This window comes from Ambystoma mexicanum, chromosome 5p (assembly GCF_040938575.1).
Source record: "Ambystoma mexicanum isolate Mex_15411 chromosome 5p, UKY_AmexF1_1, whole genome shotgun sequence".
In the NCBI taxonomy this organism is placed as follows: Eukaryota; Metazoa; Chordata; class Amphibia; order Caudata; family Ambystomatidae; genus Ambystoma; species Ambystoma mexicanum.
Genome location: NC_090930.1, coordinates 1142130617 through 1142202705, shown reverse-complemented (window position 1 = coordinate 1142202705; position 72089 = coordinate 1142130617).

Here is a 72089-nt window from a genome sequence, read left to right as displayed (position 1 = left end):
ACACATACACCATTGATGTGCCTCACACATGACTGGACTCACATGCGGCAGGCTCATGTCCCTGTACATACACATCAATAAATGGGCCTTCCAAGACATATGTCCAACCTGCACACTCCTGCTACACTTCGACATGCACAGCATCCCGTCAGTAGGCATAGTCACTTACCGCTCGACTCCTGACGGGTCTGCCTCTGAAGGATCTAGCGGTGGAGCGCTGAGTTTATGCATTCCAGGACCCTCATCTGGATGTTGCTAAGGCGGACCCAGCACCCCTCTGCATGCTTTCCCTTCAAGAGGTGCCAGGCCTTGCTGAGGGTCCTGGACCTGAAGTCCTCCCAGTGCTTCCGGACGTGTTGCATGTCGCGGGATGTCTGTGATGTCCCGTCCAGTGAGCGTTGTCGCGTTTTTGTTGAGGCCATGTGTTTTATGCTTGTGTGATGTGTTGTGCTTGAATGCCACTACATGTCATGTGTGCATGGTTCTCATGTGCAGTCATGCAATGCTTCACTGATGCGTGCCTGCTGTGCAGGATGGTGGACATGTAGAGCAGACAGGCACTTCCACCCTACTCACATGCTAGTCACCCGGCTGCCCCTCTGGTCCATGTTCCAGCTCACTGGCCCTTCTGCATGTAGCCTGTGTTGTCTTTCCTCACAGCACTGGGACTATGTCATTGCATGACTGATGTGCTAGTGTCCTCTGCCTACATGCGGGTACTCCACGTAGGCATGCTCCTTTGCCCCTCCACACCACCTGCACCCCAATTTCACCATTACACTGGTGTGCATCATGTTGGCGTACTGCAATGGCCTGTTCAAGACTCCTGTGTACATGCAAACTTCCACCAGCCAACCTGCCAGACACATGCAGTGGGGTACATCCTCTGTTCTTCATGTAGGGTGTCTCACGTGGACTGTGCAGATGGCAGATGCTCCGCAGGGACATGAGTGCCCATTCATGCTCCATGTGCATTCCATGCATGCCCCTATGTGTCCTTGACTGGATGATCATTGCAGTACGTGTCCAGGATGACCTAAGTTTCATGGCATTTGATCATCCATTCCATGCCCACTCAGTCTGTGTGGGGCACAGGCCTCCCCCTGTTTCAGGCCCACTAACTCTGTTCAACTGGTGTAGTGGCTTCTGCACACATGGGTGTACTACTGAGGGTTCACCACGTGTCCTGCTTACTGTCCCATCATCATCTGCTGTGTTCTCAGTTGACTCAGATGATGCAATTGATGCTAGTCAAAATGTCTGCCAATACACATGTCTCTGGTCACCCTTTCGCTGCCATGCAATGCATCCCTGCATTTTCACTTGGGGGGGGGGTTGCTTTTAGCCATGCGACCCATTGCATGCACATTGCACGAGATGCCTGAACTTGCCCTTGCACTGCCTTCACGTTTATTGATACACATCATGATGTACTTGTTCATGTAGATAGTGGGTAACGTACACATGTTCTGCACTGCATCAACCCACTTCTGAGCTGTGTTACACCATTCTACATGCCTAGTCACTTATGCAATGTCAAAGTGACCTGGGATGCATGCCAGGTTCTCATTTGTGTGTGACATGTCTGCTTCATGGGTTGGCTGTCTGTGTGATGTCTATGTGTGTGTGTGTTACGTGCTTCTGACATGTGTACTAATGTTATTTTTTCACTACTTTTCAGATGATGACGCAATGGAGCTAGAGGATGGTGTTGTCATGCCAGACGCAGGGTTGCTATCACACCAGCAACCGGCACAAGTGGGGGTCATGGGGTGGTAGACCACGAGAACCCACTTGTGTTACAGACCATCTTGTCTATGGCTGGGAATGAGTCTAGCCCAGATGATCACTCTGATGACAATGGCGAGTTGGATGCATTGGGTCCATTCGTCAGGGGTGAGTGATTCTGATGTGGACGCTCCTCTGTCTGCGACACCTGCACTGAGGGGCCAGATGGTGGTGGGACCTCCGCCTGTGGTTTATCGGGACACAGGGTCACCCTCCACACCAGTTGCTGATGTGCCTGGGGCATCACGTCGATGGAGGAATGTAGTCCTGCAGCAATTGATAACATTGCTGTGAGCATGGAACGTATGGCCCAATCTGTGCTCCCCCAGCTAGGCAGGTGGAACTCCAGCAGCGGGCGGCACAGTCCACGGCCCGCTCGCTCAGGCTGGGTCTGGCGGCCTCAGACAGGGCACTCCGGGCTGAAATGGTGTCTTTCCGTCAAGCAATTGCTGCTCATGCAGAGGCACACATGGAGGCCATGAGGGTTGACTTTGAATCCCTCAAATCTACTCTGGCTGTGCTCATGATGTCCCAGAGGACGCGGTCAGAGGAGAGGTTGGAGCAGCTAGAGAATACCATCTCGGCTGAGCTACGTGCTTGCCGGGAGGTGTACCAGTTGCCCAGCCAGGCCACGCAGGAAGAACTCTGTGTTACACGTGTTACCTTGCAAGAGGAAGCACGTGTATCACGCCAGGTTCTACATGCTGACCTACGTGTCATCGCCGCACAGAACCAGGCTCACCCGTCCCGCAGACTTGCTGCTGACAAGGGGCAAGCTGTGCCTAGGTGTGGTCAGGGTACTGTGCCACGTCAACGTTTTCAGCGAGAGGGTGACTCGGATGATGAGATATCTCCCGCACAGGTCGGGCTGTGCAGGTGTTGGGCCCATGGAGGTTTTTTTTTGTCTCAACATCATCGCATGTGGGTGTTGAGGTGCACCATGTACCTCCCCCCTCCTTGGTGCCCCCCTGGGTCGTATGTGGCCATTTTTGATTTTTATTTTTAGTTTAGTTAGTTAATATGGTTTTTGATAGTTTAATTAGGTAATATAGGTTTTTTATAGTTAGTTTAATTAGTTAATATAGTTTAAAATTGCTTGTCTGTTGTGCATTCATGTGACCGTGTGGTGCATTGTGGCTTTTGAAAGCATCCACTGTCTGTTCAAGCTGGGCCCTTCAAGCTGGTCTTGTGTATGTGTTTGCAGCTTGGGGTCCTGACTCCCATAGGCCACTCCTGCTTCCCTTATCCATGGGCTCGCAAGGATGGTTTGGTGTAACAATCATTTACACAAAGGCTTTGGACTTTCGTCATATCTGTGGCCTGCCTGCTGCTGTAATACTTGTGTTATCACCCCTAGTGGGGATTGAGTGGGTTTTATCCACGCCATGTCTTTAATCAATTTGGGTGAGTACATGATTGATATCTCCATTAATTGATGTGGATTGTGATGTATGTACTTTTCTTGCCTGAATATGTGCTTGATGCACTTCATGCTGTAGACAGTAGCCTGCACCCTTTGCCTGTCAAAGTCACACTGATGGTGGGAGGAGTTCGGATGTAGGTCTCTAACCTGGCCCAGTGACAACCAGCATGAAGACACACACACAGGGAACTTTCCAGCCTTATTAATATCTTTTATGCCCTTTCTGCAGGAAAATGAGCCTCCAGACTACCTTTGCCAGCAGACACAGGGCCAAGTACTACTGAAACCTGGCCACGTTCGGTGGTGCAGACGTGCGCATGTGTGCGCAAGCAGAAGCACAGGGCTTGTGCTCAGACGTCCGAAGAAGCAGACGTGTTTCCAGGAGCTCCAAGCAAGGTGAGCAGCACAAGGGGCCACACCGCAGCCTACCTTCCACCAGGCCACTTGCACATGCATGCTAAGCAGCACCAGTGCTGTGGAGCTCGGCCAGGCATTGTTGTAGAAGTGCACAGTACAGCTAAGATGCGTTGAGGGCCAAATGCCAAGTAGCTTTACAAGTTGTCAGGGGCACATGCAGGGGCCGTCGAACATATCCTCGAGTCCCCCCTGCTCCTTTGAAGCTGAGTTATTAGCGCAGTAGTGTTCCTAGCCAGAATCTGATACAGCGCACAGGGACACCCAGCGTAGCACAGACTTGTGTGCAGTGCATATCATTTGCATGTGTAAATTGCCACGTGCACTACCTATTGAAATCCGTGGCTGCCAGAATACGACTTGTACTGAAGTTGCACCTCGCTATACGTGTCTAGCAGCTCACCCAGGGACCATTATATCATGTGTGATTCTTGACGCATTGGTCTTCCATTTCCCACGTGCCCACGTGCGCCTGCCTTACTGCATTGGCAGTGTATGAACCATCATGGGGGCAAGCGAACGTATACGTACATAGCAGCAGACAAGAGTGTTTCTTTGTGGAGAAGTCACTTACTTTGGGGCATGAACGGTGTTGTGTGTGTGTTGAAACCCTTAGTCATTTCCAATGTTGCAACTTTTCTGCCACATGTAACAAGTGTACAATGTACCTTCCAGTAGAGAACGCTTGGGTCTATTAGTAATTTCCAAAGGCCCTAAATACTCTGGAAGGATTTATTAGGAGAAGTGCAGATGTGCTGTGGACAGGGCTGTGGCAGCTAATAATTTCGTATAATTTTAACCCTTTCCTGACCGGTAAACTGTGATTACCGCGTTTGGCACAAATAGGTGGCCTGGCTTCAAAATGGCCATGCCATGAGTTTTTGTCCTGTCCTTTGGCCATCTTGCCCCTTCATCTTCCCCAGGTCGAGCCGACCCGGGTCAGTCCTTATTTGGGCATGCATTCTCCCGCAAAACGCCAAGCTTTCACAGGCTTCTGCATGTCTTGTGTGTGTGCCTCCAGGATGTGGGCTGGAACGTCTGGTTCCAATGCACATCCTGGGTGCCAGAGAGTCTGGAGTGCTGTGAATGCCTGGGACAACTGTGGTCCGTGATAGGTCCACGAATGGTATGCCTGTATGTGAGCAGATCTACCATTGGGTCCTCTACGTATTGGCGCAAAAGAGATTCTGGATAAGAGAAGGCCCCAAACACCCATACCATGACGATCTCTTCAGTTCTCACTGAACGAAGGATAGGATCCAAGCATCCTGAAACTAAGAAGCAGAGTCGAAGAACCGCTGGTGACCCGCTGGAAGGTTTGGCACCCTGAGCCTGCTGTCGTCCTGTGGGACCCCACTGCATCTGGTCGTCCTAGAAGCTCTGCGAAGACACTTTCACCCATTGCAATAGTGGGACCAACTACTCTTGGCACCTTCATCTAACACTGCAAGTAAGCCTTCTCTGAAGAGTCCCTGGGCCAACCAGTGGGCTGACCAGCTCATGCAGACTCTCTTCCCTGATACCGCCGCTGTTTTGAGGAGGCCCACAAAACTTGGGTTCACGGCACCCTCACACCAAATTCCGTACACTTGTCATTCCCAGATCAGAAGTGAACGAGTGCGCCCGAACCCAAGTATATGCGGTTACCGTGTCGCCCAGCCGTGGTGACGAACTTTGTAGGTGCACTGCATTTGTGCCCCTCTTGCTACTGATGCCTGCTGCAGTGAAACTGGCCTGATCCATCCACCAGGAGCAGAGAAATCACCACTGTCCCGTTTGGGAATCATCACTGTATCTTTGTCGCTGAAAGCCGCAGAGCCGCCAAATTGCTGCACTTGAACCTGCAACCGGAGTGGACTTGACTGCTGAAGTTTGGTCCAGAGTGCACTGGGGGTCGGTGAGTAATCGCAACCCTAACCGTGGTCCCTAGCGCCTCCATCCATTTGTACGCACAAGTGGCCCCTAGGGGCCCCTCTCCTTTCCACTGCTAGTGCGAACTAGCACACTATTCCCAACTCTTGGTATCGACTCTGCCCTCAAGTGGAGACTCTCCTCGAATAGTGGGAACCTATTCTTCATTGCCTAACCCACCTTCCTGAGTTGCTACAGACCCTTGAAGGGACCCTGTTTTGCCCATTTGAACTACCGCGTGTGCTAGCATTGCATGTACATTTGAGCATTAGGCTTCCCTCTTCTTAGGGATTGGACTGCCTCTTAGTTAGGCATGTGTTTGATGCAGAAGGGACATAAAGATTATTTGCACTGCCTGTTTCCTTCCCCTTTTAGGTTGTGGACCCATTTAGTGCATTAACCCTTTAGACCCCATTGGTCTTGTATATATGTATTTAGATAGGATTGTGCTGGCTTAATAGTATTACTGTGATTTGATTTGTGTGTTGAAACTCAAAGGCCTTGAAATAAATGTATATGTATTTTTAATATATCTACACCTGACTGGGAGTGATTTGTAAGTTTCCTTTACTCTGTGTGCTCATTGAGGTCTTTCACTCACCCTCACCCCTCCTGAGACCTAGTCTTGACCCACACCAAGCTACCTTGATTGGTCTGGCTTGTCCAGAAGGTTACCCTGTTCCAAGAAAGTAGGCTGGCCTCCTGAACCTCTGCCCACAAGGTCAGAGTTCAGAAATCCATTTTAACAGCTGTAATCACACTTCCAATGGAATGACATTTAAAGAATAGTTTAACAATATTTTTTGCATTTTTCCGACCCCGCCGGACACGGGTCGGGCAACTTTACTGTTTAATGTCAGAAAAACAAACTTAAGTTCAGGGATGGTTCTGGGCGGGTGCGGATCTGTTATACAAACAGAACTGCCCAATTTCTTCGTTTTGTATTCCACACGGTGTGAAATGATAGCAATGCAGCAACTGGTGAGAACAAAGCTGCTTGGACTTGCACTGTCCTCAGAGGAACCCTCTGCCCCAGCTCTTGGGCTGGGCACGGTCCCTTCACTCTGCCTTCTGCTCATGCTCTGCTTCCCTCTGGCACGCTGCAATGTCACGTGGGGCAATTCAGAGCCCATCTGCACCCACAGCCCGACATTCAGGCATACCCATATCAATAGAGACCACGTGCTCATTTACAGGTACCTGGGTATGGGATGCAGGCAGCCCATTTGCTTCTGACTTGTGCCAGCCTCACGGCCAGTCACTGACTCACAAAGCTGAATGCAAAAATGCACCTATGTCTTTTTAATTTTGTTCAGGGCGCCGTTGTTTTTAGTGGCATGTATTAATGATGCTGCTGTGTGTGGAGTTTTAATATTTCATGTTTCCCTCTCTGCTGCCTGTGTCTGCATCGCTGTGTAATGTGTTGGTCAGGATGCATTATCCAGCATAAAAGTTGCTGCGTGCGAAAAGGTGGGGCTGTGTGAGAAATGTGTTAATTTTAAGAGTTCTAGTCCAGGCTTGTGCCTATTTGCACTGCCCCTGGTGCATATATAACCCGTCACTGTTTAATATGGCACGATGCTGCCTGCCATAATACTACTGAGGCAGGGGAATGGGAACTCTTTTGCCAAGGATCATACAATGGGCCTCATTATGAGTCCGGCGGTAACCGTGCCTGAAATTCCGGCAGGTTACCGCTGCACTCGTATTACCATTCCGCCTCCGTAATTCCCGGAATTACTGGGGCATTACGACCCCGGTGACCCGGGAATTCCGGAGGCGGAATTCAGTAAATCCCCATTCCTATTGAGTCCCGTAGGACTCAATGGGAATGGGGAAGTAGAAACACCGGCACCATCTTGTGATGGTGCCAGTGTTTCCACGTCCGCCTGCAGGCGGGTGGTGTTAAACCCGCCAGGTCAGACCTGGCAGGAATGACACCTCTGCCTGCCGGACCCGAGATCACCCGGTATGGAAACAACAGTGGCGGCGGATTTACCGCCACCGTTATTTCCATACTGGGTGACTTGTAATGAGGCCCAATGTCTTCGTGGGGATGCCGCTGTGTTTAGAATACAGTTTTAATAGTTCGGTAGCAGACACCCACATCTCCCTCCAACTGCAACATTCCAAAAAAAAGACTTAACATAGAAAAGTCTTAAGTCTGGTTATAGTTCATTAGCTGACTCACACTATATTGGTGATGATGATGTGTTTATAGTGCCACAAGCAACGGCAAAGCCTTTTCACTGAGCTTGCCAGTGATTGCACGGCAGGCAGTGCGAAAGACATTTCATACAGGATACGTGAAATAGTAAATACGGGTCAAAGGTCCTCAACACATATAACGCACAGATAGGACCACCAAAGAACCCCTTGTGATTCCCTACACAGTCGCAGAATGCCTTCTGCAATACAAAACCTACACTAGGACATGCACTACCCACCCCCTCGCATTGACGCTCTAAAAAACAAATCTTCTCAAAATTACCCAAACACAAGAAGATGTTACTATGCACCCAGACAAGTCCTCGGGCCTCTGGCGTGCCCCCCCAACCTTGGCAATAGAGAGCTCTTGTCCAGGTAACCTGCACTACTGTGTCTCTAACCCCAACTGTGGCACAGACCAATTTGCAACGCTAGTATATGGCTCACTGCAACCAAAGCAAAGGTCTTTCTGCACCCCTCAGCTCATCGGTGCTCCCTCCTAATTTCACAACGCCATTTTGAGAGGCCCGCCGGAGCTCAGATATCGGAAGAACAGTCGCCCAGCGGCGGCTCCAAGTAACTAATTTTACTAATCTTACCAGTGACGGCGCTAAATTGCGCGGCCTCAATCCCTGCAGTCAGGGGCAGCGGCTTTTCAGGTCAAGGTGAGGCCCCTCCCCCGGAATCAACCTCTGTGTCAGCCAATCCTTCACTCTGCATTGACGTCAATGTGCCGCGCTCTCACTACTGAAGGTTACCGGGGCAACATTAAAGGATAATCCTCTGCTTAGAGACTTGTTTGTAGGGGTTTCACAAAATCTTGGCTATGTTGGTCTGGTCTAACATGGCGACATCTTCTTTGTATTGTTGAAATTCTGTTTGCTCACAAAGGTTTGGCAAAGGTCGCGTCTCAGTGGGTTAGTGGTTTAGCCAAGAAAAGACCACATATAAATATTTAGAACAAAAAACGGAAAACCCAGGATGAGACTGCACCCAGTTTTTCAAAACATGGTTTAATATGTAAGTGCCCCTTCAGATGACACGTTTTTCGGTCCCCTTATAGGACCTTCTTCCAACATTAACAAAATATGATATGTTCATTCACATGTTAACAAAAGAAATGCCAGCAATATAATGATATATGTTTTGTTGACAGAAAATGATAAGTATTAAATCAAAAAACCAAAGTGACTGACAAAAATGGGTTTGGGGATAGGGAAGGATAAAGAGGGTTAAGAGATAGACAGAAACACCTTAATTAGTCAGTGCCGAATATATTGTCACATTCTTATTCCCAATATATAAGAGTAAATGTTTCTGTTTTACCTTGATTTCACCTAATGCCCTTTATTCGGTTAAGCAGACAGTATCCGCTCTTCAAATCTTCGGTTAGATCCCTTTAAGAAAATAAATCAATCATGGTATCACCTTTAGCATTTTTACGGAGTCACTTAAGTCTCATATTATTGGGTGGTAAATTGCATTTCATCCTTATCCAAGGGTCCATCAGTTCGATTGAGATGGTACAGTTATCTTTGATACGTATACTCCAACATTATATCCTAAAACATGGTGCTCTGTATCCATTAAAGTTTGAAAAATGTTCTTTACTCTACAAAAATAAGCTTTCCATTTTGGCAGGCATGCAGTTTTCACTATGAACCGGCGAAATCAATGCATGTAATTCTAATGCATTCAAAAATAAGTGCTCATTCCTGTTTACAATACTATGGGTTCTGGAAGGGCGTCCAATCTGTAAGGTTTTATAGTTTTTATTATGTTCGTGCGCGCGGGAACGCCATGCTGGGCAAGATAGTGGTAATGCCCAAAGCGTTCTTAAACGCGCACACAGACTCTTGGCCGAAATTTATACAGAGAAACCAGTGCGCCGCACTTCAGAGACGGTTTCTTACCTAGTAACAGTGGTCTTGCATACAATCGCGTGCTGCCGAATGTCCAGAGGGGGTGTCAGTAGACGTCCCCTCCCTCATTATTGTGTTTCGGTTGCCATGGCAATGGACCCGAGCACTAGTCCGTTTTCCATCGTAAAGGCAACTCCTCCTTTGTAATAATAGAGCAGCCATTTTTAGGAGGTGTAATCAACCATTCTCTATAGTTTAAAGCGTATTTGAATTTTGATACTTGCACTTCCTACACTCTTACGTGTTCAGAAGTCCTATAGGTGTCAAATTTTAACGTATGCTAATGAGGAGCGACATTTTATATGGTATAAACTCACGCTTGGTCCGTAGTGCCTTATATAGTATCTAATAGTCGTCCGGTGCATTTGTGATGGGGTGAAATGTACTACCCTAGTGATATTCTATACTATTGATATTCATTATTTTCTAGGGAGCAGAGATTAACGTTACAAAGTAATGAGTATTTCAATTGAGATAGTGAACACCATTCAGAACTAATCCTTATGAGACATTAATCAGGTTAGATACGTCCTACGTCCTATCCAGGCTATAGAATATAAACATATTGAAATCATGTTGGTTCACTTTGTTAGTTATGTACACAAAAATCATTGTTGTACAATGAGTTACATTTAGATCTGAAACAGAAATGAGGTCCCTTTATAGAAAGGACACCATTTCGTTGTCCGTGTTCAATCCGAGAACCGTAGAGTTAAGTTTGCAAATTGTTCCCGCTTCAGCTTGTCTCAATTTCTTTTTCTTGTTCCCACCTCTTTTGCCTAATGTGATCTTCTGGAGGCCAATGAATCGTATGTTCGCTTTATTGTCCATTTGATGTTTTTCCTGCCAATGGCATGCCAAAGGAAGTCTTGGATCCTGGCTGCCGATTTTGGCTAAGTGTTCTCTGACCCGAATCCTTAGTTCTATGATGGTACTGCCAATGTAGACCAGATTGTAAACACATATGATTCCATAAACTACATGATTTGACCTGCAATTGATGGATTGTAAAATTTTCAAGGTTCTGTTGTTGGTGCCAGTAAATGAGTCAGTTTTGTTATGCGCAAATTTGCGCATTGTGCATGATCCACATTTTCTAAATCCAATAGTTGGCACTTTTAACCAGTTCGTAGGTTCCTCCACGATTAAATCCGGTTGGTTCGAGGGACTTAATTTATTCTTCAAAGTTTGCGCCTTCTTGTAGATAATCCTTGGTTTATCATCCACATTGTTCGCAATGTTCTCATCAAGTTTAAGAAGGTACCAATGTTTAGCTAAGATTTTGTACAGGGTTCTGTGATCACTGCGATATTTAATTATAAAGCCAATTGTTGGTTGTTCTGTCACTTTAATCTTAGTTGTTAGAGTCTGTTCCTGAGTTATTTTAGAGCTCTTGTCCAAGGCTCTTTTAACACATTGTTCTGTGTAGCCTCTTGCCAGAATACTTGATGTTAGGAGCGTACACTCCTTCTCAAAGTGTTGCGTTGTCTGACAGTTTCTCCTGGCTCTTAGAAATTCTCCTGAGGGTATATTGAGAATGGTTGGTCTGTAGCGGCAGCTTTCTGCATGTAGAGTCGAGTTAACTTCTGTGGGTTTCTGGTATGTGCAGGTTCTAATCTGATTGTGATCAATATATATTGTGAGGTCCAGAAAATCTATACTTGTCTCATTGCAGATGCCTGTGAATTGTATTCCAATTTCATTGTGGTTGATCCTATCCTTAAAATCCATTAATTCTGATGTCGTAACTTTCCATATTAGTACATCATCGATGTATCTCATCCAGTGCACAAGTTCTTTATCATATGCTTTGTCCTGATAGATGATTGTATCCTCAAACAGACCCATAAAGATGTTTGCTAGGGCCGGGGCATATTTTGTGCCCATTGCTAAGCCCTTGGTCTGTCTAAAAAAGGTGTTGTCAAAGTTGAAGATGTTGCTTTCAAATGTTAGTTCCAACATTTCCTTCACCATTTGAATTTGTTGATAAATTGATGCTGAATCCTCCTTAAATGTGTGATCTATTGCGTTCAATGCCCATGTATGTTGGATCGATGTATAAAGAGCCTTAACATCCAATGTTGGAAGTTGATAGTTTCCTTCCCAATTCACACTTTTCAGCTTCAGAATGACATCGGTAGTATCCTTTAGGTATGCCTTCAATCTCATTGCTCTCGGTCTTAGGATATTATCTAGTTATTGCGAGATGTTCTCTGTTGCCCAACCTATTCCGCTAAGTATTGGTCGTCCTTCCGGTATCTGATCGTATTCTTTGTGTACCTTGGGCAGAAAGTACATAATCGGTATTATAGGTTATTTGATGGTAAGGAAACTTTTTTAGTCGTCCGTAAGGAGACCTTTGTGGTGCCAGATCTTAATTTGTTGGTCCAATTTCAGTACTATTTGTTTCGTTGGATTAGTAGGCAATGTTTCATAGCAGCCTGGAGTACTCAGATGCTTCCTGGCCATCTCTAGATAGTCCTCTCTATTCATGATAACAATATTCCCTCCCCTTGTCCGCTTCTTTTATTACAATAGAGCGGTCAGTCTTTAGGGTCCGGAGGGCTTCTTGTTCCTTCATAGTCAGATTCTGTTTAACTTCTGTCTGGTGTCTCTTATGGTCCGTGTGGTATAGGTCTTGTGATACCACTTTATAAAAGGTGTCAATAATATTGTCAGCTGCAAATTGAGGTACACATTTAGAAACTGGTTTAAGCTCTTTAATAGTTAGCATATCCGATTCCACATTCAGGTCGCTTAGTACTTGGTTGATGCTATACTCTGCAGGCTCTGCAATGCATCTTAGTAGATGAATTTCCTCTATTTCTTTTATGCTCAAATCACTTGGTTGTGTCTTCGTTTGTTGTTGGTAGGTCCCTGGTGCTTTAGTTGCAAAAAACTTTTTAAGTTTTCATTTTCGTACGAATTGGAATAGATCTTGCCCAGCATGGCGTTCCCGCGCGCACAAACACAATAAAAACTATAAAACCTTACAGATTGGACGCCCTTCCAGAACCCATAGTATTGTAAACAGGAATGAGCACTTATTTTTTAATGCATTTTAGTAAAAGGAAAAATAATGATGAATAAGCTCTTTGCAATCTGCTATTAGAATTACATCCATTAATTTCGCCGGTTCATAGTGAAAACTGCATGCCTGCCAAAATGGAAGGCTTATTTTTGTAGAGCAAAGAACATTTTTCAAACTTTAATGGATACTGAGCACCATGTTTTAGGATATAATGTTAGAGTATACTTATCAAAGATAACGGTACCATCTCAATCGAACTGATGGACCCTTGGATAAGGATGAAATGCGATTTATCACCCTATAATATGAGACTTAAGTGACTCCGTAAAAATGCTAAAGGAGATACCATGATTGATTTATTTTCTTAAAGGGATCTAACCCGAGATTTGAAGAGCGGATACAGTCTGCTTAACCCAATAAGGGGCATTAGGTGAAATCAAGGTAAAACGGAAACATTTACTCTTGTATATTGGGAATAAGAATGTGACAATATATTCAGCACTGACTAATTAAGTTGTTTCTGTCTATCTCTTAACCCTCTTTATCCTTCACCATTCCCCAACCACGTTTTTGTCTGGCACTTTGGTTTTTTGAATTAATACTTATCATTTTCTGTCAACAAAACATATATCATTATATCGCTGGCATTTCTTTTGTTAATATGTGAATGAACATATCATATTTTGTTAATGTTGGAATATGTTTTTTGAAAAGATTTTCAGTAATATACTTAATCAGCCCTGATTTGAAGAAGGTCCTATAAGGGGACCGAAACACGTGTCATCTGAAGGGGCACTTACACATTAAACTATGTTTTGAAAAACTGGGCGCAGTTTCATCCTGGCTTTTCCTTTTTGTTCTAAATTGTTTGTAGGGGTGTAACTTGGGCTTCGAGTAAGGTTTGCAGTAAGCATTCGGCCAACGACAAATTCCTGCTTTTTGGCCAGAATTCGAATCAAACCTGAGGAGAGAGTGAAGTTGGGTGCAGAATTACCATAACCAGCATCAAATCAAATACTATATCTGGCATCACTCTAAACACTTCTGCTGGCAGACTATCTGGCCCTGGACTTTTCCCCACATTTAGCCGATGAGCTGATCTCTTTAATTCTTCCACACTCAATTCTGCATCCAACTTCACTCTCTCCTCAGGCTTGATTTTCCTTAAGTTACAACCTTCAATATAGACCCTGATATCATTACGACTCATTTTCACCTCTGGAGCGTAGTTTAGTGAAATACTCTCTGAATTCCTTATTAATTTCCTTCAGTTTGTATGTTACCAAGCTTGTCATTCCTTCAGTTGCACTGATGGACTTTTCATTGTCCATAACCTTCAGCCTAGGAGCCAAAGCTCTATCACATTTTTCACCACCTTTATAGTAGTTGCATCTTGTTCTGAAAAGGAGCCTCTGAGTTTTCTCTGTTGGTATTGTTTCCATCCTAATTTTGTACCCTGGTTTCTGATCCTCTTGTCCTCTCTCCCATGCACTCTACCACCCTTTTCCCACCTCTCTTCATCCCCCACATTTGTGTTTCACTACTTTGTAATCCCTGTATATAAGAAATATGCTTTAAAGTTCTCAGTTTGGACCTATTTATTAAAAATGTGCTTGTGGGATAACACCCCAAACCTTTGCATAGTGTCAAATTAGGCCACTTTGAAAAACATTTCCAAGGCCACTTTCGGTTCCTAGTCCACGCCTGGCCACAGTTGCACATGTCTTTCCAAACTCCCTTATATTCGCCAGCTAACATATCTATAAAAGTTACAGAATTAGAAATGGAAGTCTAGTCTGAAATTATGTGTTTTCTGGTGAGGTGCGTGGAAATCTTTTAAAATCATACCTTTCCACATCTACTTTTGTTCTGAGCTGATGTGTTTGGGTGGAATCTGAGTGAGAAGATGGCGGTCTGAACATACCCTTTCATATGCAAAATGATGGCCAAAGCAGGGGTGGACTGGGAACCAAAAGGGGCCCTAGAAATCATTTTCCAACTGGCCCAATATTACACATTTTCAACTAGCCCAACACTTTTCCAATCAGAAAATTTGAAAATGAAATAGGTTACCCCACAAAAGAGGCCCAGGGTGCAGAGGCCTGCTGGAAAATCTCCAAAATTCCCTATGGGCCAGTCCACTCCTAGGCCAAAGCGATGTATTTCATTATTCTCTGTTATTTGCCCTGTACAATAACTGTAGAGGTTGCAGATGTATAAATGAAAGTATGCACTGAAATAAAGTGTTTTGGTGGGTTGTGTATTTAACATGCAACATCTTTTTTATTCCGAGATCATGCGTTACCGTGCAGTATATGTGAATGCTATGAGCACAGTGAGGGAGGTTAGCCTGTTATTGGGTTAAAAATGGTGTACCAAAGTGACATCTGCATTTTCGGGTCAGTTTGTGTGGGTGATTTCTTTAAGTTTGAGTTTTGCATGATAAAGTGCTTGTGTAATTTGTTACGTATATACCCGTATACATGTAAGGGTTCTCCACATGGGTCAAAATAAGTAAAATATCGGCAGTTGGGCATGATCTTTACAAAATAATGCAAATCAAAAGAGGTGATGGCTGGAAGGTTTGAAATAAATCCTAATCACTTTCATTGCTCTGGGAAACCCTCCAAACCATTGTTCTTCACCTGCCAAGCCACTACAAAAGGGGAAAGACTAGGTACAAATAAGGCTTGGTCCCACCCCAAAAGGGGCAGTCCATACAGCCTGAATGGAATAAGATAATGTTGATCAGTGCTTTGAATCATCAAGTCAAAGGGATTTTTATTCTCCGTTGTGATGAGGTGTACTTGGCAGCGACTCAAGCTACTACAGAACCCTTTGAAAGGAAAGAAGGGTAAATATTGAACAGTGGAGTTGAATGCAATAGGAACCATTCACGTTTTTGTGTTTTAATCTTTGGGGAAAGCAATGCCATGCCCAAGGTAGTGAGCCACTGGCTTGCCCTTCTTGCAGGCCAAGAGTACCACCCTGTGAAGTGGACCTTGTGACCAAGGCATTTTCATGAAGGCCCATTCAATTTTTGAGGCCCTTTGTTAAAGTAAGTTCTTTGCAGCTTTACGATTCACCTGTGTGTTATTGTTGGTCTGATAGCTTCATGACTGACGCTGGAATATCAGCAGAGCGGGGGAATGGGGTATTAAGGGTTTTAGCAATGGAGAGACCTGTTCTGCTCCCCAGCATGAGATGGGTATTCAACTCTTGACGTTGGCTAGAAGCCTTGTAGAGGAGGTCCCAAGCATGATTCGCACTCCAAACGCCCATTTTAAAGTACCAGGAACATTCACGCCGAAATATGTGATGCATGATGAGCAAATAAACCTGCAGAGAGCTGCAGTTGGGCTCTGTCCAGTACCTATCAGAATAACAGCACCTATTGAAGTACCAACACCTTAGAAAACCTGGACAGTAAGATACCCATTGAGAAAACCATATCGACAAATGAGACAGAATGATGATTGTCAAAATTCAATACCTGGAGAAGGCAAAAAGATTCTAAAAGAAGACGAATGGCGACGTCATAAGAACCCAAACTGACTCACATATAGAAGATATGACGACCTGTGAATGATGAAAAGAGACGAAACACCATGGATAAGTGACATCCTGAGTTTAAAGTGAAATAATTGATGTCAAATGTCAGAAACATATGCCATAAGCATGATGCAGATATTCAGCCAGTTTCCACGTGTACATATGCAAGGAACCGCAAGAAGCGAGAAATCATGAGGCTTGCTTAAGCTTAGTAGTAAGATAGATTGCGGCAAGCACCACCTATACTTATCTACCTCAAAAGGAGCACTTTATATAAGTATACTTCCACTATGCACAAGAGCAGAACCGACCAAAGGTTACTAAAGGTCTCAAGAGGAGAGTTTTGCAGCAGGAAAATCGAGAATTAAGTATAGAGAGAAACTCAGACGAAGGCAAATCGTGCGAAGAAGCCATGGTCGTATCAGCTGAAATAGCCCAACAGTGGATACAATTAATGAAGATAAGAACAGAGTATCCTATTTAGAAAGGTCAAGATACACCACAGAAGGCAGATGGCTGGCAAAATTAAATCAAATCCACAAAGTGCATGGAGAAAAAGACGATTTTACGGGTTTCGAAATCACGTGACCGAGCAAGCAGTAGGGATGAAACTTTCACACCTACGCATGACTTGTGCCATGCCCAGATGCCTTAACTTTTCCAGACAAAGAAACAGTCTCAAGGACAAAATACAAAGAAATAATTGACACATGACCACTGAAGTGATGATTGATTGTTGCAATAATTGGAGGGAGGCTGGGGTTGCAGACGAACAAACTGCACCTGGCCGGCTATTCTGCATGCTGCTAGGCTAGTGGAAAAGTATGAGTGGGATTGATGCCAGCCCAATCTTAGCGAACTAAATAATCTAGGGTCCTATAATTAGTAGTGTAAAAGCAAGAGGAAATATCGAGGCTGAGTACCGCAAAAGGAAATACACCAAACACGGGCTTATAAAGATTCACAGATCTTTATTACTACTGCACAGTTTACAAAGAACAAATCAGATAGCTATCTGGCCCTCAGTACATCACAGTGAATACCAGCCCTTCAGTGTGAGAAGTGAGAGGTACTGGACATCTGGACATTCACGCATTTATACAATTTTAGTAACAATGTCCAGCCCCTCTGCAAGTTAATAATCCATGGTATAGAGTTCGTGCCAAGTTCACTTCTGGCTTATACAACAATATGCACATGGATTACATTTGGTTTACGTACAAACAAGTTACAATGGCAACAGTGTATTCCCAGGTTTAGCAGTAAGCCTTTGCACATGTCCCTTCACAATGCAGTTCAGCCAGTGTCCACGTTCGATATTTGTATTACATTGATTCAATGTCTGTTCGCGGATGAGGCTTATTGGTGTAGACAATCCTAAGACCACAAGTCAGGCATGGGACAAGGTCTCTTTACCCAGTCTAAACATTCGGCCCGCGGACAGTCTAAACATTAGCTAAGGTGCAAGGGTCGGGAAGGCTCGTTTACAAGTTGGAAACACAGTCCACCATTTAAGAACACAGAGTTACATTTGAACAGAAATCAAAATGGTGGATGATCCCAACATGGCGACAAAGTCAATCTAAAATCAGAACATTTGAAACGCGGTTTTCTTCGCAGAGCGACTGGGCTTAGGCCAATATACATTAGAAAGGAGGCACAATATAATTTCCCGTTTAACAGTAGAACCAATGAGACGTTGTACTTTTAGTGATGTCTACAGTATACATTTTGAAGGAAGGGCTTAGATGCCCCACCTGACACTGTTTATCCAAGCCCCTCACTTCGTTACCATATACAGATATAGCACCTATATTAAAGTTACCTTCCTAGAACCAATAGAATTACATGCCAGATTTTAAGCGTTACAATTCAGCGATGGCAAGTTTTTAGTATAAATTATGTGTTTTTTATGAAATTAATTGGAGTTGAAGCGAGAAGGAAGATCGAGCGATGCTGATATTCATTAACTCCCTGTTTTTTGTACTTTTCATTAAATGGACTCCCTTTGCCATACCATTGAGTTGTCATTATTGATTTGATGCAAAAGTATTAATCTGCATCCCCATCCATCTCACGGGTGCTGCTGCCTCATCTTAAAGTGCTATTGGGTAACCCCCAGCTCTATGGGCCGGTTTGGGTCCTAGTGCAAAGCCCACATAGAGGTTTCATCTTTTAGAACATCCCTGGCCGTAAGAGGGCTGACTAGGGGCAAGCGTTATGCTCAGTGTGGGCCATTCGCCTCACACCTGGGGAATACCAGCCCTTCGCAAATTCAAAATATGGCTACTCCGATTTAGCCTGAGTTGGGTTGAGTTGATTACCCTTAAATGTGCAGGAATAGCCCTATTTCAGGGCTTAGAAGTGGTAGGAATACAGCATGAAGTGCTGTTTATTATATATATATATATATATATATATATATATATATATATATATATATATATATATATATATATATATATTTTCACTAAAAAAACTTTGTTAAGGGGATGTTATGGTTAAGTTGCGCTACTAAAAACCTGTGAAATTCACTAAGAAAAATGTTATAAACGTGACATTATGGTTCGAAGTAAAACCGAAAAACCACTGAAATTCACCAGTTATGGTAGGCTAAGCAACCATAACTGGCCGCACCACTGTGCACTGCTAACACTAAAACCCAGGACATCAAAGATGACATCACAAATGTCATTGATGACATCACTGATGACATCTCATGTCTGGCTCATTCTTTTTTCCTTCACTGATATATTTGGGGCAGTAACAGGTAGGATCTAAAAGTTCACTATAATACTATAGTACAAAGTAGTATGGTGACAGAACAGATTACATTACATGTGTAGCTCATTCTTTTTTTGTTCACTGGCATATGTAAGCCAGGTGGCTTTCTTCACTGTCAGTCAGGAGTTTAAGAAGGTAAAAGTTCTATATTTGTAGTCCTTACCCTTCTCATTTGTTCTAACAATACTTTCCTTAAGTTACGGTTACATCATATCAAATATATGCATAGAAGAAGAAATCCAGAAATACAAGAATGTTGTCTGTTCACGAAGTTAATTAGTTTGGGTATGAACATTTTCTATTAAAACTGCACTTTGGTGCATGCTTTACGTTCGCTGTCTATGGTTATATTTGTATGCATAGTTCTCTCTATATGTTTCTGTGAACAATAGTGCAATTATGCAGTAAAGGAAGCATACATAGATACTTATGTTTCACAGTATGTAAACATTTGTAAAGGTAGCATTTATCAATGTGGTATGCAACATGGGAAGATTGCAAATATTGCACCTCTGTAGTGTATGCTGCATACAATGCCTACGTGTCTTCATGAGTTTGTTCATGTACTGAAAGAACTGAGTAATGGAATTGTTTTTTTTCAGTAATGCATTGCTTAATGACCAACGTGGCATATCTTAGTTCTTCAATCATCTCTGATACTTTTCTGCCATTGATATAACTGCAATTCCTTGTGGAGCCTCTGCATGAAAACTAAATGTACATGTGATGTCATCAGTGATGTCATCAATGACATTTGTGATGTCATCTTTGATGTCCTGGGTGTTAGTGTTAGCAGTGCATAGTGCATAGCAGTGCATAGTGGTGCGGCCAGTTATTGTTGCTTAGCCTACCATAACTGGCTAATTTCAGGGGGTTTTCGGTTTTACTTCGAACCATAATGTCACGTTTATAAAGTTTTTTTTGTGAATTTCACAGGTTTTTAGTAGCGCAACTTAACCATAACGTCCCCTTAATAAAGTATTTCTTAGTGAATTTTACCGGTTTTTAGTAGGGCAACTTAACCATAACGTCCCTTTAACAAAGTCTTGTTTACTCAATTTGACAGGTTTTCAATACAGCAACTTACCCATACCGTCCCTTTTGCAAAGTTTTTTTTGCTAAAGATGATCGGTTTATAGTAGTAGCATGTAACCATAATGTAAATTAACTTCTGACTTATTTACACACCTTGCAGAGAATTCCACATGACATTCTGCTGGTGTACAGCACGTAGCGTGTCCCAGAATTTGTAAACACTTAACAGTAAGATGTTTGCCTCGTGGACAGTGTGGAAACAGATTTTATATTGATGTAGGAACGTCCACTTGCAACATTTGCCTTGCGCAGCGCCAACACGTATTGGTAGTCAGCCATTAACAACATGTGCTACTGAAAAATAAGATTTCCGATTGATTACAAAACAAAATCCTTTTTCAAGATGGCCACCATCGAAAGGAAAGGTGGTTGTTCCATACATGGCCCCTCTTCGCTTTCCATGGCAGCCAGCAAAAAGCAAAAGTACATGCCGAGATGCAGAACCTGTAAATAAACATACAGCGATTACAAAACAAAATCCTTTTTCAAAATGGCCACCATAGAAAGGGAAGGTGGTTGTTCCATACATTGGCCCTCTTCGCTTTCCATGACAGCCTCCAAAAAGCAAAAGTACGTGCCATGACGCAGAACCTGTAAATAAACATACAGCGACGTACAACGTGGTACCTTACATTTTGAAATGATACACTGGATTTTAAAAGAAAACGTTAACATTTTAGAATTTGTAAAGTAGTTTTATTTAACAAACAACTGTCAGAGACCATCGTACTAATCCCATTTTCAATTAAATTGTAACAATGGTTCTAAGGGCGACATTGAAAATGTTCAGGGTGAGACACACGCAGGTATTTTCGCACACACAAAGTATGCGTTTCTGTTAAAGCACCCGCTTTGTTTGCACAGGTATTTCCAAGACGGCGCCATGACCATTGCCCTACACCACCATAAATGATGTTAAGTTACTCCTAATGGCTGGTTCAGCGTAGGGACAGAGGGGGCCTGGCCGGTCATCCCACAACATTGTAATGTACAGGCAGCCGGTCACGAGCAGTTGCATCTTTGCATCTGGCGTTGAAAGAGCCGTCACTCGGGATCTGGAAACCATGGCATGCACAGTATGGCAAGATGTAACTAGGCGGAAAATGTAAGAGAAAATCTGTGTCAATACCCAACCTTTAGGAAAAAATTCCAAAAAAGACACAAAGATTGTGGAAAGTAGTACACAAATGGAAATGGACAAACAGGACATTTTAAGGAAATATTAGCGTTCACCATGAGTACATATAGTGACAGCCTACAAACGACGAGAATCAGCACTCGCCGCAAGGGTTAAAAAAAGGCAACTACAAAGTGAGATGGTAATTCAGTTATGAAGCCAACATGAATGGACAAGCAAGAAAAAATGACATGTCTTGATGTTACAGAAGACTAAAAGAACGTGCAAACTGATACACAAAGCTATGTGGGCAAGCATAACATTTCAAAGAACAAGAAATAACGGTCAACAAGGGTGATTCTAGTCATAGCCTGCAAACGCGGACAATGTGCAATGTGTTATTGGAGGAAAATTACAACTGCGCAAAAAGATAATACTTCAGTTACATTGTCACAATTAGTGTTTGGTAATATAAAATTAAAACGCGGGTCGCTGCAGAGTCGTCAAAATTAAACTTACATGATCTTGACAGCCTCCATTGTTTTTGGCAAAGTCAGACAGCAATGTGTTTGCGTCAAAGAATGTATGTGAACTGATATTTTATGTTCCTTACAAACGTTTTTAAAACATAACCTTATCAAATGGTATTTTTTCCAAGCTTTCATTCCTTGCATAGCTTTTGAAGTTTCCCTTTCGCTCAAGGTCAAAAAACAATAGCCCCTTATGGATTGACATGGATGCGTGGGCCTACTGAGCTTGCAACCAAAAAAGCAAATCAACTGACCTTCACTCAGAAGGCAAATACATTCTCACTTTGCAACAACATATGAGAATCCAATCATGAGAACCGCTACTCCCATACACCTCCAGAACCACTGTTTCCATCAAACACTCCAGGTGGCGGCCTCAGATTTCAAAACGTAGGACGCCAGTCTGACTTCAATATTAATCTGAAAACATTGTAACACAGACGCAGGCATTGGTCGCCGTACATTGAGCACCAACTTCCACTTTACCGTGTGAATTTGGTGGCAAGAAAACACCACTTTTTGAGTTTGTGCTGCCACATTCCATCCCAACCTAATTAAAGCTCACCTTCGGAAACAGTATTTCATAAGTATAACAAGTGCATTGGTGTCTTGTTTTGTATGTGTTACCGGCGATGTCCGTGTACACCAAAACATGAACAAAAGATGGTTGAGGCAGCAAAGAAATCTGAGGCACTTCACACTGTTCCACAACCAATCAGTGAAAGGCCACATGTCTGCGGACATGACGCTACGGATTAGCCAATCGATTCCTTGACCGCGGAGCGAACAGGGAAGTGTTCTGCAGAGCGGACATAGATATCACAAATCTTTTCAGACCTTCTTTTTGGTCGTTTTAAAGGAAACTACTGGACTGATTGTCACCAAATTTACAAAAGCATGCTTTCGGGATCAAGCCCCTGCTGCAAATTTGGTGAAAATCCGTCCAGCGGTGGTTTGGCCTGTAGGCGTGCGCAAAGTTTTTCCCCCATTCAGTCTATGGGAAAAAAAGACGGTTTGGGACCCGACTATAACTTTTCCCACCCTGGACCAAACTTCACCAAACTTTGCAAATAAATCCAGAGTAGCCCATATACTTTTTTTGCAAAGTTTGGAGAGGATTCGATCAGGGGGAGTGGAGTTATAGGCCACCCCAAAAGTGCTCTTCCTATGGAAACAGCAACTTAACCATAACTACACAGCCACTACCGTGACTGTTAACAAGCCACTGGGTTGTGGCGAAACGCGTCAGGCTGCCGTCTGGCAAGAAACTCTCACTAGGCGAATTTAATGGATTTTTTAACTGCAGCAAATGAAAAATAAAGGTTGTTTTAGAACATACAACCGGTGTTGTAGTGTTTGCTGTTGGCTGCCCGTGATTACATATATATATATATATATATTCAGTGAAAACACTTTGTTAAAGGGACGTTATGGTTCCAAGTAAAACCGAAAAACCCTTGAAATTCGCCAGTTATGGTAAGCTAATCAACCATAACTCACGCCACCACCATGCACTGCTAAGACTAACACCCACGACATCAAAGATGACACCACAAATGTCATTGATGACATCACTGATGACATCACATGTGTATGTACTTTTCATGAAATATGTGTACAAGGGATTCTTATTATAATGTTGCGAAAAAAGTGTCAAGGATCATTGCAATAAATATCATACCCTAATTAGTGCATTGACCGATGCATTGATATAAATAGCATTGTATTATGGGGTTCTATCTAGTATACTAAGCTACTAATGCAGAAATATAGCATTGTGTGCAGCGTACAAGATGAAGGTATAATATTCGTAATGTTAATATGTTGAATAATGAAATGATAATTGTTTTCTTAATAGATTTTTGTGTACTGTGAAATATGTAATAAGTAGCTAATAAAACCCATGTATTACATAATTGCATTACTATAGACAAAACACAGAGACAAGAACACATACCAATATGGGTATGTACAGGGAAAGTGAAGTTAGCAAAAAAGCACAAGTAATAGCACAAACAATTCATAACCAAACTGATTATTTTCATGCAAATAAATGATTGTTCTGTTTCAAAGCTGCTATTTACCCTATGTATATGTATCACTTGATGTGATTGGACCGTAAGGAAATTAGTGTGAGTACAATGTAAACAAATATGACCATATACAGGGAAAGTACAGCCATAAAAAAACAACAGAACTATCAGAAAGTGCTGATAAGTCTATTGATTATCTTTATGCACAAAAAGGATTGCTGTCTTTAAAGCTTGTTTCTTCCCCTATGTATATGTTTCATATGATGTGACTGGACTCTAAGGGAATTACTATAAGAACCTACTTGTAGGATACGTCTACAAATAAAATACAATTTTTAGTGTCTGACTGTTAGTGATGGTGGTGTCCATCTTGGTAAAAGATTTTCCTTCCTACACCGGGACGCCTGCCTGCGGCGTCCCGGTTTGGGAAGAAAAATCTTTTTTTTACCACCCCGGGTTCCCACTTTGAGAACCTAGGATGCTAGTGGTCTTCCTCCATTGAAAAGGACGTTATGGTTATGTTGCACTAATAAAAAACTATGAAATTCAGTAAAAAAACTTTGTTAAAGGGACGTTATGGTTAAGTTGCGCTACTAAAAACCTATAAAATTCAGTAAAAAAACTTTGTTAAAGGGACGTTATGGTTAAGTTGCGCTACTAAAAACCTATGAAATTCAGTGAAAAAACTTTGTTAAAGGGACGTTATGGTTAAGTTGCGCTGCTAAAAACCTATAAAATTCAGTAAAAAAACTTTGTTAAAGGGACGTTATGGTTAAGTTGCGCTACTAAAAACCTATGAAATTCCAAGTAAAACTGAAAAACTCTTGAAATTCGCCAGTTATGGTAAGCTAAGCAACCATAACTTGCGCCACCACGTGCACTGCTAAGACTAACACCCATGACAAAGATGACATCACAAATGTCATTGATGACATCACATGTCTGGCTCACTCTTTTTTCTTTTGTTGACATATCTAGGCCACATGGTTTTCTTCATTAACAGTCAGAAACTAAAGATTTTACTTTATTTGTAGACGTATCCTTCAAGTAGGTTCTTACAGTAATTCCCTTAGAGTCCAGTCACATCATATGAAACATATACATACGGAAACACACAAGCGTGAAGACAGCAATCCTTTTTGTGCATAAAGATAATCAATAGACTTATCAGCACTTTCTGATAGTTCTGTTGTTTTTTTATTGCTGTACTTTCCCTGTATATGGTCATATTTGTATACATTGTACTCACACTACTTTCCTTACTGTCCAATCACATAAAGTGATACATATACATAGGGTAAATAGCAGCTTTGAAACAGAACAATCATTTATTTGCATGAAAATAAACAGTTAAGTTATGAATCGTTTCTTCTACTACTTGTGCTTTTTTGCTAACTTCACTTTCCCTGTATATACCCATATTGGTATGTGTTCTTGTCTCTTTGTGTTTTGTCTATAGTAATGCAGTTATGTAATACATGAGTTTTATTATCTACTTATTACATATTTCACAGTACACAAAAATCTATTAAGAAAATAATTATCATTTCATTATTCAACATATTAACATTACGAATATTATACCTTCATCTTGTACGCTGCACACAATGCTATGTTTCTGCATGAGTAGCTTAGTATAATAGATAGAACCCCATAATAGAATGCTATTTCTATCAATGCATCATTCAATGCACTAATTAGGGGATGATATTTATTGCAATGATCCTTGACACTTTTTTCGCAACATTATAATAAGAATCCCTTGTACACAGATTTCATGAAAAGTACATACACATGTGATGTCATCAGTGATGTCATCAATGACATTTGTGATGTCATCTTTGATGTCGTGGGTGTTAGTCTTAGCAGTGCACGGTGGTGGAGCGAGTTATGGTTGCTTAGCTTACCATAACTGCCGAATTTCAAGGGTTTTTCGGTTTTACTTGGAACCATAACGTCCCTTTAACAAAGTTTTTTCACTGAATTTCATAGGTTTTTAGTAGCGCAACTTAACCATAACGTCCCTTTAACAACGTTTTTTCACTGAAAATCATAGGTTTTTAGTAGCACAATTTAACAATAATAACTTTGACTTTATGTACATGTAATAGGGAACATACTGAACTTCTTCTACTGAACTTGATGTCCGTGAACTCTTTTAATGTCCGCGGACATGTTCGGAGAACAGTACCACTACCTAAAAACTATGGGGGGTATGTTTGATTGTTATATCATGTCATTGGAACATTTAACAAATTCAAAAAGCAGCAGACATACACATTATATGTAGTGATGCATAAGAAATGTAACCCATATATGTAACACACTAACCATTCATTTAAATACAATATGTTCTAAAATGGAATATACCAAAAGAAGATAAATTGGCTTCCAACATAATTACCTCACAGACACTACAGAACTAAGAACAAGACTAGACCTACACAGTACTTAGAACATATCTTACCTGAAATAGTAAGTGTACTTCATTTTACTCATATATTTATAAACTTTCTGTATTAGATTAAAAAGAAATATATTATCTTATTTTTTTCTTACAGAAATGTCTAGTACTTTGGAATGGCTAGAGGAGCATTTCCCACATGAGGAAATGTCACAAGATAGTGAAACTAATGGTAAACACTTTACAATATAAACCATTTAAATATTATTTTATATACATTTAACATATATATATATTATTGTACAGAGTATACCAAAATAGAAAATACCTCTGAAGAAACTGTCATGGATAACAAGCTTGACCGCATAAAAGAGAAAATGGATTTATTGTTGACCAATTTTAATAATTTGAAATCTTTTATTGAAGATCATTTTAAAACAAAAACCTCATACCATTGTCCCACATGTACTTGTCCTCCCTCACCATATCCCCGTCAATTATCCCCAAATCCTCTCCATAACCCAAAACGTTTTGATGAGACTTCCATCCCTTCTTCACCTGATACCAATCATGTTCAAACCCCTAATTCTCCTGTTTTTGTTTCCGTTTCTGTCTCACCTTCTTTGTCATAAATTATTAATATATGTTACATAAAGTTATATTTTTATATTGTGTTGTAATTAGTTTCCGTTTAAAAAAAAACAAACAATGTAGGTGTCCGCGGACAGCGCGAGTGTTCTGAAATGTTCGTAAATAAACCAAAATGGAGGTGTCCTGAAGAACCTTATACCTGTCCGTAGTGTTTGCTAGCAAGTTGAAACTGTTCTAAGAACACAATTGGTGTCCTGAAATGTTCGTAAATAAACGAAAATGGAGGTGTCCTGAAGAACACTATACCTGTCCGTACTGTTCGTTAGCAAGTTGAAACTGTTCTAAGAACACAATTGGTGTTCTGAAATGTTCGTAAATAAACGCAAATGGAGGTGTCCTGAAGAACAGTATACCTGTCCGTACTGTTCGTTAGCAAGTTGAAACTGTTCTAAGAACACACGCGGTGTCCTGAAATGTTCGTAAAGAAACAAAAATGGAGGTGTTCTGAGGACGCTATGTCTGTCCGTTTTGTTCGCAAGCAAGTTGACACTGTTCTAAGAACAAATGCCTGTCCGTAACTATTCGTTTGACGTCTGACGCACTTTGAATTACTTCAGGACCCAAGCAGTGTCTGTAGAACATTAAAGAGCATGTGCAAACCAATGCCCGTGCCTTTGGTGTCCTGCGGACAGCCACTTCCTTAGCGAACATGTTCGTGAAGCGACCATGTGACCGCGCCCACGCTGATCGCGTGTTCTGAATGCGGACACTGTTCATGTCCCCAAACAATTTAAAAGTATATTTTCAAGTAATCCACAATATATTTCAATAAAAACTCACCATAGCACAAGTCCCACATACTAATTATAAGTTTATACATACTTTTTGAAACCTTTTGAACCTTTTTTGTGTTCGATCTGTCCGCGGACAGCGCGCATGTCCGCGGACTGCGCACAAGCACCCCTATAAAAGACCACACGCTAGAGCTTATTCTCATTGTGTTTCTGGCTATTCTACAGAGCACAGAGATTTTTGCTGCAACCTGCAGATTTCCATCTTCAACCTGATGGCTTCTGTGGCTCCACTGCTGCCACCTGGTGCTGTCTGTCTCAGCACCAGCCCCACCCCCTCCACCACCACCACCTTCCCAAGGGCCTGAAGAGGGGAACAGGAGTGAGGATGCAGAGGAGGAGGAAGAAGAGGATGACGAGAATGAGGTAGAGGAAATCCCTACTACCCGCACTAGGCGTGAGTCTTGGGTGTGGCGGTTGTTTACCATTCATGGGAATGGTCCTAAAGCTCGTGCGAACCGTGTCACCTGCAATGATTGCAAAATGATACAGCTTTGGGACCACTACCATGAAGCGACACCTGAGGTCTTTTCACTCTGGGGCTATTCCCAAGGTTGTACCTTGCGAAGAACGTAGTAGGTTGATTTCCTCTACTTCATCCTCCGTTTCTGATCCTGTCACCACAAGGACCACCTCTGTGAGACAGCATCTTCCTCAAGCTGCCTCACAGGCAATACAGAATTCTGATGACCCTTACCTTTTGAGGGTCACAGTTGTATGTATGTACTGTGACACAGTACTCTGCAGGGGGGAGTGACTTCACAGCGCTTTTGAGACTATCGTCTCAGAGCATGAGAAGACCTGCTCACTACCCAAATAAAACCCACTCTACATCTTCCTCTCTCAACTCACCCTTTCTTATCCCTGTGGTTGGTGTCCCCCCTTTACCCTCCTTTCCCCTCCTCTCCAAGTGTGTCGTGTATAAAAAACCAAAAAAATACAAATCTTACAAAAATAAAAAAAAAATAAGGCTCTTTTCAGAGCCGCCTTTCACAGTTAAAAAATAGAAGTGAAAATAAACGGCCCTTTGTATTTTTTAGAAGTCCGCGGACATCTAAAAAATTGGGTTGCTACCCTATCATAACCATTGCAATTTTCTCTGGTAAGAAGTGGTGGCTCTGAAAAGAGCATTTGGGAGGTGTTTGTATGTCAAAAATTATAAATACTTAACACCTACCTCAAAATGGATGCTGTAATTCTAAAAAAGGTCGTAATGCATTTTGTATATTTCTCAAAAAAATCTGATTGCCAGCATAAGTAAGATGGACTCCATCTCTGCGTAAAATGTATGTACTACGAAACATAATATTTTCATTGTGAAAAGAGGACATGCCAAAATCTCTTAGAAAGGCACAAACAGCCTTATTAACATTGCGCCTTGCTTTTTCCATTTGTGGACCAAATGAAGAATGAAGCCACATTTGTCTCTGTGCAATCCGTGAAAATATTACTTGAGAATTAGGAAACATGTCCATAACTTTCCCAAGTCCTTCTTTCAAAGCAAATTGCACAAAAACAAATCCAGTCACATGTCCTAAACTGTTCCCTCCACAATGAATTACAATTATGTCTGGATGTTGCTCTGTCTCCAAAGTAGCACAGAGAGGTAGCAAGTCCAACCACTTCATTCCACGTACTCCATGCCAGTGTACTTCCACATGTGGGAATCCAAGATCTACAGCTACTCCACAACTTTCTGCATGCACCTTCAACGAATATATCCATGAATCTCCCAAAATCCATACAATCTTTTTCCTAAAATACACAGACATAGCTAGCTATCTGTTGTTCTCTCAGCAAAAAGAGTATCTGAGAAACTCTCTCCTGGCACAACACACCCACTAAACTTTCCTGACCAATCCCTTTCAGTGCTCATTCTCATTTGCATGACTTCTGAACCCATAAATCCCCGGATGTAACACCCGATGTCCGCAAACTACCGCCATGTCCGTGGACATATCGTAACATGAACAGCCCTTCTACCATTTCCACTTCACTTTCTGTGCCATTCCCTCATTGGATGTAGCTAAGAAGTCACATGACCATCCACCAATCACATTCAAGACCTCTACATCTAACTGCATCATCATAGATCAGCACTGGAAATGTACTGTGAATCTCTCTGAGTACAAGTGTCATATCATTGGCAAGCACCATCTACAAGAAATACTTTACATGTCTCCAAGATTTCTACTTGCAGCTCCATGCATATCCATATGCATGAACACAAACTACAGGTATGCATATTTTCTGTACAGTACATGAACACATTTTCAAACTGACTTAATATTTTTGTTTTATTTCTTTATTTATTCAATTGCTTTAATTTAAGCATGACATTGAGGCACCATTACCTTGAAGAGCTTAGTTACAGAAATAGTGGTATTCAGTGGTACATTATGAATTTCACAAACATAAAAGTAAAGATATTTTGTTTCCTACAGTTAGTCATTACAATACAATTTGTTCATTAAGAACATATCATATGTATTGAACTTGTGCAACGTATCTTATGTAAATAAGATAGTTTTAATGGTTTTGAGGAAGGCGCTGAGGATTTCAATTAAAAAAATCAATGTCTAAATTAAAATCAGTGCTATATACAAATAAAGTTACTAATTTGTTTCTTTTACAATTGCAGTGAAGACCATTCTTCTGAAAAGAAGCAACTGAATTTGAAGAACAAATAAGAATTAAGAAGTAACCTGTTCATTTCAGAAAAAAAGTAAGTAGAATATCACCATAATATTTGTATTATTACTGAAACACACTGTAAAGTTAATTCATGCTATTTCTGTGCCTAAAAATAGAGATTGTGCACCATTCTGTCCAAAAATCCCCATGTCTTAAACAGAGATTTACAGCCAGAATGGCCCACAAATTCCTATTTTTGGTCACACAAATTACCCAACTCAACCGCTACAATTTTGATATTATAGAACAAACAACTGTTTTAATTGTATACATTCGATTTACTATTTGTACTTCTTCACACCACTAGCTTACTTTTTTCTGTCATCTGAACCCTAGTTTAGTAGCACATACATTCAAGAATACCCATCCCTTCTAGTTGTAGTTCCCAATGCACAATCACACACCATTACATACATCTTTATCATCTTACTCAAACACTCATGCACACAGCACACATACATTGCAGAACACCCCAACCCATACCTTCTTTATTTTTTTCAACAGACCCTAAAGAATGCCTACCAAAAGTCAAGTCCGTAGAAAGCAACGCAGAAGTAGAGCAAATGAAAATAAAAGTGTCCAACATAAGCATCCATCTCTAACAGAATTTGTAAAAAAAAAGTTGAAACAAAACAGCTAATACAGTCATTTAGTGAAACAAAAGAAGTTTCAAGTGCAAAAACTGTGCCTCCTCTATCAAAATGTAAAACAAACCAGAAAACAATTAACAAAAAATCAGCTATCACTACAGATAAAACTGCTTCTATAAATATTGATAAAGTTCAAAGTAAGCATACCAAGAAAAGTATTTTAGCCAAAATGTTCCGTCACACAGTCCTTCAAAATCTTATAAAAACAGGAGAGAAACCAGGTTCATCCCTTAAAACCTATTGTAGGAAATTAATCTTAGAAGCGTAGATAGTGCAATTCTTCTCAAAAGAAAGTTATTTATTTTAGTGTTAAACAAAATGAAACCACTAACACAACTAATAACTAAATTACAAAAAAGACTTCTCAATAAACAAAATGTCAACAGAAAGAACTTCTTAAGTATCTACGGAGGTGAATGGAATCACACTACGAGCACAGAACCATACTTTAATGAAGAAGCGTACAAACAAATACAATTGCCATACATAGCAGTGGTCGAGGTTATGAAAAAGTGAATAATACCATAATGGAACAAGAAGTACTCCTTACAAAAATATGCCCTGAAAACATAGAATTACCCGTCCATTCAACTGAATCAGAACATCTAGTGTACAAATGGCCATGCACGTAAATGTGTAACATTCCCAAACAATTTTTCAAGTCTTTACGCCAATTCCTCAATCAATATGTAAAAAGCAAAGACAAAATCAAAATTAAACTACTGCAAAATATGGATACCTGTCCAGTGCGCAAGTACACAGGACTACAAGGACATTCATTGGCCTGCATTACAGGACCTAATTGTAAAACCACCTTCCATGATATCAAAAGGATATCAACACATCATTCAACTATAAGAAATCTAGTTTATAAACTGTACTATGCTAAAAGTCTTGCTTTAGCACTAGCAGATTTAAATAACATTCTTCTACATGGTACAGGAAAAGACCTACTTGAAGAAATTGACTGTATCCAGACAAAATATATTGGAAGTGAAAGCCGCTTACAGAATGAAATAGCTTTAAACCAAATTAGCAACAATTCTACACATGGCAACCTTTTACTAAACACATACAAAAAAGAAATACTAAAATTTAAAAGTACATCAGCTGAAGTACCAAACCATGTGTGTGTATGTTGCCGCAGAACTTTTTATAAAAGTAACACAAAAACTGTAGACCTATCATACAAAATGGAAGACAATGAAGATTCTAAATGGTTTGAATTAGCTCTCTACCTTGTAGCAGAAAACAAATACGAAATAACTGACCCCTTAATACTTTGCAGTTACTGCACTACAAAACTTGACAACAACCAAATTCCTTCACGTGCTATCACAAATAATTTGGAATTATACCCACTACCAAAACCCCTACAACAACTTAATTTATATGAGAGCATAATAATTCAAACAGTGCACCCATTTCAAGCAATAATACGCTTTCAACCAAAAACAGCAAAATTACCTTCCTCTGAATTGGTAAAAGGCATTCGTGGAAAAGTAGTTTATTTACCATTAGATTTAAAAGAAAATGTGCATACTCTAGGAGTGCAACGTCCAATGCAGCAATCTTTAATTATCTTAGTAAATGGAGTACCTACAAAAGACAAATAAAATGGCAACAGCTGGTAGATTTACATAAAGTTAGACATGCCTTGCAATATCTTAAAGAGAATAATGAATATTACAAAGAAATGAATATTGAAGAAAACTTGAAGGATACAACTGAAATAATTCAAGAAACACAAGAAGCTGCTCAATTTGAGCTCCTAGATCCTGCTACAATATCAAATACTTTAGACCATTATACAATTCATCCTTTGCACTCTAATGACACCATAGAAGATGCACTGGAAGCGTACCAAATGCGTCAAACAAAAGGATCACCAATCAGCATATGGGAAAAAAGTATAGAAGCATGTGCTTTTCCTCTACTCTTTCCTATTGGCAAAGGAGGAAGGCACGATGATAGACCTATTCAAATATCAGCTTCAGAATACCGCTCATTACGGATGTATTCTGAAGATCCCAGATTTAGACAAAATGTGGAATACATATTCCACCTACTCTTTGAAAGTGAACTGGCAACTTTATGTTAGGGAGTTGCACACATATTAAAATCAGGATCACACTTTCAAAATATGACAGCTACACAATTATTACAAAAAGTGCTACAAAAGGATGACGTTTTACAATCAAATATTACAAATCTATTAGCAAATATGCATGGTACTAAAGAGTACTGGTTTCGACGTCATGGAGATGTACGTTGTATGATCAGAAACCTTGGCACACCCACTTGGTTTGTTACATTAAGTTTTGCAGAATATGCATGGGAAGATTTACATGATTTCCTACGCATATCAAACAAAAACAAAACAAACAGATATACTAACACCTGGAGAACTTTGTTCTTTGGATCCTGTTAATGTTTCAAGATATTTTCACCATCGCTTCATTGCTATGCTACATTTTATTTGTAATAAAACTGTTGCTCCCCTTGGAGAAGTGCAACACTTCTTTTGGAGAGGAGCACCACATACCCACATGCTTTTATGGATTAAAGATGCTCCTAAATTTGGTCAAGACAGTGATGCCACTGTTTTACAGTTTATTGAAAAATGTCACTTGTGAAATTCCATCAGAATCCACAAATAGTGATCTTCATGCACAAATTTTACAATTTCAAAGACACAAATGTGGAAAATATTGTCGTCGCAAATACAAAAACAAAGGGAAATACTACACCAAATGCCGATTTGGTTTCCCTAGACCAGTTACAAATACAGGTCAAGTGAACAACCTCATGTCTTCAGTTAGACATAGTGTTAAAGGTAAGTCACCTAAAAATACATATTAAATAAAAAGAAAAGAAGAAGAAAAATATATCAATGATTACAATGTAATCATTGCCCACTTATGGAATGGAAACATAGATGTGCAGTACATTGCAGACAAATCTACTGCAGTTGCACGATATGTCACAGCATACTTAACCAAAGCAGAAAAGACAGAGCTCCAAGACCTCTGGAATGACCTGTCATCAGATAAAACAGTGTCTCAGAAATTATACAGCTTGGGCATAAAAATGCTCTCCCATAGAGAATGTGGAACATATGAAGCAGCTGATGTTTAACTGGTACTGCATTGTATGGTAAATCTGAAAATATAGTATGGCTAAGTCTTGGTCCAGCTAAATCTAGAAAAAGAGTTCTAAAATCCTACGAATATATAGAAACAATAGCCAAACGTGATTCCAACAGCCAAGACATTTTAAAAAACAATTTATTGGACACATACTACCCAAACAGAAGTAATACTTTGGAAACCATGTGTCTATACCACATAGCCCAAAACTACACATATAAAAATAATATAAAACCTGATGAAAAAAAAGCTAAATACAGAGTGACAAACTGTGAAGGCAGCTTAGTTAAACTAACTAAACCAAATTTAATTAATCATATGAAATTGTCATTAAAGACTCCTCAACATAAAGAAGTATATTACATGTCCCTGCTACATCTCTTTGAACCATGGAGAAAAGAAGAAGAAATACTAGATAACTATGACTCATATGAAGATGCTTTCAAAGCAAATGAAAGCAGTATAACTGATGTAAACTTTACACAGTACAGAACAATGTTGCACAATGAACAGCAACACGAAGAAGAACTCCAGGCTCAACTAGATAAGGACACTCCTGACAGTAGTCAACCTTCCGTAACAGGAAGCCAAGAACTACTGGGAGAGCCACTAATAGCAAATGAGGCAGAATTAGCTATGATAGAAGTAGAAAACACCATTTGTCAGTATGAAGATAAAGAAGACTTAACTATACTACAATCAAAACTAAACAATGAGCAACGTAGCATTTTTCAAGAAGTAACAAAACAAATTGCACATGGTGTACAACATGAAAATGAAGAATGTTCCTGCCATAATTATAAACCTATACTACTGTACGTCAGTGGTGAAGCTGGTTCTGGCAAAACATTCCTAATCAAAATCATCAGTAAGTTCCTTCAACAATTGACAAACAACAAACTGTCAGCTGTTGTCACTGCCCCCACAGGTTTAGCTGCCTACAAAATAGGTGGTGTTACATTACACCGATTACTACTATTGCCAGTAGACCACCAGAACAAATTAGACTATTACAAACTTTCTGCAGAAGCTGCAATGGAACTACGCAGAGTATTGAAACAAATGAAAATGCTACTAATAGATGAAGTGAGCATGGTCTCCAACCTAATGTTGGCTTTGATTCACCTCAGATTACAAGAAGTACTCAAAACAAACTATGAAGAGCTCTTTGCAGGAAAACACATTATTGTTTTCGGAGATCTTCTTCAAATGACACCAGTAAAAGGTAAGCCTATTTTTAAAACATTAGGACACAAACTCTGCTGTAAAACTGCTGGCAGCATTGGAAATGTCAACCTTTGGCAACATTACCAATACAGAGAATAAACAGAAAACATACGGCAATCTGCAGATCTCACTTATGCCAACATCTTAAAAAGTATCAGAGTTGGTATACTTTCTAAAGAAGCAGAAGCAATATTGAAAACCTGGCACATCAATGCACTTTATGGCGATAATGCCTGTGCTACAGATGTTATGGAACAATTAGCCCACAAAAATGTCAATTGTATGGCCTTAATGCCAACTCTTGCAAGCTGTTTCAAATTCAATGAAATAATGTTAAGTAAAGAAATGCAACCAATAATGGAAATTAGCTCCACAGACAAACTAGATGTACATGGTATGACACTACCTATGTGTGACCAAGCCACAACAAGACTAAATAGTTTAGAGAAATCAATCTCAAACACAGCAGGCTTACAAAAGATATTAAAATTATCCTTAAATTGCAGAGTAATGCTTAAACGTAACCTTGACGTGGACCAAGGACTAGTTAATGGAGCACTGGGTACAGTTGTTGGCTTTCAAACATACCCACGTGACAACAAAATTCAGTTTGTCAATATTCTCTTTGACAAAGTTTCAGAAGTAAAAAGGATAGGACGCTCAACAGCTAGATTCATTCTCTTCAAAGAGATGTATGTACGCAGAGAACAATTTTCTCTAACTCTTGCATACGCAGTCACAATTCATAAATCACAAGGTCTTACTCTAGACAAAGCAATGATAAATATTGGAAACAGTCTTTAAAGAAGGCATGAGTTACGTAGCACCATCACGCTTATGTACACTTGACGGTCTATTTCTAATCAACTTTGATGCAAGTAAAGTAAACGCTGATATTCCTTGCATTTTAGAATACAATAGACTTGCTCACTATACACCCCCCATCTAAACACATATTCTGTTCCACAAAAAGTAAAACGTTATAAAAGAAAAATAAATCAAACAGAAATGCAACAGGATGTCACTGCAAATCCTCCAAAGAGAGTAAAAGAAACTAATACTTCATCAAGTACCACAAGCAAAAAAATATCAATTAGGGAAAGTAAACCAGGAACTTCTTCAAAGAAGGAAGACAAACTCCAAACAAAGCAGTCAGATACAGAACTACCTGGTCCATTTAAACTCTCAAATATAGTTGGTATAAGTTGCTACGCAAATGTAGCAATGAATATTCTATTTCAATTACCAACAATTGTTGACAACATTTACTTACACAGTACAGACCAATTGTGTTTGCAAATGTTAGTACTTCACAGAAATGCAGCAAACAATCCTGATAACACATATAGTGTTTATGGAATAAGACAACAATTGGACTACTGTGCTGGAATGGTGAAATTCACTATAAACTCACAGGAAGATCCACAAGAATTTCTAATGTACTTACTACAAGTACTGGAAAATAAAAATATACCTATAAATGAAATCTTCCAGATTTCATACATGTGGAAACATACATGCACTTTCTGCAACAATGTGATACAAGAACAAATCCCCAATGAATGCTTTGTATATATATCAATAACTAATTGTGAATCCATTCCATTTCAGCAACTTGTACAAAATGCAAACCATAGTAGATTATGTTCTACCTGCAATTCAGATAATCGCTCCACGTTACTAATACAAACACATAGTAAATACGTAATACTAATGCTTCTACGTTACAATGCAGATGGTACCAAAAACAACTGCAAGCTGACTGGATTCACACACGGTCAAGTATCACTTGGTAAGAAAACCTTCACAACAATAGGTATAATCTACCACGCAGGAGCCACAACCAATTCAGGGCACTACACTGCATATATAAAAAGGAAATGTGGATGGTTTGAATGTAATGATAGTACCATCACTCTAAAGCAGAGATTACCAACAAGTCTTACAAACGCTTATTTAATGTTCTTAAAACCAGAATTTGATAACTAAACTGTACTTAAACCCTAAGTAAACTTGTAGTAAAAAAATCTAAACTGTTAGAATATTCCAAAAGCTATCTAACTGCCCAAAGATTCTACAACAACTAATCAGATAAATTAATACCAGTAAATTAGAGCAAAAAATAGACAGTTAGAATACGCCAATTGGTATCTAACTGTCCCAAAATTTAACAATATCCAAACAGATAAATCAATACCACTAAAATTTATCAAAAAATAGGCAGTTAGAATACACCTGCTGGTATCTAACTGCTCCAAAACTTTATAATATCCAAACAAATAAATAATATATTACTGCTCCAAAAATATGCAACAAGCCAATGTATAAAGCATTACCCAGAAACAACAAGTGAACACTGAAAACAAACAAACAAATAAACTGTAGCATAACAGAAAAAGGTTTTTTTTTTAATCCAACATGGATTTTTTTTTCTCCCACACATCCAATGATTTTAGCAACGAACACAGAAACTGAGCAAATTGCACAGTACTCTGGTTTGTAATCTACTAAATATGAGGGTCCAAAAAAAAAAAGTTGATTATACAATGTAATAAGTCATTACAAAATACTAATACTAACATGCTATTTTCTTTTATCACAGAAATTAACAAGAAATACATGTACTCCAGTTACTTAACAAAACAGTAAGTATATTATACACTCTATGCCCTGGCCACAACCACCCCAGCATATCACACCCATAGAGTCAAACATTTCAACTATGGCCTATGTAAACTTTTAATGTCCGCGGACATTATGAGTGTTCTTAGAACACTTTCAACTTGCCAGCGAACAATACGGACAGCATCTTCAGGACACCCCCTACGAACATTTCAGGACAACGCGAGAGTTCTTAGAACACTTTCAACTTGACAACGAACAATACGGACAGTGTCCTCAGAACACCCCCATTTTGTTTATTTACGAACATTTCAGGACTCCGCGAGAGTTCTTAGAACATTTTCAACTTGACAACGAACAATACGGACAGCGTCTTCAGGACACCCCCTACGAACATTTCAGGACACCACGAATGTTCTCAGAACACATTCAACTTACCATCAATCAATACGGACAGAGTCCTCAGAACCACCCCCATTTTGTTTATTTACGAACATTTCAGGACACCACGAGTGTTCTTAGACCACAATCAACTTGATAAAGGACACTACGGACAGTGTCCTCAGAACACCCCCATTTTGTTTATGTGCGAACATTTCAGGACACCACGAGTGTTCTTAGAACACAATCAACTTGATAAAGAACACTACGGACAGTGTCCTCAGAACACCCCCATTTTGTTTCTTTGTGAACATTTCAGGACACCGCGAGTGTTCTTAGAACACATTCAACTTGCCAGAGAACAATACGGACAGCGTCCTCAGGACGGACACCGCCATCAGAATACCCCGTACGAACATTTCAGGACACCGCAAGTGTTCTTAGAACACATTCAACTTGCCATCGAACAATATGGACAGCGTCTTCAGGACACCCCCTACGAACATTTCAGGACACCGCAAGTGTTCTTAGAACACATTCAACTTGCCATCGAACAATATGGACAGCGTCTTCAGGACACCCCCTACGAACATTTCAGGACACCGCGAGTGTTCTTAGAACACATTCAACTTGCCATCTAACAATATGGACAGCGTCTTTAGGACACCCCCTACGAACATTTCAGGACAACGCGAGAGTTCTTCGAACACTTTCAACTTCACAACGAACAATACGGACCGCGTCCTCAGGACACCCCCATTTTGTTTATTTGCGGACATTTCAGGACACCACGAGTGTTCTTAGAACACATTCAACTTGCCAGAGAACAATACGGACAGCGTCCTCATGACACCCCCTACGAACATTTCAGGACAACGCGAGAGTTCTTAGAACATTTTCAACTTGACAATGAACAATATGGACAGCGTCCTCAGAACACCCCCATTTTGTTTATTTACGAACATTTAAGGACACCGCGAGAGTTCTTAGAAGACATTCAACTTGCCATCGAACAATACGGACAGCGTCTTCAGGACAACGCAAGAGTTCTTAGAACACTTTCAACTCCACAACGAACAATACGGACAGTGTCCTCAGGACACCCCCTTTTTGTTTATTTGCGAACATTTCAGGACACCGCAAGTGTTCTTGGAACACATTCAACTTGCCAGAGAACAATACAGACAGAGTCTTCAGAACACCTACAAACATTTCAAAACACTGCTAGTGTTCTCAGAACACATTCAACTTGCCATCTAACAATACGGGCAGCGTCTTCAGGACACCACCTACGAACATTTCAGGACAACGCGAGGGTTCTTAGAACATTTTCAAGTTGACAACGAACAATACGGACAGCGTCCTCAGAGCACCCCTATTTTGTTTATTTACGAACATTTAAGGACACCACGAGTGTTCTTAGAACACATTCAACTTACAAGAGAACAATACGGACCACGTCCCCAGTACACCCCCATTTTGTTTATTAACGAACATTTCCGGACACCTCGAGTGTTCTTAGAACAGTTTCAGCTTGCTTCTGAACAAAACGGACACATATTGAGTCCTCAGAACACCCCCCCATTCAGTTTATTTACAACATTTCAGAACACCTGTGATGTCCGCAGACAAATCGAACACCACAAGAACGTCTACCACATGAAAAAACACAACTTTCAACCTATCTCATACTCTCCCACCCTCCCCAAACACTCCTACACACCAACACACTCTACTAAATACAAATTTTGAACCAAGTTTCACCGCGCTGTCCGCAGACGTCCGCGAATCCAAGATGGCAGGCGCTACCGAAAATCTGATGCGCTTCACGCTCCACACTGTCCAATCAGCGAACACGTTGCATGTCCACGGACATGACATAAGCCGATCGGCCAATCAGGACGCTGTCCGCAGAGCGAACAGGCAAGTGTGTCTGCGGACCGAACATAGATATCACTAATTTTTTATGACCCACTTTTTCGGCATTTTTTAAAAAAAACTACTGGACAGATTTTCACCAAATCTGCAAAAGCACGCTTTTGGGACCAAGCCGCTGCTCCTGGTCCAAATTTGGTGAAAATCTGTCCAGCCGTTTGGGCTGTAGGCGTGAGCAAAGTTTTTTTCCCATTCAGTCTATGGGAAAAAAATAAATTTTGGGACCCCCCCCTATAACTTTTTACCCCCTGGACGAATCCTCACCAATCTTTGCAAAATAATTCGGGGTGGGCCATATACTTTATTTGCAAAGTGTGGTGAGGATTCGTCCAGGCGGAGCGAAGTTATGAGCCGCCCAAAAAGTGCTCTTCCTATGGAAACACCAACTTTACCATAACTACATGGCCACTACTGTGGCCATGTAATGGTGATATAATGCAGATACCTAGAGCCAGTTCTGTTTTCTATCTCTCATACACTTACCGATAGGACATGAGGTGTATGCCTCGGATAAAACTTCCAAAGAATATGTGTTAAAAGATATATTAGTAAAAGACCTAATGTCAATAGATATTTCAGATAGTGATTCAGGGTACATGGATACTGATGCATGGAGTTATTCGTAAGGAGACCCAAAATAGTTTTTTAGCACTTGGCATAGGCCAAAAGGAGGGTTTGTCGGAATAAAAAGTATATTGTGCCTCCTATTGTAATAAATATATTAATATTGGCCTATGCCAAGCCGCTCGAAAGTCACTTGCGAGATCTGTGTTGCAAGGTCCTGACCTTTAATCCATGTAGGCCGCCATTTTTAGATCAAACTGCCATTTTAGGATTTATGTGGAAAAGTCACCCTGTGAGCTAACATGGTGGACGATTTCATTCAAAATACAACATGGCCGCCTTGACCTCCGTACATCGCTAATGTGTAATCTGCCTGCAGGCTACTTGTTGAGGTCATGAACTAAGACCTCGTCCTACATTGACCTATGTGTAAAAGGATTACTCGCGCAATGAAACCAATCCACAAGTATATATTATGATCATGTATTTACATATTAGACAAGGAACATCTGTTTTACTATATTGTATTAATGTTTAAGGAGACCTGCAATACGAAACTTAGAATACACAGTTAATGCATACGCTTATTGTTACATGTAATAAAGAACAAACCATGTAGATGCGGTTATTTGAGACTGGGCAACGAACCCTAGAATTGGTGATGTATAAAGTAGAATATTAACCCGAAGAGGGGTTGGCCATAGCACTCACAAAATGTATAAAAAGCTAATGCATTCTAATGTACAGTCTCTCACTGAACACACTGAACCACGCTGGAGTTCGTTGTGTTGTACTGAGGGCGGATAGCTATTCGATTTTGCACTGTTTTGTAATTGTATTCGATAGAGAATAAAAGTACTTTGATTGTTCCATTGAAACCTGCGTTTGGTGTATTTCCTTTTGGGGTACTCAGCCTCGATATTTTATTTTTCTTTTCACGCACCTTCTCCTACTAACACTACTGAAGTGTAGTGCCTTCACAGCCACTTTCTAGAGTTAATCCTACTTTTGTTAATTGCCCAGTCCAGGTTTTTTACTTTTTAAATTTGGTCACTCTAATTAGATAGCATTGCATTCTTTTTTGCACTTCGACTGATTCCCATTCAGCAGATGAATGCATACGCAAAGGGAATACAATGTCTGGGGTGCAGTGGGAGTGGTGCGTGGGGTGGGAAGGAGGGGTGTGGGGGGGGGTGCATTCCTAGTGTTTCGCCCTGGGCACCAAATGGACTATACACTGCCCTGCCAGGGATCGAACCTGTGCAGCATCGTCTTGCTTCCAAGGCAAGCGTGTTGCCCCTGAGCTATCCTCCCGAGCCTTTTATACAAATCGCTAGGATTGGGTTCTAAGAAGAGATACTGTGTTGAGCAGCCTGACCTGGGGCCCCGCCCCTTGGCCCCGCCCCATCCCAGCCCTTGGCCCCACTCCACCCCTTCCCCACGCCCCCTCCTTCCCACAGCCCCGCACCTCCAAAGAGGTGACAGTTCCCCCAATAATTGTTCTTCCATTTCCAGCACTGCACGGCATGTGGTCCATGTACAGAACTATGTGCTCTGGGGCCCATCCCCAGGATCGCCAGGAAACTACCTACCCAGCCCTGCCAGCGTCAGAAAAACCTTACCACAACCAAGATTCAACAGCACCTAGAAGGAAGGATGCTCAGCAGAGGTAGATGTCCCAGCTCATGCAGCTTTCACTGTCAATGACAGAAGCCACTAGCGGGCCTCTTACAGAGTAGTAACCAGGAAGCATGAATTGCAGAGCACACGTACGCCTGTGTATTGGTTTTCTTTTTCATTTTGGGGCAAATTAATATTTTTTCTTTCATTTTCACTTTTGACAGACCTTGGAGTTTTTTTTTTTAGGACTAGGTCTAAACTGTACTTCGAATTCTAAGATAAGTGGCCTGCAAAGTATAATTTTGAAGAACTGTCATTAAGGATCTGCTATTGGCTAAAGACTATTGTGATTCCGTAATTTAAAGCACTGCATAACTTAAGACATTTCGGATAACCTATGCCCAAGGTCGCTGCCAAACTCATATAAACACACCAGCACACAGGGCCGGGCACTTCTGACCTGCAAGCTGCAACAGGTCAGGACTTTCGCATCTGTTTCTCCTGCGCCGCATTGGCAATCATGGCATCTTTTTCTTCTTCTGGAGCCACAAGCAACGAGGACAACAAGGGGCAGAAGTGTGCTATACCACTTTCCCTACTTGCTTATGCACCTAAAATATGTATTGTTCCGAAATGACCGCTTTATCACCATTGTTCCTGCTATGGATTTGTGCAAGCCAATGTATCGAGTTCAAGCATATTTCATTCGGCAAGTACTGTTTATTATTGCACAGACTGATTTATGCTATGCAGAAGTGTTTTCACCTGGCTTCTGTGCCGGTTGCGTTTTTACCTGATAAGACAATTCTGGGTGGGGGACTTAGGCGGGGCATGTTTGCTAAACTCTGAAAACAGAAGCAATCCTCACTTAAGGGGTATTTAATCACTAGAACTGGGTTGAGAATTAGTTCATTAGTTGAAGCTCTCATTTTACGCATCCTTATTATTGCATTATGTTGTTTGCAATTTGGTTTGTATTTGAAAAGGATGATCCTGGAGTTTGCCTTTAATCCAAAAGAACTCAGGAATGATCAATGAGTGGTACATCCGGTCTCCTGCCACTTTGCCATCCTACAGGTTGTTGTCATCCTGTATCTGGAATCCTGTATGGTAACTGGCCTAGGCCCTGCCCACCTTTAGCCTTACTGGTGGCCGCTCTTTTTCCCCACTTAGCAAGCCCCGCCCACCTGGTGCCTTCCTGGTTGCCGCTCCTTTTCCCTACTTAAGGAGCCCTCCAGCCTCTTTTCCTTTGCAGATGAGGTGCAGGTGCAAGTGGAACTTGGTCACCTGGCATAAGCCCTGCCCACCTGGTGCCTTCCTGGTTGCCGCTCTTTTTTCCCACTTAGCAATCCCCACCCACTTGATGCCTTCCTGGTTGCCACTCTTTTTCCCTACTCAAGGAGCCCTCCAGCCTCTTTTCCTTGGCAGATCGGGAGCAGGTGCAAGTGAATCTCGGTCACCAGGCCTAACCACCGCCCACCTTCTTAGCCCTGCCTCCCACTTCCTTCTCTTAACTCTTAGATCAAGAGAATTTCTCGTGAAGTGCAGTCGAAGAAAAGGGCAATTTCTGTTTGGACATGTTCGGACCAGGAGGATCCGGGGCCCGAACCCCTACTTAGACAGCAGGTAAGCATGCACCAATATGTGTTTATTCCCTCTGTCCCCATAGGCCATCCCCACCCCTCTGGTCCTCCATGATGTTCCCTTGTGCCACTCCCCCTTGCACACAGGTGTTGCCTGTTTTGCTTTATACTTCTGCCCTGCTCCCCCTGCCCTCATCCAGCCTACTTCTGCAGGAGTCTGTCCTGATACATTCTGGTTTCACCATCACCGTCTTGTAGCCAATGCTGAATGCGACTTTTATGGACGTCATTGATTCACGATGCGTCACCCGTTCTCATGGTGACCCTGAATCATGCTGTTCCTAGCTTCATCTTGTATCCAGGCTTGCAACATTATGTGTTAATACTGACTTCTGCAATTGTATTCGCTCTCCCCTCTTGCTTCTCCACTCTTTTTGACTGCTTACTCTCTGTTCTCTCCTCCTCTCCCTTTCTCCCTTTTTCTATCTCCTGCTCTCATCCCCTTACTTGTCCCTGAATTGTCCCTGGACCTAGTATGATAGCAACCTCGTCTGTGTCCTCACCACTCCCCTTACTTGTCCCCCCCACCCCAGCACTATCAGAAATGTTGCCAGGCCTAGTACGGTAGTCACCTGTCTGTTTCCATTCCCTTCCCACTCTCCCCCTCCCTTCCTTATCTATGTTTTAGCTCTTGCACTATCTGAAATGTCGTCAGGCCGAGTACGATAGTTAATTTCACATCCTTACTGTTCATGGTCTGTAAGAATGTCATTGTATTTTCCCTTGTTCCCTCCCTTGCCTTGAAGCGCTTTGAAACACATTGTGTATAGGCGTTATATAAATGAACTATCATATCATATTCACCACTTGTCTTAAGGTTCTCAGGAAAGAAAGCTTAGAGCACCGGAATGCACGTCAGCATCCATCCAGTGTGCAGTTCAAAGAACCAATGGTTGTTTTTGGATGTGTGGGCCTCCGTAAGCATGTGTGCTCTGGCTCAACGCCACTCTCCATCATGGATGAATTCTGGTGTGTCTGACATGCTGCCGAATAAAGGGAGAAAGAATTTAGTATAGCAGATCTTTGTATTTCTGTGTGTGTCTATAACTGTTATATTTATCTGAAGTCCCAAATTGCATTGGGATTCGTATTTTTGGTGGTCACAGTGGGTTCTCATCTTGTTAGCTCCTTATCAGTCATCTTCGCGATTTAGATTTTGGAGTTGCATTTTAAAGTAGTATGGTTATGCAGTGTCAGTTTAGGCCGGAGTATGAATGTCAGGGACGTCATTTCACCAAAATGCCAGGGGTAGCGGAAAGTGACATGACACGACCCTTGACCACTTGACATCACATGAAGTGATGTAATTTGATCCTACCCTGAAGTGACATCACAGGAAGCGATGGAACACGACATTTCACCCCTTGACAAAACAGGAAGTGCCATCACATAGCATTGTTTCCAAGTACACTTTGAAAAATATGGTTACAATATCACTGTAAAGTGATATACATTTATACAGTAGAGGAACACCATATGGATCATTAATATCGGCGCGTATAAACCCATATTACCAAATTAGTGTGAATGCAAACCGGCGTCCAAACAATACTGATGTGTTATTATGTAGCACTTACACTTAAGCACTTCATATAGAACACATATACCTACAATATCATCCAACCTGTGTTGGTACTAATTTATCAACCTCAGCAGGATGAAAGTCTGAGTTGACCTTGCCGGGAGTCGAACCTGCAACTTGCAGAACACTCGCACATTGCAGCAGCGAGTGCTTAACCCACTGAGCTTTCTTACCAGCTATAGCTATCAAAAAACCAGCCACTCCAGAAACGAAGAGCCACATGCTGCTGACCACAGACCAGGAGCCTCAGTTAAAATTTTTTTTTTTAAAGTTGAGACCCCTGGCGACCCCTAAATGACAGCCCTGGTCTTTCCTCACTGACAGATCTCATGTTGTATACATGCTTTTCTTCTCTGCCTCTCGTGCTCGTCCAATAACAGGTACCTCAAGGGGTTTCACACTCCCCCTCCTCTTCAAGCTTTCCTTCAGCTTGTGCCAACACTTAAACACTTACACAGCCTATCCTGCTACAACTATGCAGATGACACTCTACTCATCTACAAAATCTCAAATTATCCATCCTCCCTCACATCCGACCTCACAACTTGTCTATACAAGATCTAGGGCCTCATTACGAGGTATGCGGTAGAGGGCTAAGGGGGCCGGTAGGGATGCCGGCCCCGTTGTCCCTCTACCGCCCCATTACGAGTTCTCCTTGCGGGACCCGCTAAGGATGCCTGTTTTTACCAGGCGTATTTACCGGGTCCTGCGAGGAGACCAGATGCTAACAACGGCCCCGTCATTAACAGGCCCGTTGTTAGAATCATCCCCATTCCCATTGAGTCCTATGGGGGCTCGAATGGCAATGGAGATGTACCGGGTCCGGGTTCCCTGAATGGGGAAATACCAGGCCCTTCAAGGTCGGAATGGCCCGGTAAGTCCCCATTTAGGGAACCCGGATCCGGTACCCGGTATGGAGGTAGCCATGCCGCAAAAAGCAGCATAGTTACCTCCATCCTCGTAATGAGGCCCATACTGTTGGATAACAACCAATCCCCTCATCCCAAATTCTGGCAAAACCGAGATCATGCTATGTGTAAAAACTGCTCTCTTCCCACAACCCCTCCCATGGCCTGCTTCTATGGGCCCTTCACCCGCACCGTCTAGCACAATTAAAAACCTGGGTTGGCTCAAAGATTCCAATTTATCCCTGACTTCTCATATCAACTAGGTGGTGAAAAGATGTTTCCATTACATCCATAGACACACTTTGCCTTTCCTAACCTTCTCCCTACATTGCGACTGCAGTTATTGCAATTATGTTTCCACAACTAGACTACGCTGAAGCACTGTACCTCCGAGCTCCCACTATTCAACGGACAAAACATGAATGAGTCCCGAACACTGCAGCAAAACTTCTATTACACTTAGGACCTGGAAAACATATCTCCCCTGTTCTGCACACTCTCCATTGGTGTCCACTTGGACGCTGAGCCACCTTCAATGCTATGTGCATCACTTGCCAAGCTTTTCACCACAAAGGGCCTGAAGTCCTGTAGCAGAAACGTCCATGCTGGAGTAGTAACCGAAGCCGCAGATCCACCTCTGCATATCATCTCAAAGTTCCAGCAACCAAATCCTCTCAAATTAGTGATTCCTCCTTTTCAGTGCAAGCCCCTAAACTCTGGAAATACTCTTTCTGTCAACACCCACTGCCTAAATAACCATCCCTTGTTTAGGAAAGCCCCCAAGACCTGGCTTTTACCAGTCCCCCGCTGCTCTAATCAGATTTCTATACGTCTGCAACCCTGCAAGTATGACACATGGTCTACTAACCCTCTGTCTATTGCTCATCAGAACCACATCTCCCTGCTCACCCTGGGCAGATCGGAATGCACTTAGTTTCTTTTCGGGTTCAGATCCCCTGCTTCATGAAGGGGGCAATCATACACAGGGAAGCTTTGCCACAACCTGTCACCCCTATTAGCTCCATGAACCTGAATATGGGGATACCATTGAACCTTAGATCAGCTGACTTGGTTGTAACCTGTTGATTTCTTTGTAAGTGATCCATTAGCACTACAAGACGAAGGCTTAGCATGGTGGTTTAGTCCATGGAAATGTGCACACATTCCTACGTCAAAGTTGAAGCAGCTTTTCAATAATCTTCCATTTTGTTTTAAATGTGCCCCTTTATTACCTGTTACGTGTTCCAAGGTTCCCGCTTGTGAACGGTAGCTCTTCCGCAAACCTGGAACGGTAGGGGACCTACTGGGATTCAGTCTCAGTCAAGATGCTCACTGGTCCCTGAGAATCCCAAAAGACAAACATTTGAGTGTTCAAAACTCTTGTGTGTGGTGTCAATCTTCCTCTTTGGCCCATTTCAAGCTGCCCAGATGGGGAATGCCACAAACAGAGCGACGCAGATGCACAAGGTAGGACGGTTTGGTGCCCCCACCTGTAGGCCTACAGGCCTACATAAATGAGACACAGACTCAGGAGTTTCTCTTCTGGGGTCTGCAGCTGTTCTGTTCCACGTGCCTGCAGGGGCTCCTTTTATTAGCTTGGGCCATGACGCAGTTAAAAGGGCAACCTACAGGGGAGGTACACATCCCCTTAAGGGGCAATACCCTTGACAGGGTCCCACACCACAGCAGCCGAATTGCTGTTAGTTCGTTGTCTCTGGGTTGCTCTCTAGAATCGGTGTCCGTGGCTTTACCCTCACCAATTTGGTCGTGCAGTAAATACACTGAAATCCGCAGATGAAATATGTGCTTCAAGATAACACAATGCATTGTGTTGCAACATATTATACAGTTCGGTTAGTCCTCTAACGCATATGGGGACACAGGAATAACATGTCCTATTCTACCTGCTCATTCTCATGTTTCCTGACCCCGGTGGTGACTCGTTTCCTAAGATCTGTCCTTCAATCTTTGCCGCTCGTGGAAGTGTTACACACTTCTTGGTTTTTATGGTTCTGGTAGTATGACAGAACTGGGCATCTCCTGTCATGTAGACATGCTTCGCATCATGTCGGGACATGTCTAACAGGTGAGCACAGGGCTCCATGTTTTTGGTGTGCATTTGATTTGCATGCGGGTGTTGCAGAGTCCTCCACTATGGACGGTTGACTTTGGGTATGAGGGACTCAGTTCGGATCGGCCCCACTCCACCTTTGGTGCTGTGCACTCCGGAGTGCAGCTGAGTGCGGCCAGAGTTGTAGACCTGCCACTGTACACTCCCTGACATGGCGGTATGCGCTCTGCCTGACAGCTGTACATATTTCTCTAAAGTCCATTGCGCAATTCATATATTCTAGTAATTAAAAATTCGCCATGATTGCTAATTCTATAGTCCCATGTGAGTAATTGCTATGTCTGTTTTATGTGTGTTTGGACTGCAGTCTACTGAGCAGCTGTGGATCTAAAGTGCTTTGAGGCCACAGGCACGACCACGAAGCACCAGACAAATATCAATTATCATATCCTACAGTACCAGTGGACTGGCCTTTGAATGCCATATAGATCTGGCCATTCTCAAATGCCGCCTGACAAGTGAACTTGCACTGATTGTATTTTTGACATATCTGATAAATGTGCGTGCAATTTGCATGTGATTGCATATTATTCATTGTGCATGTGTTCTGCATGTAAAGTGTGGCGGAGCCCGTAACTGCAGAGAGTTGCCCTTGGGGTTGACGGACTCATTTAAACTGGCCCCCACTCTACCTCTAGTGCTGATTCCCATAGCATGTGCCTGATTCCCATGAAACATTCAGTCCAGCTGTCACATAGTCTCTGTCATAGCAATCCACATCGTGTCTTAACTCTATGCACTCTGCGGCTATTAGAATGCCATTGCACTAATGATCGAACGGTCGTTTGAAATTACAGTTACTATGTGCATTCGATGTGATGCTCTTTTATCTCATGTTCTTTCAAACTACTGCCCGCCAAAGGGCCATTTACCCCCACAGTGCTTCGAAGCCATAACAAATGTCAGCAAGGCGCTATGCAAATATGAAGTAACATAACATAGGCTAGATAAAGCCTTACTTACAAGCCAAGGCACTGACATCCTACGTAAAATGAAATCTCATATGCCTGTGCACTGTCACACATATCTATATGTAGCCACTTATACGCTAGGCACTCGGGAGGATGGCTCAGGGGCAACATGCTCGCCTTGGAAGCAAGACAACATGAAGCAACACAGGTTCGATCCCCGGATCCGCGCTTAGGAACATCTGGGTATTAAGCGCGTTATAAATAACCTATCATATCATATACTTCCTTGTATCAGAAATAGCCTCAATTTCATATGCAGCCATCACATACTAGATGCCAGTTCCAATGCAGGTAAGATGCCAGCAAATTATGTCTAAACTGAAAGGATACAACCTCGCCACCTTCACAGCCATAAGTGTTAAAGAAAAGCACAACATTGTGTTAATTGCTCACAACTACAAACACAGCCTGCCTTTCTTCTGCCCGTGCAGTTAATCGAATTCCCAGACATTGAGAGCTTGGTGAACGAGGTGTGCTGCTTTCTGTTTGTATTGCTTTGTAAAAATATTCTAGGAAAAAACACCTCATCCTCCCGCTGGCTTGTTAAAAATTAAAACGCATTGTTCTGGAGAAATTTCACAGCCCCCAGGGTTCACTTTGTTCCATATTCAGAATGAAAGTTTGAGATGATGTGTTCATTGCAAATCACCCAGCTATTAAGCGAAGCATTGTGTTAACTGTCTAGCGTGTTATAATTTAATACAATGCACACACAACATTGCTTTCTAGTAAAACTTTAAAATACACACTTGAAAAGACACAATATTTCCCAATGAAAAGTATTGTAATGGCGCCTCCTCATTTTCTAAATGAAATCCAAGTGAATTCAGCAATATTGCAACATAAATAGGATTGCAAACAGTCAGCAGCCCAGGTCAGATCCGATTAAAAGGATGCTTGGGTGGAAGAACACATATGACTGTTTAAGTGTAAACTGTAATAGTTTATTTATAATACCTTATTACACAGAGGTTACTTAGCGCGAACCCATGGATCGAACCCGGGTTGCTCTGCGTCAATGAGTTGCCCCTGAGCTATCCTCCCTGTCAAGCCCTGCCACTCAGTGATTGCCTTTGAACGATTGTGATCTCAGATATGGGTCGCAAAAACAGTGCCAGCGGCCATAGAGATTGCCTAGGGTAACATCTGCTACTTCTGGCAACTCTTAAATGATGTCCCTGACAGTGGCCCTATTAAACCATTACTCTTTTTTTCAACAAATGATCTACATATATACTGTCCTATGTCTAACCGCCCTCCATTTTCCGCAGTTCAGTGCTTGGGTTACGGGGTCCGTCGGCGTGAACCAGGATCACTTAGGAAAATAGCCCAGTTTTCGAGGTGACCCGCCATTTACACACTACCGTTCAGGCCTTGCGTTCCTAGACTGCTAGAGGGTAGGGCGCATTTTTAATATTCTGTCATTCTGATGCATTGGTCTGAAAAAAAGCTGTGGGTGAGGGAGTGCCAGGTGTGTGTGCCTGTGAGTGGGCGTGGAAATAGGGCTCTAACCCTGCCCATTGCACTGCACTGCTACTTAGAGCGATGGTAAGTTCAGAGAGATTTTCCAGAATGATGGAAAAACAGAAAGACTGCCACCATAGCCTACTCGTGAGAGAAAGGGCATTCCTTCTTAGGCCCCTAAAACAACGCCCCCTCCCTCTACCCCTTCAAGCGCTTGCATCACACATGCCAGATTAGAATGTGGGCAGAATGGCAGAGCACACATTTTGTGAAGTAAACAGACAGCAATGATGATGCTCCCCTCGATCCATGACGTCATCCAACACTACCCTGAATCCACCAGCCCAGCAATTGCTAAACCACGTTCATTTCAATATACTATGCTAATGAATAACATTTGAATGGTACTTTATTGCCTAAACTGGAGGACAGCTTACCCACTGAATTGCCCTGATGCTGATCCAACTTCGCTGAGGGGGGAAGACAATGCATGGACTCCTGAAGGGGCCAAGAGTGAAGGAAGGAGCAGCGAGTAGAGGGTCAAAGCACTGGGGTTAATGAGTTTGTTGGGGGGGGCGAGGAGGTTGGGGGAGGCGCTGCAATAAGGAGGAGGTCACGCACTGCTATTTCATGTTGGCTTCTTTTATTGCGCGTTACCTCTCAGAGGCCATCTCACAGTACTAAGTGTGAAGAAGCTAGAGGAAGAATGACCTAGTGGCCAAGGTGCAAAGCAATATCAACAGAGGGATGTAATGTGACAGAAAGCCACCTGCCAAGAGTGGGATCTTTATTAATTAAATGATGTGAGTAATCGTGTTTGTTAAAGGGAGGTCTGCTAGTAAGACTCCCATTTCATAATGTCCCCTGCCAACAGAATAGTGCACCCATATGCCTTTGCTTAGACTGTCTCATCTAATCTAAAGCAACTGCTCTGCAGTGGCAGTATTGCGGGTTCAAAAGTCACATTTACATTCCTGGCAGCTGCCCCAACACAAAGTGGCAAGAGGCAGATGTGACATTTTAATATTCTGCACCTCACATTCAAAACCTAATAATTGTATACCCTAGTCAGACTGGTGACATGTTCAACTGTAAATATAAGCCATGCCGTGTTATGACGTGGTGGATACTGGGGTCAAACTATTAAACCGCCACAGCATTTGGATGTCATATTAGTGTCAGCTTGGAGGACAATGTTTTAGCCATGATAGGGATGATGTGTATTAGCTGTTCGGATATCCCAACAATTGTTATGTGGGACAATGCCCAGGAAGCTACTCCTTTGATCCTCCCGACAAAGCCAACCAACTTCTTCGAGGGCACAGGAACTATCACGTGAAGGAACACTGGGAAATGGTGCGTCAAAGATAGTACTGATTTAACAAAGCCACTCGCATACCAGGTTACTGATCAGTGAAGTACCTTTGAAGTAGGCGGATGTGAGATGGGGTGGCGGTAGCATAACCAGAGAAGAGTTTTAGGCTGAAAGAGGGGTTCTGGCATCTTGGTTTCTGCTACGGCTCACCACACTTCCTGCCCCCATCTAATTCCTGTAGGCAAAGCTCTCTGGGTATGATCTCAGAAGGCAAAGGATACTTGTTACAGCAGCTTGCATTGGACCCCTGACAATAGGCTTACTTTGTACAAATCAGCTGTAGCAGTTTACCTTTATATGGGTTGGGAATCCAATCCATCATTGATTCATCTTTGGATTCTCAGAAGGTGAAGAAGGATTAGCTGGGACACTGTTGGCAATGCTGGCTCTTCCAAACTCCTTTGCTACATAGGGGGGTGACACTGCAAACCCTCTCTGCTGCCTGCATTTTCAACCAGGATCCTGTCCTGCTCACAAGAGGTGAAGGAGTCCTGGCAGGTGCCAGACAAACATCATGTCATGGAATTGTAAACTATGGACTTACCTTGTTCCTGAAACCCCCGGTTTGGGCTGTCCAAAACAACAGAAGCCCAGCAGCAGCTCAGAACCCTGCTTACCATTTTGAGGCATCTTCGAGGGGGATTGACCACACTCAACTCACTTCAGGATCCGTTGTGCTGCTTTTGGCACTCTAAGGATTTCAAACCACTTAGCCGCATCTTTGAGTTGTGCTCACTGATGTGGAAGCACCTGACTCTCTGCATCCCGAATGTTGCCTCGACCCAACCAAAGCATCATTTTTTTCCAACTCAAAAACCAACTTAACCCGCTGTAAGCCATTGACTTGCCTTTCTCTAACGCCGACTCGACCCAGCAGACACATAGTTTCGACCCGACTTGACCGTAGAGTCGAGCTGTTGAGACCCACCGACTCGAACTGTCTCGAGCAGCATCTCAATCTAAAGACATCCTTACCGCGAAGCCGACATAATGATGACTCTCCCCTTGATCAATGCAACTTGACCATCCTGACACCAGCATGATAGAAGGAAAGCACCCAGAAGTATGGGTCGATGTTGTTGAGCAAAGAACTAAAGGTACTTGAAGCGGCCCTGCCCCCAGGTCCACCTTAAAGGACCATAGTGACTTTTAAGTCTCCTTGTGTTTAAAAGAGATATCCTTGAACATTGAGATTGCTGATGAAATCTTTTTGCCCAAACACCACTGCGTATTTACCCAAAGTTATCAGTCTGCATTCTCTGTGTTTTTTTTACAGTGGTGGGTCCTTAGTCTTTTTATTTAGTTGTGTACATTGATCGTTTTTGATAAATCTATTTTTATAGAACCTTATCTCACATTCTTTTTTAATACCACCACACCATTGTTGTTTGTGTTGTGACTGTATCAGATTTATCTTCTCCTGAAGATATAGCCTGCCCTCCTCCTGTGCCACCCAATGGGGTAAATGAGGTATACCTGTCGTGCTGTGCCTGTTTCACCTGTATGATTGCATCACTGCTGGTTTAGCATAGTGTTGGGCAAGAGTTGGTGGTTCAGCCCCTACCCATTCCTCTTTTCCTGCAGAGCAGCAGCCATTTTGTCACTAGGAGTCAACATAAAGCTATCTTGCATGGATTGCTTATGAGGTGCCTTACAACGCTATTGCTGTAGCCCAAGACAAAGCACTTTGGTTGAAGATGAGCGAGAGTGAGGGGAGGAGTGCTGGTGAGGACAGAGGGGGGAAGTACAGAGAAGGAGCTGAAAGCCATGTAATAAGTAAATGCAAGAAGGGACCATAAAGGCACGTCTCACAAGATTCCAGTTGGCAACCTTTTTAGAGACAGGAATGCAGGTCCATTTCTAGGATGTGTGAGGCTTTGGTAGATAAGGCACAAGGAGTGAAAACGACTTCCAAAGGTCAAACACTTTTAGTTAAGTGGTGAACTTGGTAATTGAGGCCAGTCTACAGTTTAGGACCTTGACCGATCACATGTGCATAGAATAAACCCACTATGCTTCATGTTCCAATACTGATTTAAAGTATACAAGTAGCGGTGCAAAGAAATAAAATGGCTGAATTAAAAAGGAGGTAAGGGGTTGTATTGTGACTCGGTTACTTTGTGTTGAGAAAAGACAGATTTCGGCAGCCAACTGCTGCTGTGTCTAGTGTTAGGCAGACTTATATGCAGTACCCTTTGGGAACACTACACACAATTAGGACTACAAGTGGTAGCACAAATTCATCTTTGGTACAAGCCTGTACTACACAGTAAAGTGGTAGCAATGGCTGAGCAGCCAGACGTATGCCAAGAGCAAGTGAACAGTATCAAATAGTTACACAAAGGACAGCAGTTACTATGATTCAAGCAAACACTGACTCAATGTTTCCAAGTAAAAGAATATACATTTATTTATTTTTCAGTTGTATAACATTTCCCTAAAGTGAGGCTGTTCAAAAATCACACTCTTAATACACCACACCACTCCCAATAGTTAACAGGCAGGTTAAGCTCACAAAAATGAAGTGGGAGCAAAATGGCACTCTCTTAATTAAATAGGGAAGGAAAGACAAAGTTAGGCAGAAAGAAGCAGTACCAGCAGGTAAGTAGTCAGGTCAATTTAGAAAGAGGAACTTCAGTGATGGGATCAAGTAAAGTAGGCTTAGGCCCAAAGTCAATAGGACAAAAGTATTTTGCTCAAGATCACATAGTTCAGGGTAGTTTGCGGTTAAGTCATTGCCAAGAGTTCAGAACGAAGTTGGTCGGCAGAAAAGTTAGCTTAAAGAGAAGAGAAAAACAAGCCCTCGGAGTGGCGAAAGGCTGGACGACATGAACAACCGGATGTTGAACAGTACCTTAAATGGAGAAGAAGCTGTGGCTACGGCGGACGTTCCTGGTAGTTCCAGCAGGCTCACGGTTCCTGAAGCGACTGTCGGACTGACATGAATTAGGAAGACTGGAGGGTCCTGCACTACCCAGGGAAGAAACCAGCAGCAGAGCAAAGCAACAAATAAAAGGTGTGCTCCTTAAAACCCAAGCAGGGTCCGACCTTCCTGGCTATCTGGCACACTGTAGCTCTGTACAATGAATTGGACCATAATAGGGGGGTCCTGGCTTGGAGTTTGGGTGAACTGGTTGGTCCCACCAGCTCAAGGGAATAAGATTCTTGGAAGATCCTCTCTGTCATTGGAGTCTGAAGATTCAGACCTGCAGCAGGGCTTCACCGGGCGTTTCAGTCGTTGTAGGGGTCCTCTTCTGTCAGTTCCTCTTCGGTTCTCTCGTTCCAGTGGCGTCTCTGATCTTCCAGACCCAGAGACCTGCTTTTTATACAGTTTTCCCCCATTCACACAGCCTGGCTGTCAATCACACAGCAGGGTGGCTGTCCTGGCAGGGACAGCCACCCAGCCAATTAAACAGGAGTGCGACTTGGGTTACCAAGGGAACCCATGGCAGGGGTCCTAAAACCCATCCCTCACATCCTGCCTACACAGACTTTCAGGCACCTAAAGGAGGGCTTCTGTGCAGAAACCAGCGAAAAGACAGTGAACAAAGGAACCATACCTGGTTAGGCGCGTAGAGACGAACACGAGAAAGACTTTTCCAAAAAGAAATGGGGACTAAGCCCAGCTGGAGCAATATTAAAAACAATATGGTCAAGCGGATTTAAGTTCGAGGCTGCCAAGATAGCCTAAAACAATACCATGGTTATTTAAGATAACCGCGGTAGAAAAAATAGGGTAGTTACCACTGCCACCAGCCAAGTCTTAATGGAAAGGGAGCAAAACAATGCTCCAAGAGAAACAGACAAAAAGGGATAAGTAGTAACCCTTTCCAGTACTCCATGTAAGATGGATTGTACTGGGTCTGTGGTTTTAAAAGAGACTAGTAAAGTTAATGGCAACTTTACATGTTCTGGGGAACAGTAGTCAGCCCCAGAAAATGGAGTCTGAGCTGGGAAGTCTAAAAGACAACCCTGCACTGAAGGTGCTGTGTAGCACACAGTAAAAAGATGATGCCTGTAGAGTAGGTGAGGCTCCACAGTCCATGAACTCAAAAATGTTAAACACACACACAGCAAAACACGTGTACAAGTGGGAAAAAGGGCTCTCACTCTTACCAGGTGAAAAAAAGAAATCCTAGAAATCCAGCAAAGCTGCTGAGGGACTCACTAGGTAAGGGAAATTAGCCATATATGAGTATTCTCCCTAACACTGCCCCCCCCACCCAGACTAAGGGACAGGAGGATTTCATCCACTCCTGGATTAATCTGTACCTCTAGTCAGTTAAAAACATCATAAAGAGACCATCAGCATTTTGGTGGTGACATCCTGCTCTGTGCTCAATTGTGAAATCAAACCCTTTCAGGCAGATTGACCATCTCATAGGTTTTGGATTCTCCCCTTTCATTTGAATTAACCATCTCAAGGGTTGGTGGTCTGTCTTAATCACAAAGGTAGATCCATACAACCTCTTCCGAGACCACACAATGGCAAAACATTCACACTCTATGGTTGCCCACCTTGTTTCTGGTTCCTTCAGTTTCCTACTGATTAAGCAAATGGGGTGCTCCTTACCTTTCTCATCCAATTGACTAAGGACTGCACCTATACCTCTATTGGAGACACCTGTCTGCACAATGAAGGTTTGGTGATAATCAGGAGCTCTTAGGACTGGAGCTTGACACATGACTTTCTTCAGGCTTTCAAAGGCTTGAGTGCACTCCTCATTCCATCTAACCTTTTTAGGGAATTTTGGAGAGGAGATTGCATTCAAGGGAGAAGCTATGGTCCCATAGTTCTCTATGAAATTCCTGTAGAACCCAGTGAGACCTAGGAAAGCTCTCACTTGGTTTTGAGTAGTAGGTGTGGCCCAGTTTTGCACAGCTTGTACTTTTCTGGGCAATGGCCTTATTACACCCCCTCCTACCTCATGACCAAGTTAGACCACTTTGCTATGACCAATTTGACATTTACTTGCCTTTATGGTCAGATGGGCCTGCTCAAAAGCCTACAAAACGTATCCTAAGTGATCAATATGTTCTTTCCATGTAGGGCTGAACACTGCAATGTCATCCAAGTATGCCATGCAGAAGTCCTCCATCCCATTCAGAACTTCTTGACCATCCTTTGGAATGTAGCAGGTGCATTCTTTAATCCAAAAGGCATAACCTTAAACTGGTAGAGGCCTGCTGGGGTGGAGCATGCTGTTTTCTCCTTGGCATGGTTTATCAGGGCTATTTGCCAATAGCCTGAAGTTAGATCAAATGTACTGAGGTACTTGGCTGAACCAAGTCTAACCACCAGCTCATCTGTCCTTGGCAAAAGATGGGCATCAGTCTTAGTGACTGCATTTAGAGCTCTATAGTCCACACGGAATCTCAACTCCTTGGATGCTGCCTTTGGTACTAGTACAACTGGACTAGACCATGGACTGGTAGAGGGCTCTATAACCCAGAGATCAAGCATCTTGTTGACCTCTCCTTTGATGTGGGATCTCACATGTTCTGACATTCTGTAACCTCTGCTTTTCACAGGTAAACAGTCACCAGTGAGAATATCATGCTTGCCCCAAGGGGTCAAGCCTGGGGAAAGTGAAAACAGGGAGGCAAACTGATTCAACAGAACTTTGCACTCTTCCTGTTGTTTAGAAGTCATCTGAGAAGAGAGATTAACTCCTATTTTCTCATCCAAAGGTTGGCCTCTGAGGAGGTCAGGTAGAGGTTCACTCTCCTCCTCTTGAGCTGAAGCTATAAGCAAAGCTCCCACTTCTGGTCTCGAGACATATGCCTTCAAACGGTTGGTGTAAAAGACTCTGGGAGCCTCCTTAGGTATGCCTAAATCCACCAAATAGTTCACCTCTCCAGGTTTGCCCACAACCTTGAAGGGTCCTATCCATTTGTCCTGCAAGGCCCTCTGCCTTGTTTTCACCGTAACTAATACAAGTTGGTCTTGAGTAAACTCAACCATGCAGGCCTTCTGGTCATGCCAATGTTTGACAAGAGCCTGACCTGCTTTCAAGTTATCACTAGCTTCTGCCATCATGTGTGACATTCTCCTCCGGATACCTATCATATAGTCACTCTGACTGGCTTGGGGAAAGAAGCACTCTCCAACCCCTCCTTAATCAGGGCCAAAGAACCTCTGACTGGATGGCCATAAATAAGCTCAAAGGGACTTAAACCTCTCTACCAGTCCATTTGTTTTTGGATGGTAGGCTGCAGAGAATTTGTAAGTGACACCACAGTTTCTCCACATGGGTTGCATATAGAGGGACATAAAATTTGATCCCCTGTCAGATATGACTTCCTAAGGAAACCCTACTCTGGTAAAAATACCAAGTAGAGCCTTAGCCACAGCCTGAGCTGTAACAGTTCTCATATGTATAGCTTCTGGGTATCTTGTAGCATGATCTACTACAACCAGGATAAACCTGTTCCCTGAAGTTGTGGGAGGGTCAAGGGACCAACAATGTTGATGCCCACCCTCTCAAAAGGAACTCCCACCACTGTGAGAGGTACCAGGGGTGCCACATTCTTGGCACAGCTCGTGCCAGAGGTTTGGCAAGTGTGACAGATCCTACAGAATTTGTCAACTTCCGCACCCATTTTAGGCTAGTAGAAGTAGAGGAAGAGCCTTTCCTTGGTCTTCTTGAAGCTCAAGTGACCAGCCAAATCTATCTCATGGGATAACTGTAGAAACTGGAGTCTGTTGGCAAGGGGCACTACAATTCTTTTGCAGTCCCGAGGGATAAACTCAGTCGGTTGACTGTAGAAGAGGCCATCTTCCGAGCTTAACCAGTGCTTTCCAACTTCTTGCCCATCAAGTTGGTTATCAGCCTGTTGTCGAAGACCTTCAAGAGTCAGACACTCTCCATGTCCTCTGCTGAAGTCTGCCCTGTTGTGTCCACCTTCTGTCAGTAAAGTCTGCAGCTCAGGATGGTCAATAGGGTCAAGATCTCCAACTAAGATGGTGTCTTCTTCCAGATCTGACTCTTCAGAAACTGTCTCAACCACACAAGGTTGCACCTCACACTCTGCCTCAGCAGGTGGAGGAGTCACAGGTGTGACTTTGGAGAATCTTGGGGATGTCCTTGTTGGTAGCACAGGGGTGCTGACTGACTTTTTCCTGGAGGTCTTGGGTTTCCCCTTTGCCTCATTCTTCTTAGAAATAGCAGTGAGCCACGCCTGTGGAGTGGGTAGTGATAGTTTCCTCTACCACCTCCTCTGGAGAGCCTCTCAAGGTCCTCTCTCTTGCAGGCCTAGTGAGCTCCTGTCTCCTTTTACTGGGAGTCCTAGGGGTGCTTGACACAACTCTAAGAGTTTTCAGGTCATTACCCAACAGGACTCTCCCAGGTACTTCACTCTGCACACTAACAGGTGTCTTGACAGGCATATCAATACACCGATGAGAGCTGGTAACTGGGGAAGCATTTGCACAGGGCCTCCAGCTAACTTGGTGAGGCATTTGGGTGCCTTAACAACATTGTCCACCTTGAAAAATGATTCATCCACCACAGTTATGCTGGCTCTAGTGTCTCTGATGACAGGGGTCTCCTGGCCATTCACAAGAACACTATCTTTATAATACTCTTTAGTATTATCTGGGGTGGAATTATAGACATCTAGACTCTGTTCCCACAAGCCCAGGGACACTAAAGATACACTAGCCGAGACTCTCATGGGTTCATGAGCCAGTAAGTGAAAGTTTCCACTGGCCATAGGTACTTCTTCCTCTGGAGAGAAGGCTAAGGAGATTGTGTGGATCCCTGAAGTTTACTCTTACATCTGGGATCCCCTTTCACATGGTCAGTTGACCCACAAGCATAACATTTCCCAAATGTCTTGATGAATGGGGGTTTGTTCTGACCTCCATCTTGTTTGGGTCCAGATGGTGCACTAGCCTGATTTGGTTTACCCTTATGTTGCTGTTTGTGGCTCTCTTTTGGATGGGAGGTATTAGAATTCTCTTTATTATCTTTCTTTGGCTGCTTTCCCTCATCCTTCTCTGAGTTGCCCCAGAATCCTTGTGAGTAGCCCTGTTGGCAACCCACAAGTCAGCAGCTTTAGCTAACTTCTTTGGATCTATCTCCTTAGAATCAGCCAAGTGCTGTGTGAGCTCAGGAAAGCAGTCATCATAGATTAACTCCAGCATAACAAGATTTCTCAGACCTTCATAAGTGTTCACTCTGTAACCCTTAACCCAACCATCTAAGTTCTTCAAACATTCACATACCCAGGTAGCCCAAGGGGTACCATCATGCTGTGTGAGGGTCCTAAACCTCTTAAGGTACTGGGAAGGGGTCTTCCCAAATCTGGCAATTAAAGCTAGCTTCACACACTCATAACACCTCCTATGCTCCTCCCCCAACTCCATTACAACATCAGATGCAGCAGGGGGTAGCCTAGAGAAGAGCCAGGGAAGCAACCGATTACATGTGAGACCTTGAATCCCATGGTTATATTCAAACATTGCCAACCAATCCAAAACATCAAGCTTAACCTCATACATACCCATAATTTCTTTAGGCATATGGGGTCTCTTAGGACTGGAAGACCTAGAGGACTCTGGGAGAGCAGCATTTATCAGAGACAATCTTTTAATTTCTAGTTCATGATTCAACTCCATTTCTCTGAGCTTAAGTTCTTGGTGCTTTTGTTCAGTTTGAGCATTTAAACGTTTGAAATCCAGTAGAAGCATCATCTTTTCTAGAGCAATGAATTCAGGACTGAGTGTAGGACCTGATGGGGTCCCAATGGACAAAGGTTGAGGTTGCTGAGCAGACAAGGGAGCAGTGAGGCCTACATTAGGAGATACATTTACTTCCTCTAACTCATCCGAAATAGATACACTATCATCCTCATGATTTTCCACATTTGCTGGAGAGCTAGGCATTTCAGACCCAGTCCCTAGACTTTGGTTCTTTAACAACTTTTGAACTAATTCAGAATGTTTGCCTTTGGCAGAGAAATTCCTTTCTCTACACAGATTTTTTAAATAATCCACAGTGTAACTAAGGAGAGTCTCCTGACTGTAGCTTTCCATATCAGACATGAATAATGTTGCTTTTTAGTGATGTTAGCCTTGTGGTTAGTTGATCCAAGGTAATAGCAGCACTCTAAGTGTAACTACTATACTTGATCCTCACCGCTGTACACCAGTGTTTGGCAGAATTATATGCAGTATCCTTTGGGAACACTACACACAATTAGGACTAAAAGTGGCAGCACAAATTCACCTTTGGTACAAGCCTGTACTACACAGTAAAGTGGTAGCAATGGCTGAGCAGCCAGACTTATTTCAAGAGCAAGTGAGCAGTATCAAATAGTTATTCAAAGGACAGCAGTTACTATGATTGAAGCAAACACTGACTCAAGGTTTCCAAGTAAAAGAATATACATGTATTTACTTTTCAGTTGTATAACTGCTTCAATTTAGGTAAATGTTAGAAATAACACTCTTCATACACCACACCACTCCCAATAGTTGACAGACAAGTTAAGCTCACAAAAATGAAGTGGGAGCAAAATGGCACTCTGTTAATTAAAAAGGGAGGGAAAGACAATGTTGGGCAGAAAGAAGTAGTACCAGCAGGTAAGTAGTCAGGGCAATCTAGAAAGAGGAACTACAGTGATGGTGTAAGTGACTTCAATCCAGCACTCCAACTAAGTCAATGCTTAGGATGGGATGCCCAATGGAAGCCCTTATTTATATATGTTTATGTCAAAGTTCTTTAAATCTGGATGATAAACCCTTCTCTAACGCCCCTCTCTTTGAATCCCCCTGACCTCACTGAGCCAAGAAGTAGATTTGTTTTGCAAATTAAAAGGTTTATTTGAAGAATTAAACAATATATATATCACACTTTTATGAACAAAATAATATCTGAATAGCACACTCATGAATATGGACGGTAATCAACAATGGGTAATATTACAAAATCAACAATCTCATTAATCACTTAGGAGTAGGAATAGGAAGGATACTGTAGCAGAGAATACTTTTATGGTTCAAGGAAATGCAAGGTGGAAAGAATGCAACACAGAAATAAACTTGATATGATTTCAATCAAAAGATAATATGATCACTTTTTCCCTTGTGACTACTCACTCCCCCCAGTATGCAATATGAAGAGGTGGAACTGAGGGCGCACAGGTTTGAGGAATACAATCAATAATGCAGTTCAATTCCAGTTCCCCCAGCAAGCTTAGAGGAAACAGGCAGGATTTTAAACAGGCAAAAAACTTTTGAATGTGATTGCAATGAAGGGGAAAATTTTCGAAAATGATTTTAATTCACTAAAGGATATTGAGCACTAGTGAGAGTTACTTTGGATTGGTTCAGGTCGACACTAGCAATGATTCATGAATGAATATCAGATTGAAAACGATCTCAGCAGTTGCAAACAAGAAACAGCTATTTTGGCATGTGTTGAAATGGAGCTAAATGGCAATTTGCGGCAATTTTTCTGCGGGCGTGAATTGCGATTACGGAAAAACTATAAGGAATTGGAATGTCGTTTTGGGTTTGTTAGAAAGATTAGGACCTTAAAAGTTAGAGGTTTTTGTGAAGGTAGATTTTTCAGAAATAAAGTCAAGATTTCAAATATGACAGATTGCGCTTTAAAGATTTACCAACAAGGATAGGCTTAAACTAAGGAGCTATGAAGAAGCAAGACATTCAAAGGGCAGCCACCAGAACCGCGGCGCCACCACTCTGATTTCTGTCCGTCAAAACACCTGTCCCTCTTCAGAAAATATCAGCGCTGGGATGATTATTGCTACAATTGTCACAGACTTATGTGGAGGAGCAAAGAATTTAGGATAGACAAAAGAGGTTTTATAATGCAGTTCTGGTCAGGTTGAAATGGTTGGAATAAGATTACTTTAAACTAAGAGATGACTATGTAGAGTTCTAGACTAAATACTCATTCCTAGGCTTTGGGATGGAATGGAATGGGCCTCGTCAAAGATCTGGTCAAGGGTTTGGCTGGGTTCTCTCACCATCGGACAGGTCTCAGGCACTCTGGGTTCTGCTCTCAGCACTGCACGGCGGTCTGGGTGGCCTCTTGAACTGGATCTGACTGGTTCTGGATACAGCACTGCTTTCTCTGGGTCTGGATCTTGGTTCTAGCATAGGGTTCTTAGCGAGAAGCAACACAGCCCAGCCAGGCTGTTGAATGGTTTGGTTAGGCCCCATGGAAGTTTAGGGGTTAGAATCAGGTTTGCACAGGATTCTGAAGCCTGCTGAAAAGGGTTCAGCTTGTGGGTTAGGCCTCTCTGCTTCAAGGTTCTAGAGTTTGGGTTCAAGAGTATGGTTCTGGAGCTATCCGGAGTCTAGGTTCTGGAGTCTGGAGTCCTACAGGGTGCTTCGCCAAGAAATCGGATGATGAGTGGAAAAAAGTGTGTGTCTCTGGGTCTCAGCAGTCCCTATTTATGTGTTTCCAAAGTGGGTGGGGAGGCTGACTCTCTATGCCCAACCCTCTAAGGATCCTGATAGGTCAGAGAATTTACTGTCCCCTGATTTGAGACAGGAGCAGTGTGTCATATGTGTCAGAGTGATTCTGTGTTTTATGGCTTAACTGAAATCCCTCCCCTTTGCTTTTACAAAGAAAATCTATTTTTTCCAAAAAACATATTTCCCAGATACACAAGTTGTTCATAATGCATATACATATCACAGGTTAATTAAGGCATGTCTCTGTTCAAGTCCCATGTTCCTACGAGCTTGGGTTCAGAAATGACCACTTATTCGCGCTTTTGGTGGTTTTTCCAATATTGGTTCTGCACCAAATGTTATGCAGGCATACACACTCCAACTGAGCACATCTCTGTAATTTTTCATGTCCCTAGCATAAATATAGCAGCTACAAGATGAATACATTCCGGGGTTTAGTCTTTGTACATCGCACAGATTCCAGCTTAGTCTTAACTTGTGAGTGAATTTTTCATTTTAAGAACCTCAATGTTTCCCATTTTTGTCAGCTTGGTACACTTTGTTATTAGCGTTTTTCTAAAACATACATTTGCTTTCAATTCAATTCACATCTCAGTCTGGTCCGCCCCTAGAGCTGGGCTGAGTCAGATGGCCACATGGCCTGCCTTCCTGCCAGAGCAGTTGTTGACCAGTCACACCCAAATTAGCATCTCTATTCAGCTGAAAAACTCTATTGTCTCTTTCTCCTGCCAGCAGAGGAATCTCCTCCCCATTTGATTAACATGTCCATGCGACATCCTCCCTTTTGGTGGGAAGGCCCAAGGTGTGAAGGGTTCTCAGGGAAAGACAGCCTCTTGAAAGTTTTAACCAAATCAGATTATCTTCTGGTCAATGTTACTCACCGGAATGGAGAGTACGTAAACAGGCCGGACCTCTATTGCTGGGGAGTTGCTTGAAGGAGCTAGGGTTGGAGCCTCCTACCCAAGCCTCCTCTCTGTGAGGGAAGGAGCTCTTTAAACCGATATGACCACTTGCTGAACTGTACAGACAAGGGGACCGATCGATCAAAAAAGCGGGGAGAACAGACCGTCTCAAACCCAGGCTGTAAAGGAAAGGATAACAAGTTAATAATCTGCCAATAATGAAACTGGTTTATTCCCAAGACTATTCCCCTTTAGTAGTACCTGGTTTAATCTCCCCTTAAGCCAAAGGAACCGGAGTAACCTATAAAGTAGAGAGGTCTTAGTATATGACTAACGTATAATTCTGCAGTATGGGAAAACCAAGAAAAACTATACTTTACCGCTGATGGAAATAGGATTGAAGTAAGTGTCCTGGGAAACAACGAAAGTATAAAATAAAAAAATAGGGAGGTTAGTAAGGTAGCTATCCCCGAACGGAATGAGGGTCGCACTGGTTTCGGGATGGTGCACCACAGCAAAGCGTTCAAAAGATGCACTTAGGAATGAAGTCGAATTCCACAGAAAATGGTGTTCCAATTAGAGTTTTTCTTACCGGGGTAGTTCCTGTCTCAGAGTCCAGGAGGCAGACAGGGGTCTGGTACACGGGCGGTCACGAAACAGCAGAATCAGTGTCCAAGAGTTCCGAAAGCAGGCAAGGGGTCTGGTACACGGGCGGTCACGAAACAGCAGAATCAGTGTCCAAGAGTTCCGAAAGCAGGCAAGGGGTCTGGTACACGGGTGGTCAGAAAAGAGATCAATCGGGGATTCAGAATAAGGAGTCCGTGTGCAGGCAGGGTCGGTACACGGGAAAACAAGGACTTCACAATTCAAGATACCGGGAGAGCACTTCGGAAAGTATACCGGTTGTAACTTTAAACAGAAGCAGCGTTCTGTATGCCGCTGTGGAATAAATAACAACAAGAGGCGTATCGTTTGAAAATTAGGCTCTCCTCTCAACGCCGAGAACTACAACGTAACAGGTTTTCTGGATACTGTAGTTCGTGTAGAAATTTGCCATGGCAGCTGCCAGCGCGATAAGAAGGGCGCATGCCGGCGCCGTAACCCTTTATGAAGGGCGATCACTTTCCTGTCCCTTATTTTGGTTTTAATCGGAATTCCCCAATTGTTCTTGCTCATACGAGAGCAACGAGGCAGAACCCGGGAAACGCGGCACGGCCGAGGGCGAGGTGTAACAGTCAATTGCAACATAGTTCCTTGTAAAAAAAATACATTTACACATTTAAAATAAGCAACATATCTTTAAATCCAGTCTTTTTCCACATTAAATCAATGTGTGGCACTCTACATGGCATTTTGATGGAATTCTCTTCTTTGGCATATTTAACTTCTGAAACACCAGTTCTCCAGTTAGAATTATAAATCGCCAGCACCTGATAGAGGCGAGTAACGGTACTACACCCATTTTGACAGCTGTCTTTCCATCAGTACCTTTAAAATAGGATTTTGTTCTGAGAACATATGATTCTTGCTGACATTGTATTGATGTGGATTCTTGCAGTAAATGATGTGGAACACCCAACAAAGAGGTTGGATCTTTTAGGTGATTTGTGAGCCATGATTTTAGCAATTTTTGACAATCAAGAAAATGGATTTTCAAACAGCTCTGTGTTTCTTTTTCAATCAACATTGCTATTTCCAAGTGGTTTCAGGCTACTTTGTGGGTAGCCCAATGGTGGTTTTTGGCAGTGATCTCCTGTGCTCACTAAGATAGGCAAAAGTGGATGGTGGCCTATTTTTCAGGTTTTCACTGCGCAATTTCTGGTGATTTTTAGCGAGCAGCATGCTTTCCAGTGGCCATTATGATGTTTCTGCTGTCAGCAATGCCCAATGATGTTGCAGGGCTTGGAGGAGTGGGTTGATACATCCCACAATGGGATCAAGTAAAATAGGCTTAGGGCCAAAGTCAATAGGACAAAAGTCTTTTGCTCAAGATCACACAGTTCAGGGTAGTTCGCGGTTAAGTCTTTGCCAAGAGTTCAGAACGAAGTTGGTTGGCAGAAAAGTTAGCTTAAAGAGAAGGGAAGGATAAGCTGTCAGGTGAGGACAAAGGCAGTGAATATGGCAAGGGAAATGTGCGCAATATCACACAGTGAATAGCCTTGAATCAAACAACATGCACACAGGAACTAAGACTCATGTATACTAAAACCCAGGAGTGCAAATAGAGTGTGACAACAATACAAATATATGAAAAGGGATGTGGGGTAAGCACTTACAAAACTCCTTATGACTGCAAGGAAAGTCGGCAAGCTCCTTACCCACAATTGCTGTTACAGGTACTGACAGCGCTAAGCCCACGTAGAGGGCAAGCAACGATAGGATCTGTGACCTAACACTCTTGATGGTATTGAATAAGAGAACTTAAAACCAGTTCTCACAAAGACGAGAAATACCACTTGAATGTCAGCAAGCCCACGAACCCTGTTGATTAAACAGGGACCCAGAAAGGCTATAACAGCAATGGGAGGATAACTAAATACATAAGACTCAAGACAAGGGGCAAGTAGGAATAGTGATTACAGTATAGTGAGGAAAACATAGGCATTCATTCAGGAGCTAGCTACAACAGCACACAACACCTAATAATCAATGGGAAATAAATGCAGAAGTGCAAGGGAAGACATGGAATGGATTCCAAGAGAAGGTAAAGGAGCAGGAGCAGGGAAAACGAAATTACAAAGGCAAACTCCCCCCAACCATCCAAGGAAAAAGGCAGGAAGCTAAATCTATAAAGAGGAAGGACCAAAGCATCAAGGTTTACAGCAGCAAAGGACAAAGCCAAAGAAAAATAGAACATAGGCAAACTGGGCTGCACCAAAATTGAAAGCACTGAGAAAAAGCTGCCTGTAAACAGAAGAATACAAAAAGGGAATCTAGGAAGCAGAAATCAATTAAGCACATAAATTCGAAATCCAGGGTTAAGGAACAAAGAAAAGAAATTAGGAACTAGGCACAAAGCAAAAAACCAGGAACAAGGGACCAGTCACAAACAGGAACACTGCATCAATGACCAGCGCTGGACTTAAGCAAACTGAGGCTTTTAGAGCTGCTTAACGAGCACATGCCTCAGGTGTGCTGATTGCTGCACCTGCAGCCACAGGTGTTGCCTATCCTCCACCCAACCTTGTCCTGCAATGGTGAAGATGAAGCAGTGGGCCAGGCATTCTGGGAAGCATGGTCATTTGATTAAAGAAGCATGCTGGCTGCCAAAAACCTGGAATGGATCTGGAAGGGAAGTAGCTTGGAAAATAGACATTTAGCGCTCCCAATTCATCACAGCACTGTAGCATAAGGTTCGGAGGAAAAGTCCAGTAGGGAATAAACCCCAAATCATGCCCCCAAGTGGTGGGAACGGGAGCGAAGGAAGCAAGTCGTGACACAATCCCTCAGATTGGTGAAAGGTTTCACACCCTACCACTGCGGCTGGACGAAACGAACAACCGGATGTTGAACAGTACCTTAAATGGAGAAGAAGCTGTGGCTGCAGCGGACGTTCCTGGTAGTTCCAGCAGGCTCACAGTTCCTGAAGCGACTGTCCGACTGACACGAAGTAGGCAGACTGGAGGGTCCTGCACTACCCAGGGAAGAAACCAGCAGCAGAGCAAAGCAACGAATAAAAGGTGTTCTCCTTAAAACCCAAGCAGGGTCCGACCTTCCTGGCTATCCGGCCCACTGTAGCTCCATACAGCGAATTCGACCAGAAGAGACGGGGTCCTGGCTTGGAGTTTGGGTGAACTGGTTGGTCCCACCAGCTCAAGGGAAGAAGATTCTTGGAAAATCCTCTCTGTCGTTGGAGTCTGAAGATTCAGACCTGCAGCAGGGCTTTTTCACCAGGCGGTTCAGTCGTTGTAGGGGTCCTCTTCTGTCAGTTCCTCTTCGGTTCTCTCGTTACAGTGGCGGCTCTGCTCTTCCAGACCCAGAGACCTGCTTTTTATGCAGTTTTTCCCCATTCACACAGCCAGGCTGTCAATCACGCAGCAGGGTGGCTGTACTGGCGGGGACAGTCACCCAGCCAATCAAACAGGAGTGCGACTTGGGTTACCAAGGGAACCCATGGCCGGGGTCCTAAAACCCCTCCCTCACATCCTGCAACCCAGACTTTCAGGCACCTAAAGGAGGGCTTCTGTGCAGAAGCCCGCGAAAAGACGGTGCTTAAGTAACCAAACCTGGTTTGGCGCTTAGAGACGAACAGGAGAAAGACCTTTCCAAAAAGAAATTGCGACTAAACCCAGCCGGAGCAATATTAAAAACAATATGGTCAAGCGGATTTAAGTTCAAGGCTACCAAGATAGCCTAAAACAATACCATGGTTATTTAAGGTAACATCACTAGATAAAATAGGGTAATTGCCACTGCCACCAGCCAAGTCTTAATGGAAAGGGAGCAAAACAATAGTCCAAGAGAAACCGACAAAAAGGGATAAGTAGTAACCCTTTCCAGTACCCCATGTAAGATGGTTCGTCTGGGTCTGTGATTTTAAGAGACTAGTAAAGTTAATGGCAACTTTACGTGTTCTGGGGGACAGTAGTCAGCCCCAGAAAATGGAGTCTGAGTTGGGAAGTCTAAAAGACAACCCTGTGTCACTGCACTGAAGGTTCTGTGTAACACACAGTAACAAGATGATGCCTGTGGAGTAGGTGAGGCTCCACAGTCCATGAACAGAAAAATGTTAAACACACATAGCAAAACACATGTAAGAGTGGGAAAAAGGGCTCTCTTACCAGGTGAAAAAAATAAATCCTAGAAATCTAGCAAAGCTGCTGAGGGATTCACTAGGTAAGGGAAATTAGCCATATATGAGAATTCTCCTTAACAGTCTAGGCTTGCAATGAAAAGCCCCAAACAGTTCTTATCCCCAAAATCTTCATGTTATGGTGGGTAGACGTGCTGCTTTTCACTGCTAATAAAGAGATACTCTTTCAAATGTGCAGAGAGGCGTTTGCAAGGCCCGGTGCTGGAAATGGAAAAGCATTACTTTGGGAACCCTCTCCTCCTTGGGGTATAAGGGGGCTAGTAGGGAAGGGGTTGGGGGGTGAGGGGCGTGGCCCCACACCAGCTCACAACACAGTATCTTTTCATGGAACCCAATCCTGGTGATTTGCATAAAAGCAAAGAGCATTTTGGGAACATTAGAATGCCTACAATTTAAAATTTGACACGTGTGTGTGTGGTAGTGATTCAGCAGAAACCCTTCTGAGCGAGTAATGGAAGTTGGACTTTGCTGTTTTCATTGGTCACAACATTTACCCTAACAAAACATCTGTTCTGTACATTACAAGACTTTGATACCAATTTGGACAACTTCTGATTAGGATGTAATCTTTTGACTGTTGCTGCGTTCCATTGCGCTGCTCCTGCATCAGATCTCGGTTTGGGAACAGATCTGTAAATTTCCTGGGCTAGTCCCTGGGCCTCGAGGATGGCCCGATAGTGCTGTGGGTGGAGCTCCGCTCTGTCTTGGTCCAGCCCATTTCCTATGCTAGCAAGGCCCTCATTTCAGGTGCTGGCAGAATGGTTTTCTGGAAGACGCAGTCTCCTAATCACGGTTCAGGAGTTGAGTGGTTGCTGCGAGGCTCCGTGTGCACCCCATGTGCAGAGACATGTTGAGGCATTTGCAATGCCGTAATCCTAGGCCAAATGTGTTTTTGGGACACATCACCCTCCCAGTCATTGAGGTGAGTGGTTGCTGCGAGCAAGGCCGTCACGAGAGGGGTTCAGGGGGGGCAAACTGCCCCGGGCCTCGCGCTTGTGTGGGGCCTTGCGGCCCCGTCTCCTAAGCAGAAGGCAGCACAGTCCACCCGTGTCCTTTTATTCACATGGGGGACTGAGCTGCCCCTGCAATGATTTTGCTGTTTGTTGGAAAGCCATTTGGCTCCGCAACAAACAGCAAAATAATGGGAGACAGCAGGGCTCAGAAGTGAGCTCTGCTGTCTTCCGTTATTCAGCTGACAACGTAGACATGATGCCTAACAGGAGAGGACTCCTCTCCTATCAGTCAAGTGTGTTCACGTTGCTCATTGTGAACACGCTGACTGAGTTCTCTCATGTCAGGTAGCATGTCTATGTGTCGGCTGCGTGGATGCTTTTGAAGGGTGCATGGAGGTAAGGTAAGTGTTTTTTATTTTAAATTAAATGTGTATTTGTGTATTTAAATTAAATGAGTATGTGTATGAATGCATGCATGCATCTTGGTGCTTATGTTTGTGTCAATGCAGTTTGGTTTTATGTATGCATGTATTTAAGGAGTTGTGTAACTGGTGGATGAATGCATGGGTGAAAGTGTTTTATGGGAGTGTGTTTTCAGCCCTACCTCTAAATGTAGCCTCCCTGGGGGCCACCTCTTTAAGGGGTGGGTTCATGGCATCAGAGGTGTACCTAGGCTAAAATGTCAGGGGGGGGGCAAATGTTGGGAGAGGCGCTATCTTCAGAGGCTGCAAGGGGTGGGTGCTAACTTACTTGTGTGGGAGCATCTAACATCTTTCCACATTGGAATTAGACTATCCTTTTGAAGCTTTAATGTTACAAGCAGCTAACTCTCGCACCCATTTCTGAAACGTCACACTTACGTACTGCTTTTTTTAAATTCACTTTATTTCAATTTTAAATAAAACACACAGTAAGCAAAAACAAAACATCAGTGCAAAGCCAGCACAATGTACAGATCGCAAATTGTAGAGCATGAACATTAGCTATACTTAAAGCAAAAAAAAAGGTTATGAAACCAATAAGTCAAGCAAATCAAAAAATAACATTGTACAACCAAAATAGTGAACAACTTTCGGACACACAACAATCCAGACAAGACCACACGAAAAAGCTCAACAAACAACGATGTTTAACAATTCAATCCAACCCCCCAGTCAACGTACACAAATGATTAAATATAAAGTACAGGAAAATTAGTCAAATAATTCATTAAAGGACCCCACACAATCGAGAGTAACAATCCTCCCTTGTTGCAAAAACATCACCTTTTCATAATTTGACAGAGTCTTCACGTCCAACAACCAATCCTCTACCCTTGGCTTCTTCCTTGACTTCCAAACCCGCAGTATCTGCTTAGTCGCCGCCACCAAAACTCGATTTATCCAATCAGCCTTGTCCC